At 50.4% G+C, this 71073-nt stretch overlaps 1 protein-coding gene across 1 annotated transcript; it reads left to right on the top strand.

Annotated features, from left to right (window-relative positions):
* Positions 1-6798: 6798 nt before the first annotated feature.
* On the top strand, positions 6799-43001 carry TAFA3 (TAFA chemokine like family member 3). Its single transcript, XM_065403429.1, has 5 exons — positions 6799-6833; positions 7752-7867; positions 34454-34603; positions 38225-38349; positions 42990-43001. Exons 1-5 carry the CDS (start codon positions 6799-6801, stop codon positions 42999-43001), a joined length of 438 nt encoding a protein of 145 aa, XP_065259501.1.
* Positions 43002-71073: the final 28072 nt, after the last annotated feature.

Below are 71073 nucleotides of genomic sequence, written 5' to 3' on the forward strand. Positions count from 1 at the left end.
CTCATTGCTGTCCAGGGAGCGCTGTGGGGATGCGCATCGCGGGATGCATGCTCAACTGCAACACAGCTGTGTCCTGGCTTATGAAAAACCCAGCCAGTGCCAGCCGGCCTGGTGGGACAGGCATGTGGCATCAGAGAACCAGCTGCTGCTAGGAATCGCATCTGCAGCCCGAGCCTGGGGGAATAAAACGGGGTAGAATGGAGCAGCCAGGCCAAGCGCTGAGCTGCCTGAACAAGGACAGCTGCCCACTGCTTGGATCCATCCCTGGCACATTCACCACGTGGCGCTGGAGGGGCCATCTGCCATTCTGTACCCTTCAGTCTGCCCATGGGCACAGTGCACCCTGATGTTTGGACCCTGGGAGCACGGCCCTTGCTTGGCAGTGCCAGTGTGTGACAGCTGTGTGAGCTCCTATGGTGTCAGTGCATGATTTCTGGGCGGAGGGTGGGGAGGGGGACACGTGATGGAGGGGAAGAAATATCCCGGGGAAGAGGGGAGGAAGAAGGGTTACTCTTTAGATCGACTTCCCAAAGCAATGGGGCGATGGCGCCAGGGCAGCACGCTCCCTTCCTGGCACTGCACTCCTGGAGGGGTTAGCATTCACTGGGGCACTGACACTGCCAGGCAGACCCGCCGTGCCGTCCGGGGATGGTGCCACGCTGCTGCATGTTCATGGGACATCACGCCAGCACTTGGTGCTCCAGCAGGGAAAACTCTCTATAGCCACTAACCAGCTGAGCCTCTCAAACCCCCACCTCGTCTTACAGCGGGGGAAACTGAGGCACGGAGTACGTAGGTGACTTGTCCAACTCAGTGGCGGCGCCAGGGATAGTGCCCAGGAATCCTGACTCCTAGCCCCTGCTCCAGTCCCTAGACAGCGCTGCTCCCCTTTGCAGTCACAGAGGTGCAGTGCCAAGGGCCAGTACAGATGTGTGAGGTAATTAAATGGCAGAAAAGAGGCAACACAGGAAGGTGCTTGACAAGGCACTGCCAGGCAGGATTCCACATGGGCAGGCAGCCAGCAGCCCAGAGTACAGTCAGGGGCTGGTCCGCCAAGCATGTCCCGTAAATTCCTTCCTCTCGAGTCTGTGTCATTTCCCTGGGTTCTCAGCAGCCAGGAGCGACAGAGGCAGCAGATTTCCTTGTCTGTCCGCTGGCTCTTCATTGTGATTTGCAGTCCTGCTTCATGCGTCTGTGTGGGATCACAGCCAATTGTGACCATGCGTCTCTGTGAAGTGGGGAAGGAACAGACATTCCTTAGCAACCAATATTAATTTCAAGCTGATTAGGATGGCGTGCCATGGGTCAGTGGCGTTTGCTCCCTTCTTACGGCCTGCAGACAACACTGTTAACGTGAGGAGGTGGATGTCCTTTCCTGGAGAGAGCCTCAGCTCCCCAGCACTCTCCTGCCCCTGGCAGAGGCCAAAGTGCTGTATTTTCAGTGCGGAGTGCAGGGGCTCCACAAGACCTCCCCCTCCCCCCCTTTGGCTGCGATGCCCCCGCGAACCAGGGGCGCACGTGTTTGCAAACAGGAGGGCAGGCGGTGGGGAAATCCCGCCAGCTGGCAACCAAACTTAACGTGCCTCTGCTGGAAATACTGAGACTTTGCTCCTGAAAAATACCTGGATGTGTGAACTGGCCGTGTGTGCAATTTAACATCGGGGCTGGGGAAAAGGGGACCCATCGGTGGATTCCTAGGATGGTCTCTCCCCTCCCCCATCTCCGTGCTCCCCCGCCCTGTACATTTTCTGCAAGTACCTGACACAGGCTGCAATCCAGGCTATTCCGAAGGCCTATGATTTCCCCTTCGGGGGTATTGTACTGGGACACAGGGATTAGCCATCTCTGTCTGCGGTTGATGGAGCGAGAGTGACTCTGTCATAGGCAGGGATGATTCCAGCTTCCCTGCGATGGGGTGGTGGAATTTTAACGAAGCCCCGCTGTCCCGTCACGGGATCCTGCCAGAGCAAACGTGGCTGGAGCACAGGGCAAGCAGCGGAGAGCTGGGTGTAGAAGGGGCTGGGTCCTGTCTGGATAGGGAGAGACTGGGCACAGCTTCGTGATTGTCAATCATAGAAACTAGAGTGGGAAAGGTCTTTTAGGGCCATTTAATTCATCTCCTGGTAAAAGCATGTTCCTTACAGAGTATTGCTGCTTTCCAATGCATTGCTCAGTCTGGCTTTAAAAGCCTCCAGCCTTGTGGCCCTGCATCTGGGTGCTCCTACAGCTGGCCCTGTTCTCCTTATACACTTATACTCCTTATACTCCTTATACTCTCCTTATACTCCTGGCTCCTGCCTAGCTGTCAGGAGAGAGGTAATAGCTGGTTCGCATTTAGGACATGGGACTGGAGCTTAGGAGACCTGAGTTTTTTCTTCCCAGCTCTGCGGATGACTTTGGGCAAGTCTCTTCCCATCTGTGCCTGTCTTGTCTATTTAGATGTAAGATGCTTGGGCCAGGGGCTGCCTCTCCCGCGCGGCGTACAGCTCCCTGCTGGCCCTGGGACACGTCGGCCTGTTCTGACGGGGCCGGTTGCTGCCTGGCCTGGGACACGTCGGCCTGTTCTGACGGGGCCGGTTGCTGCCTGGCCTGGGACACGTCGGCCTGTTCTGACGGGGCCGGTTGCTGCCTGGCCTGGGACACGTCGGCCTGTTCTGACGGGGCCGGTTGCTGCCTGGCTGTGCGTCAGGTCAGCCGGAGCTGCTCATGAGCATCTGCATCAGCACAGATAATATTTACTGACTCCAGCTTGTCTGTAATAAATCCTGGCTTGGCACTGAAGTTTTACAGGGGACGTGGTTATTTACCCTGGACCCTGTCAGGTCCCAGCAGGCAATAAACAGGGCCATGAAGTTGTCATTTTACCTTTCAGATGCAGAATGGGCTTTCCGCTATCGAGGCTGTTACCTTGATTGCTGCTTGCTCCTCGCTCCGGCGCCAGAGTCCCTGAGCCATGCCCACCTCACGGCCATACATGTTAAGAGGGATCTATTTAAAGCTGCAGAAAGTAAAATGTTGATTTATTTTTTTAATTTCACTCAAGGAACGGAGGTGTCATGAATGTTCTGCACCGGCCAGCGCATCCTGCCCTGCTCTGTGGGCACAGCCTGCAGCGTGCTGAAGCTGCACCAGCTCCATGAAGTGGGTGCGTCGATGTTTGCACACCTCCCCTTCATGTGCTGCACATTGGGGTGGGGTTGTAGCACCATTGCTGTGGGGCTGGGGACTGGGAGACAGTGCGGCCCCCGAACTAGGGCCCTTGGCTAGGAGCAGGAGACTCAGGTTCTGGTCCCGTCTGTGTGCGATAGGGTTACCATTCGTCCGGATTCCCCCGGACATGTCCGGCTTTTTGAGCTAAAAATAGCGTCCGGGGGGAATCTGTAAATGTCCGGACTTCCCCCCGCCCCATGCAGAGTGCGCGCAGCTAACAGGGCAGCCGGCCAGATGGTGCCACTTACATGGGGCTCCGACAGCCAGAGAGAGCCCCTCCTCCGCTTCCCCCTCCTCTCCCCTGCAGCAGAGATCACTCCCTCCCTCCCTGCATTCGCAGATCGCCTCCGGCAGTCTGGAGCTCCTCCTCCCCCGCTGCCCAGCCTGCCGGGACGAACGGCTCAGGCCGTTCCTGAGCAAGTTCACAGAGACGTTAGGCGAAGGCCAACAACAAGGGGGCCAGGGGGTCGGAGAAGGGGCAGGGAGGTTTTGGAGGGGGCAGTCAAGAGACGGGGGGGGGGTCGGGAGTTCGGGGGGGAGCTTTCTGGGGGGGTGGATAAGGTTTTGGGCAGTCAGGGTACAGGGAGGGGGTAGGGTCCTGGGGGGCAGTTAGGGTGGGTGGGGTCTTAGGAGGGGGCAGTTAGGGGACAAGGAACAGGGAGGCTTAGATAGGGGGTGGGGTCCTAGGGGGCAGTTAGGAGCAGGGGTCCCAGGAGGGGGCAGTCAGGGGACAAGGAGCGGGGGGGGGGTTGGGAGTTCTGGGGGCGGGGCTGTCAGGGGGCAGGAGTGGGGAGAGGGATTGGAGCAGTCGGGACAGGGAGCAGAGGGGTTTAGATAGGTCGGGAGTTCTGGGGGGGCTGTCAGGGGGTGGGGAGTGGTTGGATGGGGTGTGGGAGTCCCAGGAGTCTGTCTGGGGGTGGGGGTGTGGATAAGGGTTGGGGCAGTCAGGGTACAGATAGGGGTTAGGGTCCTAGGGGGCCAGTTAGGATGGGGGAAGGGTCTCAGGAGGGGGCAGTCAGGGGACAAGAGGCAGGGAGGCTTAGGTAGGGGGTGGAGTCCTGGGGGGCAGTTAGGGGCGGGGGTCCCAGGAGGGGGCAATCAGGGGACAAGGAGCGGGGGGAGGGTTGGGGGTTCTGAGAGGCGGGAAGTAGGAGGGGCAGGGGCGGGGCTAGGGCAGGACGGGGGCGGGGCTAGGACGGGGCTCCTCCCGTCCTCTTTTTTGCTTGCTGAAATATGGTAACCCTAGTGTGCGAGAGCTGCTGTAAGTGAACTGGGGTACGACTTTCAGAAGTGCTCAGCCCAGCGTCTTAGCGGTTGTTATTGCCGGCTCTCAGCTAGTCCCGTGAGGGTGCTCAGGTACCACAGTGCTGAGGGCCGGATCAGTCCCTGGAAGCATGATGTGATTTTTTTTGTTTCCTGCACAAACATTAAAAAGATTCCCCCCCAAATCCAGATTCCACAACCTTGAAATTGTTTTAAAAATCAGCACCAGGTTACATGGGGGGGAGAGGCCCTCTGGAGCAGCACACAGGAGCCGTGCGCTCAGTTCCTGCCGCTCACAGGCTCCACGTGTGACCTTGGGCCAGTCCCTTGACCCCTGTGCTCCTTGTCTGTCTTGTCGACCCGTGGGGCAAGGGCTGCCTCTCCCTAGATTTCTGCACAGAGCCTGGCTCAACCGGGCCCTGACCTCCATTGGCGCGTCTACCATAGTAGAAATGGTTACAGTAGCACCTAGGGACAGGTGTCAGCATCACACAGCCACCCCCTCTCCTCCCCAACAGCGCTAATCACCGCCATTGGAGGCCTCAGCAGAGGTGCCAGGGGCAAGACTGAGCTCCCCTCTTCCCTGTAGAGCTGGTCTCTCCGAGGCAGGGAGCTGGGTGTGCGGATATTATCTGACTTCGGAGTGGAGCAGGTGCTTCGTCCTTTGCCCAGCTCCAGGACTGATTCCTCTCCTCTGCGTGCTAAGTGTATTGTTATGGGCATTGATAGCAGGGGGGTGCTGTGGTTCAGCCCCCGTGCTGGCGTACGCATTCACAGGGCTCTGAATTAGTGCATTATTTTAAATACTCTTTGTTGTGATGATTCACCTCCCAGCAATGGAACTTGACAGCAGTGTGTAAATTCAGGGTTTCGGCTGCTACTTGAGTCTGCCTGGGAGCTGCCAGACAGAACGGGGCAGGTTGTGCATAGATCCGAACAGCAACTTGTGTAGCAATGTCCAGGTGCGGTGTCTGCACTCTGGGGGTGCCTCGTGTTGCCAGGCCACTGCTGAGGTTCCCAGGAGACCTGCCCATAAAAGCTTTGTCTCTGCCAGCACGGTGCGTTTTCCCCGTGTCCCTCGTTTCACTGTGTAATCAGGGCAATAAGCAGGTGGTTAGTAAGGGCAATGCCTTACCATTGGGGGAAACCAGTGTAAGTCTGTCTGTCCGTATCATTTATTATTTGTGGCGGTCTTACAAAGCGAATGCTGCAACTGCTCCTAAGAAAGGTGGGTCCTGTGGCTGAGATGCTGCACTAGGACTCAGCGGGTCTGAGGTCAGTTCCCAGCTTGTCCACACTCTGCTTGGGCAAGTCACGTCCTTGCACTGTGCCTCAGTTTCCCCATCTGTAAAACAGGGAGAATGATGGCTCCTTCTGCAAGCCTTTGTCTCTCTTTTCTACCTAGAATGCAAACTCTTCAAAGCAGCAGCTGTCTACTAATAGGTGTATGTACCGTGCCTCGTGCAGCAGGGCCCTGATCCACAGTGCTACCATAATGATAATATCGGGGTCAGCTCCTGTCTGAAGAAGGCCAATGCTATGAAAATATCACTGTTAGTTTGCTCTCTCGCTTTACTTATACTCGGAATCAGTGTGTCTGCTCTACATGCATAGTGTGGGTGTATATTGGGTCTGGTTCTGATAACACTGACACCAGTGAAATCAAGAATAGCTCCGCTGAAATCAGTGGGGTTTAAAACTGGGACAAATGAGCTCAGAAGTAGGACCACTGGATTATTGAAGGGATTTTTAAGGGTCCCCTTGAATTATTTAAAGGATTGTTTTCTCGATTGGGTGGCTGGTTTGGTCTTTGGCTGAAATTTGTTCAGCGTATTATGTCATGAGTACAGCTGGTCAGGAATTTTTTAATGACACTTTCTTTGTTGGAAAAATGCCAATTTGTTGAGACTTTTTGCATAAACATATCCGCTTCAATGAAACTTTCATCGGGAAAGGTTTCTCAGGTGAAGGGTGGGATTTCTGGTCAGAACCAGAGAGGTGTGGGTGTGAGAGAGGACGCGGGCGTGTGTGGGTGTGAAAGAGGACGCGGGCATGTGTGGGTGTGAAGGTGTGAGAGAGGACGTGGGTGTGCGAGGCCGGGTGTGGGTGTGAATGCTGGGCCCTCCTGGTTGCGATGCCTGGATAATTGCAGCTGTGGGTCATTCCAAGTCAACTTGCTCCCAAGGAGCTGTGATTCTTTCTGATTTGCTCAGGTGGAGCTCTCATAGATGGTATCATTATTCAAGTGGCTGTTTCTCTCTCTGCTTTCAGATGCCCTGATGTTTGCCCTTCTCTGTAAGGAGCAGATCTATCGGAGACTGGTGGATGCACAAGCAGTGGCTGCGAAACCCCAGTAAGAGGTAAATATCTCTGCCAGTGCTACTGTGTAAGTGGCACGACCTCTTCTTGCTTGAACAGACAATATTGCTTTCAGAAATCTGAACAGATCTCTGTGAGAAGGGTGAGTTCTGAACGGCACACGCTGGTGTGTGGGTGGGTGGGCGTGTTCCCTGCGGGGGTGTTCACCTGAAATGACAAGGTGCCTTTTTACCCTCTGTTTTCTAAGCATGAAAATGCATCAGGCCAAACCGTGGTGCCAGTTGCCCTGGTGTAAATCCAGAGTAACTCCATTGGAGTCAGTGGGGGTTAGGCCGGTAGAACGAGAAGCAGAATCTGTCCTCTTAAACACCAGCAAAGAAGGTAGGTTCCCTCTCGCCGCCTCCACACTGCTGCTGTCTTTAAAGAGGGAAGAGAGTCCAAGGTAACGCGGAAGCTGGGAAAGCCAGAGAAGGGGCATCCCCCCTTGAACAGGAGAATGAGCCCCTTGTCTCACTGCGCAGGAGTGAAAAAGAAGCATTTGGTCAGATTCAGGCATCTCTCCCAAGTGAGCAATTCCAGGACTCCCGTCTCTGTCCCTAGCAAGGGCAGCTCCCAGAGTGGAAGTGCAGAGGCTGCGTTGCTGGTGGAAGGCACCCAAGTGGGTGAGAGGGTTTAGTGAAAGGGGAATAATTATACCTTCCAAGCTCTGTGTGCAATTGTGTGTGTGCACCCCGTGAACAAAGCGTGGGCAGGGCTTAGTCTTTTGCAGCAGTTCTAACGTCAATCCTATGTGTCTCCACTGTGTTCTGGGGCACCGAGTGCCACCCCGCAGAGATGTCAGTGTGTCAGCATGCTGCTGCCTCTAACCCGCCTCTCTCCGCAGACCCGTCCCCTGGCCTGCTGCACGTTGCTGGAGTTCTCTCTTTCTGCATCTCTCTCTTTCTGTTTGTTTTCGGTAGAATGAGTGAAAGAGACCTACGAAGTTTGAGCAAATGGGTATTGGTGCTCACTCTCTGCCTTATCACGCTATGGGGAAGATTGACACTGGCCTCATCACATCACAGAAGCCATTCAGGTAGGGCGAGCTGTATATCCTATTTCATTCATCACACCCCTGCATGCTAACACAGGTCCACGGCATCCGAAGTGTCTTGTGTGGATAGTGTTGTGTAGCCTCGGAAAACTTACGGCACTTCGCCTCAGGGAATAGGATGATTTTTCTGAGCAATTTGCCAGTAAATCTGTTAACTGGGCTATGAGTTGTAATTATTTTAAAACGGGCCCTTTCAGAATTATTGTTTGGTGAGTCTAACCATTTTTTTGGCTCGGAATTTTTGGATTTGAAAACTGGTTCACTTCTTGACTATAGCAAAATCTAAGGCATCTATGTTTCCAGTCTATTAATGTGCTAATTTTTGATTGATGAATACTGTTAGTCATAACCATTTCTATCTAGGTCATAGTGGTTGTCACGAAGTACATTTGTCATCAGATAGACACCCTAGACTTTAAGCTTTCATTAAAAAAATAAAATGTTATCCCTCCGGTTGTGAAGGTAATCTTAAAATATGAACGGAACGTGAACTGATGTAGCACCCAAATCACATGGCAGTACACCTAGCTCTGACGTTGTGATTTCCTTGTACAGCATATCCTGAGTATATCTACGAACCATCTGCTATCTGTGAACTTCAATATCATCTCTGTGTGTATCTGAATTTTAAGAGTACGTATTGTGTATAACTGATCAGATTTTTTCAGGGTCTGGGCCAAAGCGACTGCATGGGAGAGTCGGTAAAGTATTGGGGCTCTGTAGCGGGATGGCAAAGGACTAATGCTTGGAGACTGGTACTGGGTTAGGTGCAAATGCTGCCTTCATGGCTTCCTTGCTCTCTAGTGTTTGCGTTGCTGGGCAGAAATACACTGCCGCAGCCAGAAGTTTACGTTCGCACAGATTTTTTGGTGGGTGTGCAGACGTATACGTCTGTATAATTACATATATGCGCACACACATCAGAATCCCGCAGACACAGATGTGTCTCACTTTCTACACCATCTCCGAAGCAAGTGGTTGGGAGCGCTGGGCAGAGGGGACACAGACTGTTACAACTTCACGGGATTCCGGGATGAGTTTGCTTCGTTGGCACGATCCCCGAGTGCCACAGCTAGAGCTGAGTGGCTGCTCACTGCAGATCCACAGCCATGGTGGTGCACAGCCTGGACAGCAGGCTGAAGAGGTGCTACAGGGGCCTGAACCCTGTTGCTTCCTTGCATGGTGTCTCTCTTACAGTGTAGGAATTACAAAGAGAGAGTGGGATCAAGGAAATGAATAAGCAACTGTCTGGGGAGGGAACGCAGGCAGCCACTGCTCCAATCCCAGCTGAGCCTGTCCGGGGAACTTGGAGATGCTGGTCTGTAAATGCAGTTTCTTCATTCTGCCCTGCAGTTTATTTTCCACATCTCCGTTGAAAGCAAGCCCCTGGGGTGGGTTGGATCAACTGGTTTGGCAGGGGGGAAGCCTGACTTGACTCTGAGCAATCAAACGGGTCCTGGAAATTTTAAGATTCAGCGAATGTGTCCCACTTGGTCTCCCTTGTCTTCATGTTTGTTCCCCCTGTTCTTCTCCATTCTGCCATGGATGGCAGGCTTTTTAACTGGCAGCCCATCCGGGTTCCAGAAAACGAGAAGATTCTTTTTCTCCTGCCCATGCTGCTCTGAGCCAGTCAGCCCAGCCTTCCCCTGCCCCTGTCTGTTGGCATAAAACTTTGCACCAGTTTTGAGCTGCATTATATTCCGTGCATATGCACAGCAGCCTCAGTGTGGGCCACGAAAGGAGCGACGGTCACAAACTAAAGAGACCCAGAAGAGGGGCTTATGACTGAAATCCAGACAGAACCATTAACCCTGGCTGGAGATGGTTCTGCCGCTGGAGACCAGACACTGCAATAGGGTCTGTGTTTGGGAGAGACAGTATTTAAGGATTAAACTGAATATGCTCTTGCATGACCCTACACCTAACCCTTTTCCCATTTCTGACATTTTCCCCGACAGTTAAAACCGTTCTAATCCCATAATCCCCATCCTTAAAACCAACACTCCCAATGTGACTCTCAACCAGCGAGTCAGCACTTACCTGCTTTACTCGCTTTGTAACCTGTAACAGGTGCATATGATGATAAACTCCATAATCATCTCTGGAATTATCTTTGGCAAGAGCTCAGGGCTTCCCAGGATATCTGTGGTCTACTTGAGTGATGTCCCAGATGTGATCTTTGATTGCTGGTTGTGAAGTCTGAAACTGAAAATGCAGCCCTGGCTGGGGAAATAGTCCTATCAGACATACTTTGGATGAAGCTTGCTGGACGATAAATGCAGTGTTTGCAGATGTGTTTATTCAATTAGATCAGGGGTGGGAAAAGTTTTTGGCCCGAGGGCCACATCGGGGTTGCGCAACTGTATGGAGGGCCGGGTAGGGAAGGCTATGCCTCCCCAAACAGCCTTCTGTTTTTTGAAACTTTAGGGGTCACATTCTCCAGCTTTTCTCTGCAACCAGGAAGGCTAGAAACTCAGGGTTTTTTTAAATGAAATCTGAGATTCTTGTGTAATAACATGACTCTAGGAGCCAAGGCTTTGAGAAAATTACTGTGAGACTCGCGATAGCTGGCAACACGGTGAGCAAACAGGAAACTCAGCATCTCCTAGAGACTTCAGTCAAGATCAGGGCCTCCTTGTGCTGGGTGTTGTACAGACACAGACTGAGAGACGGTCCTGGGGACACAGAGCTTGCAGGCTAAGTGCCTTGCCCAGGGTGTCGTAGTAGATCAGCGGCAGAGCGTGGAATAGAACTCCTAGGCCCTATTCACTAGGCCACACTACTTCTTAGCAAGGGGAAGACTGGAATAAAACCCCCAGTAATGTACACACACACATTCTCTCTCTCTCTCTCGCTCTCGCTCTCTAAATCATCACTAAATGTAGGATCGTGGATGGATTCCCATGATCTGCTGGGTTGTGGAGGTATCCTGAACCACAGCAGTGGTGGTTTGTGATGTCAAGTTCCCAGGGTTGGAATTAATATAGGATGACCAGACAGCAAATGTGAAAAATCGGGGCGGGGGGGAGGGTAATAGAAACCTATATAAGAAAAAGACCCAAAAATCGGGACTGTCCCTATAAAATCGGGACATCTGGTCACCCTAAATTAATACCATAGTTCTCACTCCAGCCTCTTGGATTTGCAGATTCTCTCTTCCCACCCCCGCTTCAGATTTTCATATTAGCCTGTGCAAATTCAAGAAAACAATGAATTTTAAACGTCTGGCTTTGGAAAGAAGATCTAATCACTAACATCCACCTAGCACACAGAGAATGCTAACACGTCGGGATCTAGCACCGCTTCCTTGATTACGAGGTTGGATTTAAATAGCCACATAAATCAAGTGCTAAGATTAAGACATTTCTAAATGGAATAGGGAAGCACTTTGGTGAAGAATGGCTCACTGGGAAATTAATCCCCTGCACAGGTTGGTGGCCTCTAATTGGCAAGCTGGGTTTGTTGGTCCATATAATGCTCTTAGTAAGACGTTATTATCGGCATTGCCAGATTGAATTTGTTAGCGCTGATCATCAGAGCGCCATCCTCACGTGGATACAAGTCCATTGCCGAATGCCTGTGTGGGCAAATGTGGTTAGTCACCAGAGACCTTTGTGTGTGGGTAGTCCCCAGCTTTGTGGTTAACTTGCTGAAAGAATTACTAGCGGGTGTCTCATCATGTGGACTGACAGCAGCAGCTTGATATTTTCTGTTGTTATGTTGCTGATCCGTTGCCTCTTGCCTAGGGAAATGGTTCGTGCTCCAGCACTTGAACGCTTTAAACCGAGATTGGATGCGTCTCTGAAAGATCTGCGCTCGTTCAGCCAAGTAATAGATGTGATGCAGGAATCACTGGGTGAGGCTCTCTAACCTGTGCTACGCAGGGGATCAGACTAGACAATCGTAATGATCTCGTCTGGCCTTCAGCTCTGACACTCTCTTTATCCTGGTACCCTGGCTTATTACTTATTTAAGAAGCCTGATGTTGGGTAGCTGTTGCTGGATGGAAGTGGTAAGGCATTCGCCTGGATAGGAACACGACTCCAGGCTGCCTATTTCATTAGTTGCGCCATTACACTCCCATTAAACAGCAAACAGCCCCCCATAATTCAGGAGCTTCAGTTTAACAAGAAACATGGCAGTTTTCAGCAGGAAAACTGCTTCAGACAGGACAGAAGCAAAAGGACTGAATGTCATTTGGAAAGGCTGGCATGCAGAGCCCTGCCTGATGATGCTAGTGACCTAGGAGAAGAGGAATAGAAACAATTCTCTTTGCTGATGAAACTTGCGCACCTCTGCCAAGTCCTTCCATGCCAGGCGCTGTTGCAATCCCTGCTGTGTGTGTTTGCACAACTATGTGTGGATGAACTACAAAGCCAGATTCTCCAGTGCCCTGCACCTTGCCCAGTCATTGGCACCAGGTGCACAACAGGTGTGAAGTGCTTCCATTCTGATTTAGTAGCTTTTCACACCCAGTTGCACAGGTGCAAATGACAACCCAAGGGGCAGGACAATGGAGAGTCAGGCCCTGCATACGGCAAAGGGAAGGATCTAGTAGATCATCTTATCCATCTCCCTGCCAGTGCAGGATCATTCCCCACTGGACATTGAAGAGGAAATTTGCAAATCTGTGTATGGGATTTTGATGCCAAATTCCCATTTAAAATGAATGGGAATTGTCTGTCCTAATCATTAACAATAGTAATACTAACACCTAGCCCTTATGTCACAGTTTTCATCAGTGGCTTTCAAAGCGCTTTACAAAGAAAGGTATCACTTTACACATGGGGAAACTGAGGCACTGGGAAGAAAGTGACTTGGCCAAGGTCACCCAGCAGGTTAATGGCAGAGGGAGGGGACTAGAATTCGAGTCTCCTGAACCCCAGTCCAGTGCTTTATCCACTAGGCCACACTGTCTCCCATTTCATGGCTTTGAGACTCTCAGCCTTAATAGCACTATGTGTAGGAGGCACTCAGTATTTCTGGGCAGATTTCTCTCTGTACAAACTCAGACTAATTAATCCTTGCAACACTGCGTGTATGTCCTTGCATTTGTTTTTCTGTGTTGAGAGAGTCTGTATGTGCACATTTTGTGGGTTTGCCTTTGCGTGTGTGACTTTAGCAAAGGAAACACAGTATGCTCTGTTGTCTTGCTATGACAGTGCAGTAAAAAACCCAACAGAGGTGCAGTGATAATGAGCAATAAAAACAGGTCTGGTTCGCTCCAAAACTATTTAATAATGTATGTGTAAAAGGCAGTACTGAGTTTAAAACTTTAATTATTTAGTGAATAGCAGTAGTTGTGGTGTATCGCACAGGGCACAGCATACAGGCTGCTTACATCATTGGTAGCATGGGATGAATGGACCGGTCTTCAAATCTGTGCAAGGCAGAATTTCCTCTCTGGCTTGAGGCTCGCTGGGGCAGATTACAGAACACAGGTGGGTACGCATCCCGCACCAAGCTACTGCTGGTAATACTGAGATCCTTAATGTTACTATCCTTTGCATTGTGGTAACACCTCGAAACACCAACAGAGACCAGCTCCCCAGTGTACAAGTGTTGTAGAAATGCAGATAAAGAGAGAGGAATTTACCATCTCACCGGACAGGCCAGACAAAGGGAGAATGTGGGCACAGAGAAGGGAAGTGACTTGTCCAAGGTCACCCAGCCCCACGCTGGAAACAGGACCCAGGTCTCCTGATGCTTACTCCGCTGCCCTGGCTGTTAGACCACGCTGTCCCCAAAGAAGAGTCTGGGCAATGAAGGGCTTACCTGAGCAGCCTTATGTGGGCTCTGGATTCCTAGTGAGGCCCTCAGTGCAGAGACTGGACCCATGTGCTGTGGGGGGTGGGGTCGTGTGTGCTCCATGGTGGTGCAGAGCAGCTCTTCAGGGCTGGTTGTGGGCAGGCTCAGATGCATTTCAGCCACACGGGAGGAGGGAGCCTGCCCGGGAATAGTCTGGGTTTGCATCGCAGTCATGTTCTCAGCTTCTCTGTCTGCACTTTGTAACACTCCTCACCGTAAACGGAGCGATATGTACATCAAATGAACTGGGAAGAGGCTGCATCTCTCCGGGGCTAGACAGCTTGTGTCGTTTCAGGTGATGCCGTAAAAACCACGTTTGGCTGCTCACTTAAAGGTCAACCAGAATAGGACACCGCTTTTGTTTTATTTTTACATGCAGGATTCAAAAGCCGGGTGCATTTACAATCCTTTATGCTTCTAGGAGATCCATTTTTTTGAAAGGGCTCCAGGGGGCACGTAACAGTTAGGTTGGAACGAAAGGCATGCAAGCAGCCAGGAAATTGTCCTGGGCTCGCTGAGGGTTTCCCACCTTTCAGGGTTAAACACAGGATCTGATTTGCATTTTCAGACAGAACCAATACGAGGTTTCCCACAGCTCAGCAGAAAAAGGAAGCACCTGTAGGCGAGCTCAGAAAAATCCTATGGTTCTGACTGCTCTTGTTCCCCAACTCAGGTCTCTTTCTGCACAGCTGAATGACATCAAAGGGAGACCTAGTGTGGAGCTGAGCAGTGGAGCCCTGTGTAAGCAACTGCTGCCTCCCCCTGGATAACCCGTAACTGGCTTTAATCTCTCCCGAGCTGTCCGTCACAGCCCAGCATCTGCCCTGATGAGCTGCTGTTCATTAAGCTGAAATTCTGGAATGAGGGAACAGCAAAGTCACGTGTTCCAGTCCTGTGAATCAAAGTATTTGATGCCAAATGATTCATTTGCATCGAGTAAAAAACCCCCAAATATCTTCCTAGTCATAGGCTGGGAATTGGCCAATTCAGATCTTTGTCCTCCTACAATACCCAGCCCATGTTGGCCATGGTTAGCATAAGGCAAACCTGGTCCAGATGAAATAAGAACTGCTCCAAATCTCACCCCCCAGCCCCTTGCTGAAAGGGAACTTGAATCACTCACGCTTTTGGAGGTTTGAAAAAGTTGTTACCTGTCCCAGTCCCCCATGTTTTCTGAGCTCTTGTTAGCTCTTATTTTTGCCTGTGCTGGGACGAAGGCAAAGCCTAAGGGGAGGCTGTTTGTTTGTGGTATTTCCAGCCAGGCTGAAGCCGAGCAGGAATGCAAATCTGTCTGAGGGGGCAGAAAGGCAAGGCCCTGCAGATGACGTGCAGTCATTAAAGAGGCCGCGGCACAGTTCACAAGAGCAGAGGCTGATAATTCCCTTCCCCTTCTTATCACAGCAGCTCCCAAAGGCACCAGCTGAGATCCGGGCTCTGCTGTGCTAGGCGCTGTACAAACACATAGTGAGAGACAGACCCTGCCCCTAGCAGCGTGCAATAAACGAAGGCTGGATTAGTATCCTTGTTGTACAGACAGGGAGCTGCAGGACGAAGAGAGTAAGGGCCAGATCCTCAGCTGCGGTAAATCAATGGGACATGGCTGGGGTCGCACAGGGAGTCTGTGGCCATGCCAGAAACTGAACGCAGATGGCCTGAGTGCCCGTCCAGTGCTTTAGCTGCAAGCTCTTCCTTCCCCTCCAACTGAGCTGAGCCCTGCCCCTCCACTCCAGTGGGTATAGGGAAAGCGGGCATTAATGGTGCATGCATTCACCATTGCTTTCCTCCCCCACATCCTGCTTCCAGTGCTGAGAGATTCTCAGCAGGACCCAGATCTGGCCCACAGCTGAACAGAGAGCGGGCAGCAGCTTTCCTGCTCATGCTCTGACAGCAGGTAACATGTGATACAGACAGCACTTGAGCACCAAGTTAGCAGCTGCCTGAAAAATATGGAAGCCAAGTTGAGTCATCTGGGATAATTGGTGGCCCCTAAACAGATTCACAGAAGCGTCTCTGCTGCCCTAGTAAAGCCAGAGCTGGACTTGTGCCCAGAAGGAGGGAGTGCTGGCAGAGGCAGCCTGTTATTTACATCAGATACAAAGGTTTTCTTTCATTTCCACCCAATTCTCTGACACTCCCCACCCATACACACACCCCACCATCACCACTCAGACCCTCCCTTCCCCCAGATGGCAATGGTTCAAACCCTGACCTGCTGACCACGCGGGCAGGTTTGTACACTGCACTGCGGGGTCCAGGCAGGCTGCGTGCGATTTCCCCACGGACAGCAGGGTGGGAGCGGGGCTGCCTGAGTCTGGAGAGGAGCAGTAATGAGCTATTACAAAGGCAGCTAAGCCACAGGGCTGCCTAATGTCTCTAGCAGACTGGGCTGGGTGCAGCTACACCCCCCGGGCTGGTGTTATGAGACTGCAAAGGGAAAGGCTCCCCAGCACTTTCAGCGTAGCCTGCAGCTTTATTGGGAGCAATTACAGCTGGGCAGCTAATGCCGTGTGTCTGCCCCAGGGCCCCGGCTGGAGGTGGATAGCCTCGGCCCAAAGGACCTGATCTACACAGGGCAAATCTCCAACTCAGGACAGGGAAACAGGTGGGGAGAGGCCACACCATCACTGACGGAACAAGAGCCTTTCCCAGCTTGAAGCCAGGAGGCCAAGCCCCAGTGGAAATGCGCGCTGCCATCACTGCTCTCCCGCACGGCGCTTTCAAAGCCAGCCAAGTACAGCCAGCTGGGTTCGGGCCGTGGGGCGTACACACACGGGAGGCAGGAGTGGTGGCTGTGGGCAGAGCCTCCTGGGCTAGCGCCAACAGACCTGTCTCTGGGGATGCCACATTGATTCCCTGGCAACTCCTGCTTTTCTTGTGCAGATGAGCTGTTCGGGGCCTGAATTCTGGAGCGGCACAAAGCCTGCGTCTGACTCGTGGCTCCATGTGGCAGCTGGCAAGGAGCACGGTTACTGTATGCTGGGCAGCGACCCCGTGCCCCGTGTGCTGTGCTGTGTCCTGGTGCACAGACACAGAGCTAGTTGCCTGAGTCCGTTACCATCAGGCGCTTGCCCGCCGACTGGCTCAGAGGGAGAGTTCGTGCCATTCAGATGAAGCACAGGGCTGCTCTGTTGCTCTGCGGAGAATTATGGCTTGAAGGCGCCCGCCTGCTGTCAGAACAGGGGCTGATTTGTTTGAAAAGCAGGTGTTGCCAGTTAGGCCTCAGGCGCCTGCAGAAGAACCTGGCTAAGGGCAGCTGGTAGCACTGTCTGGGAGCGGGGCGGGAGGCACGGGCTCACCAACAACAGCCTCTCTAGGCTGAGCTGGGTTTTACCCTTGCCCCATGGACAGATGCCCATGCACAGTTGCATGCTGACGTCTAGACACTGGCCATAGACAGGTGCTCTAGGAATGACAGTGGAGAAGTTTCTTGGCCTGTGGTCTACAGGGGATCAGATCTCCGGGGTCCCCCCGGCCTTGGAATCTAGGAACGTATGAAAAGCTGCGAGCTGACCAGAGGCTGGATTTTTACCAATCCCCCAAATGAGGCGCTCGTCTCTCGCTTCTGAACACAGACAATGTCTGTGAGGCTTCAGCAGCACATGCACAGACCCCAGTCAGGTGCCTCTGCCATACAACTCATGACCATGGCCCCAAAAGGCCGGCCTCTAATAAAGCTGCTGTAGCTCCCCGTAGGAGTAGGTACAATGGCGCAGTGATAAACACATGGGCATGTCCGATGTCACCCCCCAGCAGAGGGCGGTGGGGCATACACATAAGAGCATGTGTTGAGTGAGGGTTGGGCACTAGAGCAATGGATTAGACAGCCGGATGCCTGGGTTCTGTTCCCAGAGCTGCCCCTGGGCTGGCTTGTGCCTACGTTGAACTCCAGGCGTAGTCCCGCTGAGGTCACGCATCCAGCAGCAGCATTTCTATGTGCTCAGAGCTCGGAGCTGCAGCCCACATGGGATTCATCCCAGAGAGCCTGGGGGGCAGGAGGGGGGGAATGGTGGATTCTGATCAGGCGGCAGAGAGAACTGCACAGGAGGCGTAGCTGAGCTGGTGACTGCTGCAGACAGCAGTGTTCAGAGAGGCGTCAGGGGCCTGCTCTCTCCCAGCCCTTCATGGCTGAGGATGACACTGTTTGCTCGTCTCCTCGCTTAGTCCCTGCATTGCTCCCCCGTGGCTTTAGGCTGCGTCCTCTCCTCTCCTCATTGCTGCTGTATGCTATGGACCTGGGACAGCCCCACGCGGCGGCATGCATCAAGCTGTAGCGTGTCATAGCCGCAGGAGCAGCCCCGTTGGCACCGGGACAGGAATGGATCTGCCTTTTCCCTTGTGCCAACTCTGTGCTGCGAGTTTGGCTGTTGTGAGAGCAGAGGGACAAGGAATTGGAGACGCGAAGCTGCAAAAAATGTCCGTGGGATGAAGAGCAAACGGGAACGAAAACGCGGGGAGATCTCCCGCAGGCTGTGGGGGAAGGAGGGCACGGGAGTGACGGACACATTAGAACGGGAGAGACACTCCCTCCCTCTCCCCGAGGGCCCTGCCCAGCAAGGCACTTCAGCGTGGATTAGCACACACAGAGTCAGTGGGGCAGAGGAGGACCCTGCTGTCTCTCCAAGCACTGCTGTCTAAAGCAATCACCGGCTTGGCTAGGCTCCCTGAACTAAAGTCAGTGGGGACTAATCACTAGCATGCTCTGTAGCCTGGGACTGGTACAGGAGTTAGAAGCACTCCTTTTGAATTTCAGTGAGATTTGGGCACCTAACTCCCTTAAGAGCCTTGGAAAACCCCAGCCCAAGTGCTTTGCAGAGAGGGTCTTAGCTCAGGATCCTATTCCATTCGATTCAGATCTGCTCTGTTCTGTGTAGGTCAGACACGGGAGGTAACTGTCCCGCTCTGCTCGGCACTGGTGGAGCCCTAGCTCGAGTACCATGTCCAGCTCTGGGTGTCATGCTGTAGGAAAGATGGGGACACATTGGAGAGAGTCCAGAGGACAGCAAGGAAAAGATCCAAGGTTTAAGAAACTTGACCTGGAGGAGAGGTTAAAAACCTGGGCCTGTTTAGTCTGGAGTTCCAGTGGGAAATTCTATACAGCATTCAGGGACCTGTGGGAACAAGCCTCCCAGCCCAGGTCAATAGACGGGGGGTAGCGGGGCTCACGCTAGCACTCTAAAAACAGCTGTACAGACAGCACACGGAAGTTGTGGCTCCGGCTGGAGCTCAGGCTCTGAAGCCTGTGGTCAGGATGGGCTTCATAGCGCTGCCTGTACTGCTATTTTCAGAGCATTAGCATGAGCCTTAATAACTCATCTATCGACCCAGGTTGGGAGGCATCCTCTGCTCACTCCAGAATACTGTGTAGATACAACCGGGGGCGGGGGGGGGGAAGAGAACGGGGGGACGGACACCTGAGAACAGTCTTCAGATATGTTAAGGGCTGTTATAAAGAGGATGAAAACTTGTTCTCCATGTCCACTGGAGATAGGGAAAGAAGTAACGGGCTTAATCTGCAGCAAGGGAGATTGGGAAAAACTTCCTAATTATCAGGATAGTTCAGCTCTGGGCCAGGCTTCCAAGGGAGGCTGTAGAATCCCCATCATTGGGAGTGCTTAAGAACAGGTTGGACAAACACCTGTCGGGGCTGGTCTCGGTTCACCTGGTCCTACCTCAGCGCAGGGGGCTGGACTAGCTGACCTCTCGAGGTCCCTCCCAGCCCTGCATTTCTAGGAGTCTGTGATTTCATACTGTACTAGGCAGGTTTGTGTACGCCCTCATGGCCGTAGTCTCTGAGCCGCTCTGACGTAGAAGTGTCACCTGTGGGTCATCCTTCATCCTGCCCCTGTGGGGAGAGCCGTGTGCACAGTGGGGGGTTGGTTTGGTAGGGGCGTTTAACTGTCATTGCTCTGTGTTCCCATTGCTCCATGTTTCTATTCGAGACAGCAAGTCCGAGGCGCACACCTGCCATGCTTACAGCGCCCCGTGGCGCACGGGTGCTGTACCCACCTATGACGGAATAACAGCCAAAGCCTGTGACGGGGCATCCCTGTCAAAATTAATGGGACTGGTTTCGGGCAGTGGGGGAGGGGCGGTCAGGCTCCCTAGAGTCTCTTAGCTCATTTTTGCTGTTGCTGGGATAAGCCAGTGACAGTAACTCCAGGAATCAAGTTTCTCTTTATCTCCCTGCCGCACCTTGGTGAGGAAATTCCAAAGGCTTCGGCGCATGAGTGCGCTTGGCAGAGCCGCTTGCTGAATGGCCCCAAGGAGCCGTTTCCCCCATTCTGTCCCCCTTTGCTCTCTCTGCTGCACCTTCCAACACACTGAAAATGAAAAGACACAGAGCCCTGAAGTCAAAGGGCCTGGAGGGGAGTTTGGGGTCTGTGCCCTTCCACCCCCATGGGGACCCTCACAGGAATACTCTGCTACCGGAGTTTTATATGTCAGCTGTGTAAAAACTTGAAGAAATGCATGCACGTGTGTGAGCTCATGGGAGTGTGTGTGTGTGTGTGCATGGCATGTGAGCATGGGAGCATGCAGATGTGTTACTTAGTGTATGCTTGTGTGTGTGAATGCGGAGGGATAGAGGATATTAAATCTTGGGTGTGACCCACAGTAGGTGCAGAGGGAAAGGGCTGAATAGTGACGTGTCATTGTCCTAGGATCCAGCAGGATGTACTTTTGCTGGGTGGAGTATCACAGAGTTGTGCAGGTGCTGTATGGGGTTTTGGATGTAGAAGGGGGAAGAAAACTTGTGGGTGGGAGTGTTGCCTCATGAGCAGAGAACAGCATTAAGCTGTCAGGACTCCTGGGTTCCTGGCTCTTCCCCCACCACAGGCAAGTCACTTAGGGCAGCATTTTCCAAGTAGGGTGATAAAGCCAAATCCGCAGTGAGGCAGATAAATGTATCACCTGAATTTCAGGCCAGATGAGCACTCACAGCTCTCACTGAAATCCATGGGAGCGGAGGGGGCTCAGCACCTCTGAAAATCAGGTCACTTCTATAGACGTGTCTGTCTGCCCAGCACCCAGATTGATCCATCTTTCCTTTAACCTTTCTGAGCCTCGCTTTGCTCTTCAGCGGGTGGCTGGGCAGCACATGTCCTGAAGGTGGGTAATGGGACCTACGGGAAAGGAGCCCACTGCAGAAGCCCAGAAGACGATTGCGTTGCCTTTCCCGCATGATGAGCCAGCGGACCGAACTAGTGCTGCGAATCCCACCTTCCCTGGTCTCTTTGGGACTACGTCTGCGTGAGGAGCTAAGGGGGGATTCCCAGCGTGTGCAGACAGACTTGCGCCAGCTCTCATGGAGCTAGCATGCTAAAAACAGTGGTGTAGCCATAGCAGTCGCTGTCCGCAGTACAAACCTGCCCAGACACTGCCGCTGTCCGTGGTACTGGCGACACAGCTCTATTCAGTGCACTCGCTCGAGCGGCGCTGGCGTGGGCACATCTGTGCGAGCTGGGATCGCTCCCCTGTTCCAAGTGTAGACAGACTCATAGGCTCAGCTTCTCTGCTTCTAGCTGCACCTAAGCCTCCAGCCTTTCTCTGGGCATACTCAGTCCACTTTGCTAGCTAAACGCTAAGGGCCCGGCTCTGTCCTCAGTCCCTTCTTTCCTGGCTGTCGTCCTGTTATTTTATTGCTGAGCTGCGGCAGGCGTGGCGCTGGGACGGGGAAGCTGCCTACGGTTCGTCAAACACCTAAGTCTCCTCCGAGCTTTGCATGCCTCTGAGCGCTGAGTGTTAGCTTCTGCGCTCTCTTTGCCTGCCTGCTTGCCAAGCCTTCTGAACAAACGGGCTAAGCAAGCCAAAGGCGCCCACTAAGCACTGCAAAGGGTTGGCTGAGTGCAAAAGGAGGAAGCGAAGGAGACGAGCAGCACTTACCAGGCCTGTTTACGAGGTGAGAGGAGAGAGTGAACGTGTTTCAGTGGGTTCGGTGTGATTGCCCTGAACTCTCCCACTTCTGCACATTGTGAACATTCCCAGGGCTGCCTGGCTGGCAGCAGCACAGCACATCTGCGGCGTGGTGGGTCCTGTGCCCCCTTCCCTTCAGCCCCTGCCTTCTCATTTGCATTAAGCTACTTGGCTGTAGAGGCAAGTTTTTGCTCTGCTCTGTGCTGAGTTGTCCAGAAATCTTGCTAATGGCCATCAGACATCCAGCCTGCTCCATAGAGCTCAGATTCAGGGTCACATTAACATGTGCTTAACCTTAAACTTGTGCTTAAATCCCATTGACTTCAACAGGGATGCTTTCCTGAGTCAGGGCCTAGATTAACGTGCTCTCGGGGCCAGTGTGAGGCCATTGGGCTGCAAGCGGGAGTGCTGGTGTTTTGGTTTTGTTTGCCTTTCCTCCTCCTTTTAAAATATTCAGACTAGTGAAATTACTTAGTGATAGACAGGCAAGAACTCCACTCCTAAGCAGTCAGGAACGACACACACCATTTGCGTTCCCCCTAAGCATGTTTGCTTCCTACCCAAAAGGAAGAAGATAGTGGAGACATCTGGGAGCACCCCACTGCATGAACACTGATGCATCTAATATGGGTCTTGCCCTTTCAGTCAGTTCTTGTCTGTTCCATCTGGCTTTGTGTGAGTGGCAGGCAGGCAGCTGGACAGCATGGTGAGTGGACAGATGGACAGGAAGATAAAAAATTCCTGCAGGATTGAAAGTCATTTGAGATCTTCAGCTGGTAGATGTTAGGCAGGTGCCGAGTGCTGTTCTTCTGTTCTTAAGGAAGGGATGGAGCTGTAACAGCCTGTATCCCTGAGACATGCACATAGTGCACTTCATTGTAAAGGAGAGCAAGGATCTAAGTACATTTTCAACAGCTCCCCGTAACCGTATCTTTAATATCCAGAGGCACAACTGCAGGAAGGGCCCGCACAGATCTGCATTTATGTTCACAATAAAGCAAGTCCAAGGATCACTGCTTATTCCTCAGATGATGTAGCCAATCCCATTAACTATTAAAACTGCGGCAGAATACCGACATATCTGTTCCACAACAAGTTACTTTTCTTTTCACTTTCACCAAAGTCTGTCATTTCCACATTCAGAAAAGATTCAAACCTTCATTAAAACTGAATTATGATGGAATTGAAAAGGAAGAATAAAATTTACGGCCGGAGACGTTATTACAAAATACTTCCAGGACAGGTAATTGTGTAATTATTATGGGCAGGAATGGAAGTGATGGTTCATTAGCAGAAAATGACCATGAAATAACAATAAATAAAGCCAAATAGAACTGATGGAAATTGCAAAACCTGTACTGCCTGCAAGCCAGACCATGGGGGGTATACTGGTATATAGATTTTAACCCTGGAATGGCTGGTGACTTGGGTTCAGTCAGTAGGGTATTTTTAAGTCCTAGGCACTATTACCACTTTCAGAGGTTTGCATTATTGTCTCCTGGTTCCTAATATGACACCGAAAGTGGCCTTGCCCATTGTTATTACCACCTCCGCGTGTGGGAGCGTGGCCAGTATTTTCACAGCTGGGCACACCAAGTGAGGCACCTACGTCCATAGCGAGGCATCCCAATAAATGTGACCTGACCTTTCAGAGGTGTCCCCCCACCCCCCAGCTCCTGGTGACTTGAACGGGAGCTGCAGGTGCTTAATGCCTCTGAAAACCAGGCCACTTTCATTGAGATGTGTGATTGTTGATGCTGGTGCTGTAATTTTAGACACCCAGGTGTGAAAATAGTGGACAGCATGTTTCGCATTGAGAAGGGCTGGAGAGCAGGAGGCGAACCGAGCTCCCAACTTCATGACAAGAGGATGTAACCTGATCTTGTGGTTAGAGCAGAGAACTGGCAGTCAGGACTCCTGGGTTCAGTTTCCTGCTCTGCCATGCACTTGATACATGACCGAGAAATCATTAAACCTCCTTCCCAATGTAGAGCCTGAGCTCCTAACACTTACCTCCCTCCCTGCACCCTAGACCACGCTTTTTGCTCCCGGAAGTGGCTGGAGAGTGTAGGTATGGAATCTGGGGCCCCATACATACAGAGCATGGGCTCGCTCGCGACGAGTACATCTACACATAAGCCGCTACAGCGGCTAGCTGCACCTCTTTGGGGCAGACACTACCTACGCCGACAGGAGGGGTACTCCACCTCCCCGAGAGGCAGCAGCAAGGCTGACAGGAGAATTCTCTTGTTGACCTAGCACTGTCTACACCGGGGGTTAGGTTAGTGTCACTGCGTCCCTCTAGGGGGTGGATTTCTCACACCCCTGAGTGACGTAGTTATACCAACCTACTTCTCTAGTGTAGACCAGGCCTAGCAGTGCATAGCCTTTGTATGAGCCCTCTGCACAGGGTGAATGCCACCCTGTGCTCCTGATCCTTATCCCATTGACGTCATTGGCAAGTGGGTGTGGTTCAGCCCCTAGAAGCCTGTTACCTCTTTTTAAATGCTGGGCAGGTGCCCAGATTTGGGGTGGTGGTGGAAGAGGACAAATAGCTCCCTGGTTAGCTAGACTGGCCCCAGAGCCTCTCAGCTCCCTTGCCTCTTGCTGCCAGATAGGTGTTAGCATAAAAGGTGCATCAAATACCAAGCCGCTCTGAGCTTGCAGAGCTTAGGAGTAATTGATTAATAGAGACAGCCGCAACATCTTGTATGGGAAGAAATTACCCAGTGACGTGGCGATGCCTCTGGTGAGGCACCCCGCTCTAATGCGCTGTTTGCTCAGATCAGCGGCAGCTCAGCCCAGACAAATTCCTGGGTTAAGGGGATATAAATATTTGATGCCTTCCTGTCGTGGTAATTATTTGCCAATCTACGAGCTGGGGAAGAAGGAAGAGTGTGGTCTCGGGGCTGGTAAATTGGCTATTAAATGCGGTGGCTGCTCCCTCTGGAGTGGCAGGGACGCTACTTACCAATGCTGTAATAAAACCAGCTCAGAGCGGGCAATAGGAGAGTGTTCGATTAAAGACACAGCTTGCAGGGTCTGCCGGAAATCCCTGTGCAGGGGAGCGACGCAGCCCTGTAGCCAAGGGGGATAAGACTCTGCCCCTAACTCACTTATCGACCCTAATGATATTGCTGCTTTTCTTGCCAGAGGGTGGAGTTCAGCCCTGTGCTGCGCAAGCCCCACATGTCACCGTCACGGATGGCCTCAGGACAGGACTCGGGTGGGACGGCAGTGGTGCACAGGCCGCGTTCTGGCCTGTTGCCCAGGGATGAATTTCACCAGAGCTGGACTCTAACGCAGGACGTGCGTCTCTGGCAGGGTGTGGGAGGGGGCAGCCCAAGTGAGCTCACACTGAGTTGTGTGTGTGCTGCGTGCCCCACAGCAGTGACCTGTATGAATGTCACACCTGGGCACTAGCTGCAGTGTTCTTGCAAGAGGCTGCGGCGCTCGCGCTGTGTTGAGGACGCACTTTGTGGGCCTGTACAGTGTGCACTGAGAATTAATTTACTAGTCCTGCAACAATCCCTGCAGGATTGTGAGAATTAGGGTGCCCGGAAGCAGCTTCTGTCCATGCTGCACTCTTTCCCCAACTGACCGTACAGTTCCCAGAACACAGAGGGCCATGGCACAACAGGGCTCCATGAGACATGGGCCAGGTGAATTGCACAAACCACTAAAGCAGCTGTCCGAACGCAGTGAAAGGCAGCCAGCAGCTGTGACTTCTCTCAGGGGACCATAACAATATGTTCCAGGTACACCAAAATGTTAGAACACAATGCGCTCTACTGCCCGGGGTGCAGTGTTGTGGGGCTAGCCATGCCCAGGTGTTCTGCCTGTCATGCGCCTTTGCATCACATCAGTAGTAAGATTCCATTTCACCCTGCACTGGGGGCCCAGAGTACTTCACCAAAGTGTTGTCTGGTTCGCCCTCTCCTTAGGTCGCTCATGTTGAAGTTCTAGCTGTCTGAACTCTCTGGGCCGGTTCTGCTCGGGGGACTCATTGCCTGACTGTGACGATGGACACCTTTGTGTTGATTTTATGATGGTGTTGGTTTTGAGACAATGCAAATGCAATGAGAACGAACTGTGGCCCCAGTCACTCAACCCTCCCCTCGAGATTGTAATTAACAGGCTTGTAATCCAGGGTGTAAATTAACGATTCAGAACAAGGCCACACTGAGTTTAAAATCAGGGACCCAGATGTAGCAACAGCATAACCAGAGAGGTTTCACTGTTGTAGCCCAGTAGGTTCTGTTTTGTTGTTATTTCCCAGCAGGGAGTTGAAAGCATTGTTGTAAAGCAGAGTAAATTCCCCTTCAGAATCATGGAAATGCCACCCAGGGGAAGGCACCGGGTGTTACTGCTTCTCAGTCAACTTCACTTGAATGTGCTTGAAAAGCCAGAGACATTTCCCAGTGACTCTTCCTGTTTGATAACACAGCTCAGAGGCCTGTGAGGAGCTTTTGCCAGGACAAAAAAATCGCAGTGTGAATGAAGTGGAAAGCCTGGAAATGCTGTGTGAGAAACTTGCATTCAGAGACTTGAACTTGTGCTGAACTTCTACCTTTATCTAACTCCTGTCTGCAGCAAAATTCATGTTGGTAGGAAAGAAGCCAAATTCTTACCCTGGCTGTAAGGTGTGCTGCAAATGCTTAGCCCAGAAACAGCGCAGGATGGTGACTTGGCCCGACCTAATGCTGCACCTAAGGAATGCAAGCTATTGTCACCTCAGGGTGGCTTGAATTTGGGGAGAAACAGAGGTTTATTCTGTCCTCCAGTGAGTGCCCAGTCACTTACCACCTCCCGCCCCCCCAGCACCCATAGGAATGAGACAATGGTAGCACAGGAGTCCGGGCTGAACCAGGGAAAGCTGCACCTTGCTAGTGGGTATTTATCAGCCTGGAAATGGAAGACAGCTAGTTTCTCCTTTCAGCTAGAGTTTGCCACAGCAGCCAGCCTGCTGCCTGTGGCCAGCAGAAATCTCCCTGCGGGGTGTGTGTGTGTGTGTGTGTGAATGATCTGCAAGGGTCTATTAGAAGCAGGAACACCCAGGTATTTCTTTCTTTTTTCCCCCTACTGTTGATAAGAAGTTTTGGTTGTCTGTAACCTTCTAATCCCATTGAATTAGAATTCCCGTCCAGAGGCAGTTTGATAATGACCCTGGGAGGGATCACTCTGCCCACAGCAAAGCTTTACCTGTGCTAAAGGAATTTTGCAAAAGTTTCCCACCATTGGCAGCCCCAGGTCAGCTCCCCCCAGTTTTAGCACCGTTGGGAGCTCTGGCTTAGATGGCCTGCTGGTGCACTGAGCATTGTGTCATCTAACCTTGCTCTAATAGCTCTAACGGAGGTGATGCACAGCAGCAGCCAGTGGGCTCCCAACATTGTTAACAACAGCAGGACAATTTTGCAAACCTCCCCAATGTAGACAAGACTCTGGAGACAATAGGCCAGATGCTGATGTCTTCTCTCACTCTCTGGTCAAACAAAACCTCCACTGAAGCGCTGAGCAAGGCCCAGAGATTGCAGGTGCTGAGCCATTCCCAGCGTTTCTACAATACCAATGACAGTGGTGCTGTTCAGTGTTAGCCGCATTGGGTTGATGGACAAACCCTAAGTCAGAGCACAGGCTGATGGGAGGGTCTGAGGAGCAGCTCTGAAAGAAGGCTTGGGCTAGTAGCAGCGCAAAGAAAAATTGTATCCGAATTTCTTTTTACGGCTTATGAGTTGGGGCCAGGGGTGCTGAGCACTAGAGACCTTTCACAGCCTGGTGTGGGGTAGAGAGCAGGTTGGTGCCCTGCACAATTCTCCAGAGTGTCCAACGGAGGCTTGAGCGCACCGGGAAGCCAGCTCGCTCGTGAATGGAGGAAAATTCAAGCTAATTTAGCTTTGACCCCGATGGGGGCAGAGGCCAGCCACTGTGCTTTGATGTCCGCGTGCTTCTCTGCTGCCTGCCGGGCAGGGGCTGAGGGGAGAGAAGTGCACACAGAGAGTGGCAGGAGAGCAGGGAGGGGCAGAACTGAACAGCCCTTACTAGGGGGGCATGTCCGCCAAAAGAGAGCAGCTGGCAAAGAGAAAGCGATGGGCAGGGAAATTCTAACAGTTGTGGGGGCTGGAAGGCCGGCGTGCTGGAGGAGGTGAATTCTGCCTGGTGCCCTGGGCTTTAAATGTGGCCAGGTTAGAAGAGCTTTGGAACTGCAGGAGACGGCAGCCTCTCTCAGATGGTCTGACTGGACGGGAGGGGCTGCAGTGCTCCTCTGGCGGGGTGTTAGCAGTCTAGCTGGGTGCCTCAGTGCAAGCCAGTGGGAAAGCTGAACCAGTAAGGCCAGGGCACTGCTGCACGTCCAGCTGAGTCAGCTGTGAGCAAAGGCTGGTACAGTGGGATGGCTGGGAATGGGGTTTGCTCTTGGTCCACTTCCTCCTCACCGTGAAATTCTGTCCCCCTTGGCAGAGAGACCCCGGACAGCCTGGGCCCCTACGACTCAGACTAAGCACCCCTCACCCCGCAGAGGGATCCTTCCAGGTTAGGGCTGAGCGAGGGTGGCCAGGGGCTGTGTGTGAGAAACATGAGCCTGTTGGGATGGGTTAGCAAGGCCTTCAGTCTGCAGGGCTCCCGTTGGCACAGCTCAGCGGCGCCAAGGTCCCTGACATGATGTCGATGCAAAGAAGAAAGCTGCACTTCTGTCTTAGTGCTAATGAAACATGGGTCATGCTTCGTATCGAGGTTCCATGTACAGAGAGCTTATAAAGGGCTAACGCATGAGTCAGAGATGTGTTAATCAATAGTGTATCAGTGGTCTAGCGCTTCGTCGCTAGGTCGCTTACAATCATGGCTTATAACCGTCTGTATCTCCTCTATCTGATGTCCTTATTGGCGTGTAGAACACCTGTGCTCATGTCTGTAACGTGCCTATCACTGGTACCAGTCATGTAGAAACCCTTTATAACCCTTCAGTAACAGGGCCGGCTCTAGGTTTTTTGCCGCCCCAAGCAAAAAAAATTTTGGCTGCCCCAACCCCAGCCCTGGGCTCCCCCCCGCACCCCTCTGCTGCCCCAGCCCTGGACTCTCCCCCCCGCCACCTGCACCCCCTGCCGCCCCAGCTCTGGGCCTCCCCCCACCCACACCCCCCTGCCGCCCCAGCCCTGGGCTTCCCCCCCCCCCCCGACCCGCACCCCCCTGCCGTCCCAGCCCTGGGCTCTCACTCCCCACCCGCACCCCCTGCCACCCCAGCTCTGGGCTCCCCCTTCCCCCCCACCAGTGCCCCCCCACCCACACACCCTCTGCTGCCCCAGCCCTGGGCTCTGCCCCCTCCACCCGCACCCCCTGCCGCCCCAGCCCTGGGCTCTCTCCCCCACCCCTGCCTGCACCCTCCTTCCGCCCCAGCCCTGGGTCACTGGTAACTTGCTTCCAGAGCGGGTCATTCAGCAGGAATTTTGGATGTGCACAGAACACAGACAGGATTGGTTCCCATATGGTTACAGAACGGCAGTGAAGTGGAACAGTTTTCGGCTTGTGTGATTGGAGGATATCTGGATGCATATTATAAGACTGTCCTCCATAAATGAGGAAAAGTCGAGGTGCCTTTATTATTCTTTTGTTCCACTCTTTGTTTCTATGAGGAATTTGCCAATGCAATATCACTGTCTTCCTTTTAAACAAATAAAACTAAAAAAAAGGCAATGGCTGTTGAAAATAGCAATTCCAGTCCTAAAAACCACTGGGAAGCATTTCTTGCTCAATTTTATCCGACTTTTTCTACAGCAAGTTACCGTGGATCAGTATATTTGATTTGGGAGAAATGAAATAACAGCTGCCCGAATTGAGCTTGAGCACTCCTGAATTTTGAGGTGTTCAAATCTGGAAGGCAGGTGCTAGATTCCCTTTCTGAATATTAGCTAAATCTGGAAAAGAAAAGTCAATTTCTGCTTCCATGGCTCAGAAGTGGAAATCCTCCTACATGCCTGGTACTGTATCTAAAGCTGCCCAGGTCCAGTAGAGCCTCCTCTCCCTTACTTTTCATTTTAAATTCTAGTGGGATCCACGTACCTCCCTTGCTAGGCTTCAGATAGAGAGGGGCACTGTCCATCTAGTCCACCCAATTCCTTCTTTGGGGGCTGCAAGGTGAGGTCACACCAGGATCCCTAATCCAGTCTGGGGATGTCTTCTGAAGGGGATATCTGGGCCAAAGCCTTCTACCTTGGGCATACTTGTTCCCCATTCACAGTGCCACCCTGCTCTAGCAGTGAGCTCTCCATTCACAGCAAGCTGCAGCATGAGATTTCAGCTACCATACTCCCTCCCCCTCCCTTTCCTGTTGGTAGTGGCCAAGGGAATGCTGGGAAATGTAGTTCTTTCCCTGCTCCAGGGCTGGCTCTATAGACAGGGAGCTAACCAAGGAACTACAGCTCCCAGGGCCCCCCTGTTGGTTCTCAGCTCCCAGGCTGGATCCCTGCCGGCTGCCGCCCCTGCAAATGGGCTGCCCCAAGCACCTGCTTGCTTTGCTGGTGCCTAGAGCCCCCCCGATCAGTAAAGGGAACTTCAACATAGAGAGTGACAAAATCTGTGTTAACAAGAGAAACGCAAAGGCCACCCACAGAGCAGCGTGGGCCTGACCCCTGGCCTCCTCTGGCACCAAATCCTTCAGCGAGGGATTGGAACCAGGGATTTCACGGTAACCTCCCACCCACCAAGCCACAGTGTGTTCAGTATGAACTCAGTTCCATCTTCCTGCTGTTGCTATGATGGACCGGCCACTAAAGAGGGTTCCCTTTAGATGTGACCCTCCAGTTTCTGTGCTTATCTGATCTTAGCCCAACCCCCAGTGAGACTGTGCTTGCTTGGGGTCTCTCGAGACTTCCTGGAAATGGATGTTCCATATAAAAATACCATCTTTTTAGACCCTAAAAAGAATTCTGACTTGGATTCAAATTGGAGCAAAGTTTCAGACCAATTTCTCAACCTCTGTGTCCATCTTTAGGGAGAACTCTTATGGAATCGAAGAGAAATAAAAGCAATAGAATTCCTCAGAACTTACTCACCCAGTCTGTGGGGGTTAACAGTGAGTGGGAGCCATGTTATGAGTGTCTACAGATTGATTACCTTCAGCAAGGTTGGTATTCTCTATTAAATGCTGTAGGACTTCTCCATAATGCCCCACTCCGTAATGAATGTCCTGTAAGAGCTAGGAAGGGAGGTGGAGCTGAGTATCTTTGTCAGCTATTGCAGTGTGCAGAGCACTGGACAGCCCATAGATCGTGGCTTGGGAAACCCAGAGTATTTTTGCACTTAACTTGCCATTACTGTGTTTACAGGCTTCATACAGCAATACTTTTGGGGGCTGTAAATTACCACTCTATACATCCTAGATCAGTTTTGAAGCTTGAGATCTTGCAGGTGATTTAGTGGTGAGCACAGGGGTCAGTATTCACAGTCCTCTCAGTTTCTGTGTCTCCTTTGAAATCAAATGGCTCTCACTCATATATCTTCCTGATGAACTCTCAAGTGAAAGCATTGCCTGGCGGGCACAGTGCTGAGCCGGGAGTGTTGTGATTGCTAAGACACATGCTTCGGTCTTTGGGCGCGTTGGTTTATTTCTTTACACCGGTGTTCATCAGCTTTTAGCACCAGGAGATAAAACAAGTGCACAGGCCGATCAGTAGATGTAAGAGATTCATTTATGACCAGCAGCCAGTCTTAGACTTGCCCCAATTCACTGGGGGCACAACATAGAAGAGGGTGAAGGGACAGTGTCCGAATGTGGGCGCTGAACTGCAAAGAGGACCAAGCCAGGGGCCTCTGGGACAAAGCCCAGTACTGACAGGAGCAGGCTCCCATGACGTTTAGTGCCTGGCCACTCACTAGAAAGGATCCAGCTAACGTGGATTTCCCACATTGTGCAGTTTACCTTGCACTCTGTTTGCAATTGGTGTGGCGGCAGCGGCCCCGGGGCTGCCGCAGGGTTTTGAGGGCAGCTCGTTGGCTGAGATGTGTGTTGATGACTTGCTTGCAGTGTCACAACGGAAGGGTTTCAGCACCTCCGCGAAGGTGGTTGCTGCTGTAGAGAGAGCAGAGTGAGCAGGGTGTGCCCTCAGTAGAGGTGACAGAGCCCCTGCATCAGAGATCTGGCTGGCTGGCTGCTCAGCCATGGGAGTCTGGACATTTGCAAGGTGAAAATCCAGGTAAACTTAAATGGGCTTTTATCTGTTTTTTATTATTAATGGCAGCAAAAAAAAGAGACTCTAGGTAAAAGGTTGAAAAGCACCTTAGTGATTTGGGAGCCCGAGTCTTGTTTTCTGAAATGTCTGAGGCACTTATGAGTCCACATGTCATTGAAAGGCTGTGGAGTGCAGGCTCCTAAGGATACGTCTATACTACCCGCCGGATTGTCGGGTAGTGTTCTATGTATCGGGGATCGATTTATCGCGTCTCATCTAGACGCGATAAATCGATCCCCGAATCGACGCCTGTACTCCACCTCGGCAGGAGGAGTAAGCAAAGTCGACGGGGGAGCCGCGGCAGTCGACTCGCTGCCATGAGGACGGCCAGGTAAGTCGAACTAAGATACTTCAACTTCAGCTACGCGAGTAGCGTAGCTGAAGTTGCGTATCTTAGTTTGAACCTCCCTCCCCCCTCCCCCCCCGCTAGTGTAGCCCATGCCTAAGTGTTAAAAATTCCTTCTGAAAGTGGGGCTTAGGCTCCTAAATCCCATAGCTGCTTTTGAAGATGTTGCAGCGTAGGGGGCCCTGTGGCAGAGACAGCAGAAGATGTTTCATCCATTAAATGTCTTTCATGTTTCAAAATGAATAATTTGCCTTAAAAACAAGTCTGTTTTTTTCACCCAGTTACTAAATCAGTATTAAATCAGCCGGGTACAGAAGACAGTGCAGAGCAGACCGGCTTTCCTCTCGGGATTGCTGGGCTGTCATTAGAAAGAGCCCTGGTTCGAAAGGTGCTTGGTCTCCCCCAGAATTTAGAGCCCATCAGTTTAAGATTTTCTCCTTTACTGTGTCTGTTTGCCCCTTGCAGGGTCAAGCAGTCTTTGTTCATTTGGAACAGGAACAGGAACTACATTGTGTGAGCAAGGTTTGGGGGTCCAGCTAGGCAGCAGGGTTTGAAAATGTGCCGTATACATCTCTGCATAATGGTGCTGATGCATAGGAAAAGCATAACAGCCTTAACCCCATCACAGCCTGACTCCTGATCACTGCATCGATCAAAGACAGTGTATTCCTGGTAACACATTGGGATGTTGTCATCGTGTGTGGCGCTGCAGTCACTTCTTTCAGTACTCATTAAACAAGACCTTCAAGGATCACTCACTCTCAGGTCATGGGATCAAAGTCTATCCAGACCTGTTTGGCTAATTTGTATGGTGGCTGTGTGAGCCATTACCCAGTGAAATGCATTGATTTGTGATGCTAACTAGATTCTAAGCTGGGATCCCAGAGGTGATAAGCCAGTGCATTCGTTTTCCTTCTTCCTTAAAATTTTAATGGGGGGCAAAGAGCAGCAGAACAACAGTCTCCCTTTCTGCTGAACAGGAAGAAATTGCAGCGTTGCTGTGAAGTTAAGACACACCCGTGGCTGGAACTCATGTCAGATTGCACACTGATACGGTGCCAGAAATGAACATCCCTTTGGTTGTAACATTCGGGGCTGGAGCTGATGGTGTTTTGACTGAAGCCACAGGCACTGTGAGGCATCGTCCTCTCTCTCTGTGGGCTCGTATCAAGTTTGCATCTCATTTTCAGTTCCAATTAACTAACCAACTAGCTGATTTCAGTAAAGCCCTTCCCTCAGCTATGGGGAGAGGCTATTAATTCTGCTCAGCAGGGCGGGTGATTAGGAGTAAATAGAACTCAAGCAGTATGATGAGACTAAGCCAGGGTCAGCGCTCTTCCTACTTTGAGATGGGCTGGGGAGCCATTGGACACAGCCACCCGGGTGTGCTTAGCAGCCTTGAGGCCTGGTTTAGACTCCTTCAGCAGCAGCACCTGGCTAGATGTCCAATCTTCCAGCAGGCACCCTGGCTTGGAAACATTGCGTTAATCACTTGTAGCCATGGAGTGGTGCTCTCCTGCTGGGGAGATGGTGAAACTCCCATTGGCCTGTGTGCCGCTGGCTCTTACTGAACAGCCGCTGGAGTGGGCTAGCTAGCGACGGCAGGCTACCCTACGTTCTGTCTTTCCCTGAGCTTCCCACTGCACCTGCTCACTGCTGTTGGGACAATGTTGTGGACTTAATGCCCTGGTGCAGTCTGAGAGCCAGCGGCTGGATTGGCTCTGTGTGCACCAGTGTCCCCAGCATCTTACTGGAGCCAGAGCGCAAACCCTGGTGAGGGAGAGAACATGATGGCGGAACATCTGGGGTCCTGCAGTTCTAGCTGACCATCCCAAGCCGTCAGCACTCAGTCACCACCCTGATGGACGGGGTGTAAGAACCTGACTTACAGAGTGCCAGGCTGCCCCGCTGAGCTAACGGGGTCCCCTCCTCTGGCTGAGACATCTGGAGCTCATGCCAGCTCCTTGCACGTCTCCACCCATGCGCTCTGCGATGAGGAGGAACGTTGCCCTGTTACGCAGTGGACTGAGGGCAAGATGGCGGAGGGTCTGTGACGATGCCCGTTAGGAAGGATCCCCCAAGCCTGTCTCCTGCATGGTCTGTCTGGTGTTGGTGCAGCTCATGGGGCTTCTCAGTCTATTTCTAGCGGAGAGGCCTTTCTCATTGCTCCGCTGGTGTAAGGAGTTCACTGGAGCCTGCTCGGGGTAACTGCTGAGCTAGAGTCTGGGACTGGGCTCCGGCCACGCAGCTCCGGGTCAGGTGCGGTTGTTTGCTTCCCCACAGTGCACATAGAGCCTGGCACATGCGAAGTCATCGCCGCCCACAGATGCTGCAATAAGAACAAGATTGAAGAGCGCTCCCAGACGGTGAAATGCTCCTGCTTCCCGGGGCAGGTGGCGGGGACGACTCGCGCAGCTCCCTCCTGCGTGGATGGTGAGTACACGGCGCCTTTCACAGATGAGTAATCGCTTTCTGGTTTTGCTGGGAAAGACGAGGAGGAAACGTCCCCTCCAGCCTCTGAGGATGGGGTTATTGTCCCCCGTTTTGCCAGCAGTGGGGATTTTTTCATACATCCGTAACACTGAATGTTTTAAAAAAAAAATTCCCAATCCAAACGTGCTGAACTGGCGAGTTCTCCCACCGCAATCAGTCTCTGCCAAGTGCCTGATAAGCAGAAGTGTCAGAGACGGCTTTCGTGCCCCTGGGTATGCCAGTCTCTTGCCACATGAGCAGGAAAATGTAGTTATCCCTGAGTTATTTCATTAGAACGTCTACAAACACTGAGCAGGGCACCCCTCCGTACATACACTCTAGGTACTCCTGAGATTGCCTAAAAATACAATTAAAATAACCCCGAACGTCCCCAAAGTGCAGCAGTCTAGACAGAACTAGTTGGCACTGGTCTAGTGCCATCTGTCCCAGGCGCTCTCGCTTTCATTCATGATGCCTCCAGCTGGGAGGAGGTGAGTGTCATTATCTCCCTCTATTAGAATGGGGAGCTGAGGGGCAGAGGAATTCTTTGCCCGAGGTCTCAGTGGTAGGGCCGGAAATAGAACCTAGCCCTGCCTCCCTAGCCCTGGTTTGGAGCTGTTTCATGTTTGCCCAGCCTGATGAGAGCACCAAGGACTTGTCCGTGCCTGTGTCACACTGACTGTGATGGCCCTGCCCACATGACAGGGATGGACGTGTTTGAAAGCGGTTTCCAGATACTGTTCCGTGTTCATGACTGTTTTTAAAGCCATGCACCAGGCTGGATGCTCACGAGGGGGCCTGCTGGCACTGTGCCTGGCAGCAGTTTTCAGCCAGACAGGGCCAATTAGGAACAGCCCCTGTATTGAGACACTGGGCAAAGCAGAGCTCTGAGTGAAGCCATTTCAGAACTAGCCTAGGGAAGTGGGACCAAATTCTCTAAAGTGACAAGTGATTTAGGAGCCCATTTTGGGAGCCCAAACTGAGACTCCATAAAGGGGCCTGATTTCACGGGTCAGGCACTCTAGACACCCGACACCACTAACCACCATGGATAATCTTGGCCAGGGCTCTGGCTCTGTTTGCTCTCACGTCATTGAGATGGACACCAATCCCCACTCGGCTCACCTGCAAGATGGTCTCAGGTGCCTAAACTCTCACAGCCTTCTGAGTGTTACTCATCCAATCCACTGCCAGCCCCTCCCATCCCACTCTGCTGCCAGCAGCTGACATCACAGCAGACAATGCAACTTTGCGCAGTTCCCCGGGGCCTGCCTCTAGGCCTCCCAAGTGCTTTTCTCTCCCAGCTCTCTCTTTGGCATAGCTTCCCCAGGGGCAAGAATAGAAGGACAGAATGTGAGGGATCCCCCCACATACACACACCTGGTGCTGGGAACCCCGCACAGCACCAGAAGAAAGACAAGCAGATTAAAAAGGAAGCGAGTCATCTTCTGCTCGGCATTAAAATGTGGCCCAGGTGCAGTGGGCAGTGACCAGGAACAGCCAGGCGGCTGGGGACAGAATGCACATAAAAGGGGTCTGCTGTGGGGATGAAAGACGCTGAGGGGTCTTGGTGGAAGAGCAGCGAGGCAGGACTCCATTAGATTTGCAAGGAGGGCTAAGATTGCTCTTTGTTTGCCACCGTTAACAAGCCTTTCATCTTCAGAAGCAAACTGGAAAAGACCTAGCAGTGGCTCAGCACAGTTAAACACCTCTCCGTATGCCTCGCTCCAGCCCGGTGTTTCCTGTCAAATCCCTGATTCCTAATGACCTCCCTGTTAATGCGATTCTGGCACCGTTTCATTGGACGCCTCCTCTCTGGCCTCTGTCAATTTAGACCACACTGTTGCTGAACTTTAGGTTACTATGGTGATGGGCTTTTGCATGCCTTCTGTCCTTGGGTGATGCCGGCTTGCTGTGGGCTGGGACAGTTGATGATGGCTGCTCTGTGCCTAATGATTCCTGGGTGAGTCAAATGCACCTGGGGGCCCTGTCTTTGTTCAGTTGCTTGTCCCTGCTTTCATGGTGGCCTCGGGACGGGCTCTGTGGCACAGCCCTGGACTGCCACCTCAGGAGAGAAACGGCCACACGACGCTGACCCAGCTGTGCTTGCGGCTGCCAGGGCACCCCAGCACACGGCGATAACGGAGTCTCATGCCCTGGCACTTTAACTGGGAGCATGTGGGACTAGAGCTGTGCACAGGGGGAACGTGCCATTTTGGGAAACATTTCAAGATTCCAAAATCAGGCTTCGTTCTGATGGGAGTGAAAACCCCCAAGTTCCCCACAAGGGTAAATTCCAAACTTTGTGTCCATTTCGCTTCGTTCTAAATGTTTCATCTCAATTTAGACTCTCAAAATGTTTTGCATTGCATTATAATATATTTGTCACAGGGTGACTAGCCTCTGTAAGGCAAGATGGGGCCAGCCACAGCTGTGCCATCATTAATTTGCTGTGTCCCAGCTGAGGGCGTGAGCCTAGCTTAATGGACAGGTAGGCCTTGAAAAAGGACTGAGAGAGATCAGTCTGACGTGGAACCATAAGGAGAACCAGCCTGGGGGTGAGTGCTCCATCCCAGATCCAGAAAGGAGCTGGGAACAGGGCCCAGAGGGAAGGTTGAAGGGCAGAAGAATCTTTTTGTTTGTTGGGACTTTATAGTTTGGACATTTGCTGCCCTAGAAGGGGTTACATTTGTTTGTGACTTGGCAGGGGATTAAGCCACATCTCCAGCACAGACCAGTGTGTGGAGAGCCAAAGAGACCCACCTCGGGGAAGGAAATTGAGGCAGAAAGCGCTGGCAATGCCACGTTTGGCCAGTAGGGTGTGCTATGGGGCAGCCATGCCCCATGATAGTATTTTATATTTATATACATAGTGGTTGTATAATTATATATTATATCATACAGTGTAATATATAATTATGCAAACATTATACTATATAATACAACATTTAAAAAATTCAAAACAAAAAGTCATTTCAAAATAAAAAGTGGAAATGTTTTGTTCAGAAAATGTCGAAACGGGACATTCCAACATTGTTGGAACTTTTTTCCATTTCTAAACAAAAGTCTGGTGAAATCGACCCAATTTCACAAAGTGGTTTGATTTAGATGGAATATAAATAAACAGGGATTCCAGAAAATGGTGCAAAAATTATCAAAAATGTTTTTTTTTTTAATTTTCACAGAATTTTTTGATTTTTCATCAAAGCAAAATGAAAAAATGTGTTTCAGTTGGACTTGAATTGAAAGAAGTAGTATCAGCTTTCCTTTTTGGGTTTGATTTTTCTCCCTTCTCTCCCTTTTTTTTACCACTGGAGAAGGTGGGGACAGGGAGTGGGAGGAGGAAATAAAACAAATACCCAAATTTTTGATTCAGTGTTGACGAACAATTTGAAAACTTTCCATCATGTGCAAAAAGCCATTATCTGCTCCATAAACTAGCTTCTTGCTGATGAAATGCCGGCCGTCTCTAATAGTAAATACTAACTCCCCACCCTGTCTCCATCTCTCCCCTCATCCAGCCCAACTGTAGGCACACTGCCCGTATCTGCTCTGTTCCTCACTGGCCCTCTCTCCTTTCAGCCTCCATAGTCCTCCAGAAGTGGTGGTGTCAGATGGAGCCATGTCTAGAAGGGGAGGAGTGTAAGGTGCTGCCAGACTTGTCGGGATGGAGCTGCAGTACTGGCAACAAAGTCAAGACGACCAAGGTATGTGTGCGGTGCTGTTTGGAGCCAGACGTTTGCCATAGAAAATGGAGTGAGCCACCCGGAGCACGGGGCATTGGCAGAGCTGGGCAGGGCAGAACCGAAGTGCTTTGGCCGCGTTGGTGTGAGGAGCTTCCACCCTTCCCTCACATCAGTGCGCTTAGTTCCTTCTTTTCACAGCCCATGAATGTCCCTCCACAGCTCTCAGGTGCAGGAAGAGAAGCAAGGCGCCTTGCCCAGAGTTTTTACATCTCTCTGTCTTTCATGCTGATTATGGTAATGCCCGAGCACCAACCAAGAATGGGGCCCTGTGCCACACGCCAACCCAGCGTAGCAGACAGTGCCGGGCGTGGAGAGCTTACCATCTAAATAGACCCGCCGGACACAGGGTGGGGCCAGGGCTGTGACACACAAGCAGAGTGAACAACGTGACAGTGGCGAACGTCATGTTAGTGCCCTGGGTTTTGTTCTGAGTTTAACTCCTTTGGTGGGTTCTGTTAGGTGGTTACCTGATGCCACCAGGTAGAAGCTGTGGAGGGATTTTCCTGGGGAAGATATCAGAGCAGCTCCCAGGCTAGTCCTTGGCTAACAAAGGACTGGTTTGCAGTCTGTCCTGGCATTGCAGTGAGGTGCTAGATTCCCCAAGCAGCAGATTCCTCATCGCCTGCCTTCTGCCATAGCAGTGTGATTCAGTCAAGGGCTTTCTTGGATTCAGTGCTCCCCCGGCTGGAGCAATCATCTGTGACAGAGAGCGACATGATTATTATTTTCATGGCTTGCTGAATGCCCCGGAGAACAAGGTATAATTAAAATTTTATCAAACTCATTAGTAATTACATGTATGTCATGGTTAATCAGTTGCATAATTTTGTAATCATTGTTCATACAGTTGAGTATAATTATTCTTTATGCTTTAGCTTTGCTCACCCTGCACCCCCTGCTGTAAAATTATCCTTCAAAAAAAGTGAGGCAGGGATTTATTTAGTATTATTATTATTTTCCTCCACAAATTGCACGTTCCTGCTAAACTGTTTTTATGAATGTCAGAGCTGCCTCCCCTGGCACAGGCATCAAATACTGATGAGCAATTGCAGCTGTATTTCCAGACCATTCTCATTTCCCCCGTTTATATTGCTTATTTAATCCCCCACCCCGCATCGCTGTCTTAATTTGATGTCAGCATGATGGCTCCAAGTTCTTGTAAGGGACAGTTCAGTTATGAAGGGTGCTGGAGCTGCTGCAGTTCAGGTGTCTCTCCCTGCTCCGCCAGGGGACAAAGCTGTTTATGGTACTCCTCCGAACATGCACTTTGGTTTCTTCTGCCCTTTGCTCTGGACTAGCTGCAAGCTGGAGATGGAGTCCGGCATTTTCCAAAGCACCCAGTGTTTTTTGGTGCTCATCTTGAGACCGCTTAAAGAGGCCTGGTTTTCAGAAAGTTCTGGGCACACTCCCGCCACTCTACATGAATAGCAAATTACAACGCGTCAAGACTGGAAGCAACAGCCAAAGCAGAGTGTGCATAAACAATCCGCAGGGGGAAATCTGCATCAAACATCCTGTTAAATAATTGCAACTATTGAATACGTTTGCATCTATTCAAGTCTGTTCAGTCACCGTTCACGAGCAGGAAAATCAGCTGGATGTGTTGGATTGCTTGCTCACGGCAGTTTGACCGTTTCCATTAGCAAACAATCTCCAGAACAAGTATTCTTCAGGGAACTCATTTGGTAAATAATTTCAAACTACAGATAAATGAGAGGAGAGTGTGATGTTGTCACAGTTCATCCCCGAGTGCGAAGAGGGAGAGCTCATTCCTCTGGCGAACTTTGTCACAAACTATTTTTCAGCAGGGAGGGGATTTGCCTGTTAAAACTCTATAATTGACCCCCACAAAATACAATATCATTAACACTGAGTGGTCAGAACTCATGAGACAGACTCCCAAAAATCATGGCATTGATTTAAAAATCATAAGAATGAAAAAATAATAAATGTTGGGTTATTTTTATTTGCCATCTGGTTTCTGAATATTTAAAGGGACACGTTTTCAAGCTTTTCTCTGCAACCAGGAAAGCTAGAAACTTATTTTTCTTTTTTAAATAAATGAAAGCTAAGATTTTCTCATAATCACATGACTCCAGGACCTGGGGCATTAAGGAAAACATTAAATATCAGCAGACTCATGAAAAAAATTGCTGGAGTTGGCAGCACTTGTAATGGGGTACCCACGCTGCTCCCCTCCGAAGCCCCTCTCCTCTGTGAATCAGGGACACTTCAGTCTGGTGCAACACCCGTGTTCTTTATTCATGATCAGTTTCCCACCACAAGTTTTCAACTATAAACAGGCTTTACAACTGCTTGGCCTACCACAAGCTAGGAGACTCCTACTCCCACTGAGCCTGACCTCCAGTTCTTAGTCTCCACCTTTCCTTTCCTTTCCTTTTCCTCCTCCTCCTAAACACATATTTAGAAACGTTTTGATTAAGGGCAGTTTTAATCAAAAATTGTTTTGATGAAAAATGTCTGAACAGTTCTACTGGAAAAATCACTCACTCTTCCTTCCTCTCTCTGCATCATTTAAACCAGCTCCCCTGCTCCTTTCTCTTCTCTCCAGTCCTCTTTGAATGTTTGGGTTTAACTGGTGCTGTATTAGCAGCTGGCTAGTTGAGTAATAAGCACATTTCGTCCCTGTAACTGTGGGTCTGTGCTGTGCACAAATTATCCTGTTTTGTTTGGGTTTTTTTTAATGCTTCCAGTTTGATCTTCCTGCCATTTCGCAATGGATTTGCTGAATTGTTCCTGCTGAACGTGCCTGGTACTTGGCATGCACAAGTGGCCAGGAATGGAATTTAAATTGCAATATTTCAAATGCATCTACACCTCTGATGGGTGCCTGGAGAGAAATCTCTAGACCCGCTATGAAATCAGTAAGAAAGGACATTGTTATGGTAAATAGGATATGAACATCTGAAGGCTGTAAAACTATCCACGGTCACTAGTATAACCCAATGTTTAAAAGGCTGGGAGACAATTTTTAAATAATTTTTTTCTCTCTGAAATATACATACATGTGACACACACTTACGCACACCCACGTCCCTACAGCCTGTCTAAGGGGCTTGTGCAGGCTGCATCTTCTTTTCCAGATTGCATGGTGCAAAAGTTGCATTTAGATTGTTATTCCGGTGCCACCAACAGGAACTGAATAGGCCTCAGGCCGTTCCTGTGCAGTGGGGTTGTTACCCCTTGGTTACAGTTGGGGAACTGAGGCATGCAGAGGGGAAGTGACTCATCCGAGACCATGCAACGAGTTAGAGCAAGAAATAGAGCTCAGGATTCTTGAGCCCCAGTCTCTGCTATGACCACTAGACAGCACTCCCGCTACAGAGCAACCTTTCAGATCTGCCATTTCAGTACAGTGCAGTGGGCCTGATTCTGCTCTTAAACTGCCTTTACACCAGTGTAAGTGTCATCTTTAGTGGAGGTACCCCCAATGCACACCAATGTAAATCAGGAGTGACCCATTCCCCATTTCCCTGCACCTTGTGTTGTCAATGAAATCTTTGCAAAGTGAGTGCAGAGGGGGACTGAAACCCTGCTAGTGTGAACTCGGGGAGATTCAGATACGACAACTGGGGTCTAATGGTTCCATGAGTTACACCCACATGGTCCTACCAGCTCCAGCAGGGCTACAGGGGTGAGGGCAGGAGCCCCTCACACCTCCCACTGTGATCACACCCTGCACCCTGCGCGTGAAAACAGCCTGGGCCTGGCCCAACACTGTGTAGTCACTGGCAGCAGTGTGTGGTGCTTCCAAATCAGAATGATGGTGTTTGACACCCTTCTGCCCTGGGGTCACTGGCTACACTAGACAATGCAGAATCAGGTCCTGAGGGAAATATGGGGGAAACCACCCTTGGAAAATCCCCTGCTGCTGTTTTTACCACAGGCAATGACCCCAGCCCTTCGCAGTTTAGGTTTTAAGTTTTGCCTCCTTCTCCCAACACCATGGCCCTGAAGACTTTATTGTTATGTAGTGCAGTGGTCTCCAAAGTGGGGTGCGCGCACCCCCGGGGGTGCTCAAGAGTATCCTTGGGGGTGCGCGGCAGGAGGAGCAGTTTTTGTGGGGTTTTTTTGCTTCGTCAGGCGGGAGTCCGAGTGGCTTTTTTTTTTTTTTTTTTTTGCTTTGGAAGTTCGGGCGGGAGTCCGAGTGGCTTTTTTTATTTTATTTTTTTTGCTGCGGCAGGGGGTGCGTGCGCAAAATTTTTTTACTGATACGGGTGCGCAATCAAAAAAGTTTGGAGACCACTGATCTAGTGCAGTAGAATCAAGGACCGGGCCCATCTTATGCTAGATGCCGTACAAATCCAGAACAATAAGTGGCAAAGAGCTTACATCTACGTATCAGAGCCCTCAGGCGGATACAGACCGGCAGGGGAACACAAGGCAACAAAATCTTGCCTTCTTCCAAATCCCTTCTCAGTGTTCTACATTAGGGAATGCAGGAAGCAATTAAAAGTTAGTAGGTCTGGAAAACAATACGAGTTCGCTTCAGTTTAGGAGAAAGCCCAAATCTAGCCCTGCCTTGCCAGTCAATAGGCTGCCAGGCTCTGGTGTGACGTGCTCTTCTCCTTTGTTCACAGGTCACCCGGTAGTTGCTGTGGAACTCTTTCCTGACGGTTTCTCTGACAGGCGTCTGCGTTGCGACGGCCACCATTGCAAAATGGCACAATATCATGTTCATTCAGTTGCGGGAAGTTCCTGTCGCGTTCTGCAGAGCCATGAACAGGACTTTCCGGTGGCGGCAGGAACGCAGCAGTGTTGGGACAGGATGGCTGTCCCTCTGAGCACTTTATGGTTCTGACTACAGTGCATCTGACAGCGGACTCGTGCGTACTCCTTGGAGCAGCACTGAGGATTACAGAGAAGGGGACGGATGCACTCCTCCGGCCTGGAATACTGGGAAACCTCCCTTCTGGAAGTGAAAAACCGTACCAGCTACTGGTTAATGCCATCTCTGAGGTATTGAAGCAGCGATTGCTATTGAGGCAATGGTAATGGGTTCTGAATGCAGTTGCAAGACTCCGGTTCACTCCATGTTTTCCCTCTGCATCAGGGATGCACATGCCAAGAAATTCTTGAGTCACATAGAATCTGTTGACAATTACAAAGAGAAAAAAATGGCTTCCTTTGTTTCCTGCCACATATTCAGATAGGATAAAATAATTGCCAGGAGAACCATATTTTCCGCCAAGGTCTTGAATAGGTGTCGTTGTCAGGGTTTTAGAAATCAATGTCTAAATCTTCCCCATCTTTGTTTCATTGTTTTTTAATGAAGACCCGTTTCCAGGAAGAGTTCCTGCAGACAGGGGCCAGATTCCAATCTATCTTCCATTGGCATAAAACTGGAGTAACTCCACTGAAGTCAATGGGGAGATGCTCTGTCTTTGTCTCAGGGTGACCAAGATCAGAATCTGGCCTCCTGTATAGCAGAAATGACAGTGCAGACTGAAACATCTGATGCTTTGCTGAATACACCTGACGTGAGACAATAGACTCGCTGAGCAAAGCGAGGCTGGTTTTTCCTTGCTCATTAATTGCACTGATCAGGCTGTTAGTTCCAAATCTGAGCTCTGTGATCCAAGTCATAGGAGCCAAATTACTGCTCATGTTTGCAATAGCATTTCAGAGTAATGCGGGGGGGGGCAAATTTCTCTCTGTTTGGTCTGTTGTGCCTGGTGCAGTTTACTTTGTTATCCAGAGAAAGATTGAAATGGCTTAGCTCCATTAATTCAAAAGAGAGAAAAACCTACCAGGCTCCTGAAATGAGCTCAAATCCCTTCCCAGGGCAAACTATTTTTCCAAATTTGCTACAATATATGCAGGGGGAGCCCCATCTAACCCCTTTCTCCCAGCTGCAAACATCACAAGGAAAAACTCTTTGGTCTGGGGGACTAATCTCCCGCCCCACCCCAGAAGTCAGTGGAGAAATTGCCATTGAAGTCAGTGGAGTAGGACTGGGCTTTGGGCTCCCAAAGGAGAATTGCAGTGGTACTTAAACCCCCCTTTTGCTCCTTTGGGAGTCCCAGCTCCGACAGTCACAGAAGCCTGTTGTACACGCTGGTTTGCTGGGGAAGTTAGAACCTACTTAATCCGACAGTAGTAGTGAAAGTAACAGATGCCTCCTCAGTGGAAACCTTGTTACTCTTCCCTAAAAAGTCTTTCAGATCCAACCCTCGCTGTGTTACACCCCTAGATATTGGTACCATTATGGTTCTCTTGACTCAAGAAGGCCCATTGATTTAAGCCTCGGAAGTGAAAATACCTGTATGATCATTGGTTGCCTACAATGCAAAGTGTAATCCAAAGGGGACATATGACTGACGCGAAAACCTGGTGCGGAGATGACATGGATTCCAGGAATACCAGGAGGGAGTGGTGTGGGAAGTTCTAGGCAAGGAGCAAACAGCAGCACATTTCAAACGCAGCCTGGCTCTGTTCTGTTTTGCAGCAGCCTGGTGTCTATGCTACAACTGTACAACCTGCTGGAGTTGTTACTGGGACGTTTTTGTAGCGGGGTATGTAATCCCTGCGTCAGATGCGATGTAAATACCAGACTGTGAAATATTAAATTCATTTTAATCTCTGCAAAGGATCTTTTCATTTTTGAAAAGAAAGGGTGTGGGCTGAAGAGTATTTTTCAAATCAATCCACTCAAGGGCAGAAGGTTTGTGAGGCCTTTATTCTGGGGCAGATCCTACTGCTGTTGAAGTGTGTGGGTGAAGGACCGGGCCATTTGTAATGGATGTGGCTTTCTGTCATTAGGTTAATAAGCGGATAAGTCACTGAAGCTTGCCCAGGGCTAGTTCAAAACTCTTTCTTCATGGAGCAGGTGGTGCAGCTCACAGGAATTTTCATTGCTGGTATATTCAAATGACAGACAGCAGTTTCCCCTGAAAAATCAATCAGTAAATGCCATAGGAACTTGGTAAAGTATACAGAGAGGAAAAGTGCCTGCTCCCCGCTGTGAGTGAAACGCAGGACCAGGGAGTGTCAAGAGACTAGGGGCGGCGCCAGGCAGCAGCGCACCAAGCGCGTGCCTGGGGCGGCAAGCGGGGGGGCGGCCTGCCGGTTGCTGTGGGGGCGGCAGTCAGGGAGCCTTTGGCAGCATGCCTGCGGGAGGTCCGCCGGTCCCGCGGCTTTGGCGTACCCGCCACCGAATTGCCGCCGAATCCGCGTTACCAGCGGACCTCCCGCAGGCGCGCTGCCGAAAGCCGCCTGACTGCCGTGCTTGGGGCGGCAAAATACATAGAGCCGCCCCTGCACGAGACACACTGAACTCTCTCTCTGGTCCTATCTGCTTTAGATACTTGCACCTAACTCCTGCTCTCAGGAATGGGTGTTGCACCAGGACTGGATGCCAGAACAGACCTTTCTATGACCAGGGAAAACTGTCTGTTTGCTAAGGGAAGGACTGGCTGGATGCTTCCTACCTAGATAATACTTTTGCGGTAGAATTTGTTCCAAGCAGCAGCAGCAGCAGCAAGGGAGAAGGGAACTGTCACAGAAAGAAGGTTTAGCTGCAGAGACATTGGGATCTTTACGCCTCCCTGGGAGCATGAAAAGTTTTGTTCGTCAGACTTAGAATAGATAGCTATACAAATGGGAAGCTGAGAGGCAAAAGCATTCAGTGTGGATTTAAACATTATGATATTAAAGCATCAAAAGTGCTTGATTGCATCTGCAATGGGTAAAGATACATGTGGCACATTCAGGAAGGGGTTATGTGCCAAGGCTGAGGATGCTCTGGGGAACAGAAATATGTGATATGGCAGCAGCAATTATATCAATAGTAAACAATGGTGCAGAATGAAAATGAGTAGCTAGCCAGAATGGAAACAGCACCTAACGTGCAGTAACTCTCCGCAGTCTTTTTACACAGTTACAAGTGTTTTCATGAACACACATATTTTGCATGAGATGCTGATGATCCTTCTGTCCAGCTGGTTAATGACTTCTTCTGGGCGGTTTTGGAAGGTGCCATCTGCTTCTGCATACAAGAAAGTGATTGCTGAATGATCTCCGAAAAGCCCCAAGAAACCAGGGTTTGCACGTGATTATCTTCTGCACTTTCATTAGGCACAGTGCTGGCCATTGACAAGTCAGTGTCCTCCAAGAGTCACACTTCTGAGACACTAGAGGATAATAATAGGAAATAACTGTGAGAAGGACGATGGTTCCAGTGGGACAAATCCTACCTTCGCCTGCTTACCCCATTGCACTTATTTTGACTTTGTCCTAGGATTGCACAGTGTAAGTGAGGGAAGGAATTGGCCTGCATTCAGAATGCTGGAAAATTGGGACCACTTACAAGAATGAGCTTCCAGTGTCTTGCTGAAACATTTTGCAAATACTTTATTGCCTGAGGGAGATGCCATGAAAAAGTTGGGCTTGTATTAATTTCATTAATATTTAAGGATGCTTCTTAAGTAAGTTAATGGCCCATTGAACAGTATGAGGCTGGTATGTGAAGATCCACATAGAGGGTTGTGTTGGTCTGATTTCTAGGCATAGGCGTGCATATGTTTTGCATAGGTCTGCTATGTGAATGGAGGCAGTGAATTAGTCACAAGACTGCAAACAGAGAGTCCTCGCTTACGTTCCCAGCTCTACCGCCGACTTACTGGGTGATCTTGGCTAAGGCCCTTCATCTTCATATGCCTCAGTTTCCAATCTGTAAATAATGGGGCTGATTCTCATTTACACCGAAGTCCCTCTGCTAGGGTGAAAGGACCTTGAAGTAGATGTAAGCTACAGCTACACTCATGTGAAGGCCCCTTAACACTGCCAGAGTGGTGCAAAGGGGTCATATCCTCAATGAGAATTGGGTCTCTCAATATGTAACCACTTTGGTAAAGCTCCTACGGATGTCAAGCACCATATAAATGCTACATATCATTGTTCCCTAGGTGGGGTTTGGCCATGAAGTGTTTGGTGGGTGAATGGGGGGTAGTCTGGTTGGTTTGCTCTGGAGAGGGGCATGTGAGGGATATAAAATGGAAGGTGATTTGCCTTTTTCACTGGACGATGCCTGATCTTTTTGATATTTCTTGTCAGTTAGTCAGCAGTCATTTTACCTGTGTAATTCCATTCTGTTCGCGGGTCTCTGGTGCCTTTGTTCATCTCCATTCAGGGTTTGGAGCTGACCTTCTCATGTAGGTGATTCATTGTCATCAGATTGGGACATTGCCTCTCCCTTCTTTAGGGCTGAAAATAATGATGGCACTACATGGCTGTGGTTCTATAGGCGTTAGATTGTGCTGCTTTCCGTATTGTCTAATTATGTATTGTGGATGTGGAGAGATGGGTGGTGAGTGACAGCCTTGGACATTTAGCCTAAGTGTTGAGCTGAGGTCTAAGCATTTCCCTCCAGCCCTGACCTCTGTTGTGTTCTGAAAGAATATCACGAAATTAATGCAAACAGCACATCCCAGCCCTGCTAACTGAGAGCTATAAATAGGGAGGAAAAAGGAGGACACATTTCTAAGCTCCGTTGGACCAGGAAAGAATGTTGGAAAAAGCGAGTGGTAAAAACAATAGATACTTGGTTCAAAATAAAAAAAATATTGCCCTCCTAAATAGGGGCCCATTTGGAATGAATGGGACCTGCTGTCACACAACCTCTGAGAGAGAAAGCAGCCGGGGCTGAGGGAGATGCCCCGCTGTCACTGGTATACCACTCCGGTCAGGTGATTAATGCAATCGCTGTGGTCACATGCCCGGTAACGCTTCCTGCCTGTAAGGCAGAGGTCAAGATTGTTCAGTTACATTGATCCAAAACTAACAGCACCTGACAGGTTTGATGCCTGAGCTGGAAACCTATCAAGAGGAGATTTCTGCCAAGCCTCACTAACATTTTGGAGTGAAGTATGCAGAAACTCTGGCGCATACCTAGGGGCCTGTGGCTATTATCAGTTGCACCAGCCAAAGGGAAGCGTTAAACGCTTCCTAGTAGCTGACATCGAGCTATGAGGCTGACAGTGAAATCACAAGCTATTGGTCAGATTTGTATTTCTTGCTGAATAGGAAAAGCAAGGAAGCACTGAATGTGCTTCATCACTTTCAAGCAGAAGTGGATTGTGACCTCCCTGGGCACCTATCACGTCCAGATGCGTCCATGACCAACTAGCCCCCTCTTTCCCACTGGCTGCTGCTAACTCAATTCTGCATCCTTCTTAGTTATTCGTTCTGCTCTTGGATGACGTGTCCCCATTCTGCTGGGTCATGGGAGGGACTCAACCACTGTGATAACGAGGGACGCATAAGTACCTGGCTGGACAGACGGACGGATACCATGCAATAGCTCCTCTGTTATTTGTACCTTCTCTGTCTGGCCAAAGCCTGAAGTTTCATCTTTCATGAGTAGCCCCTAGATACTACTGAGATGATAGACAAATAGATAGGCAGACAGCTAATGATACCATCCCTCAGCTCTCCACAGTGCTGTGTAGTTTACTATAAGTGCCTCTTTGAGATGGGACTTCGAAACCTGTCTGTGCTCAATGGACACCAAATGCTTTTTGTAGGCTTTGCCTCAGTGTCTTTGATCCAATTTCCCCTCCCATCCCCCCGTCGTGGCCCTCCCTCCTTCCTAGAGGTGGCTGCATTTCTGTGCCATGCTCTGCATGCAGTTCGGGGTCCTTTGGGGGTGAACGCTAAGACAGAATGATCATCTGTTTTGGTAGAGCTTCCCTTTAACAGCAGGAATTGTTTACAATGTTCATTTAAAAAAAAAGATAATTTACCCCTTTCTATCATTCTGTAACCAGATTATTAATTCTATGACAGGTTACGAGATACATTTAACACGAAAGCTGCTCCATAAAATAGAGCTGTTTATTGTCATGCTGATAAGCTTTCTGCCATTTATTTGCCTAAGACGCCTCTGATGTATTCGCGTTTCACTCTGATGAATGCAGTCAGAAGAGCTGTTGCTAATTCTCTAGCTCCACACGTCCTCTCTCTCTCTCTCTGGCATCCCTGAGTTATGCTTGCACTGGCCATGGATGGCAGTAACTTTTTTGTGTACAGAGACGTTGCTGTTTGGAGAAAGAGAAACCCTTAAGCCATTATTAGTGGTTGTAATGCATAAAAATGAATTGTAGTGTTATCAGAGAAGGAGGATTTATAACTATTTTCCCATGGTATTCAAATATGTGGCTGGCTTTTTAGTCCTCTGAGCTTCTACACCACATGGGACTTAGGGTTTCTTTTAATTCTTTTAGTGAGTGGTTGAGAGGGAACAATACGTTGTGACTGAACCTAGAGATGTGATTTCTGTGAATCGGATTTAGGAGCTGCAGAGGATGGCAGGAATTCTACAATTCCATTGTTTGTGTTTAATACACATATTCAGCAGACGCTTCTGTCCATCCTGCACTAAACTCTCCTCCAGTGGCACTGCACTTGCAAACAGGGACAGGCTGAACATCAGGGGAAACTCCCCAACAATGAGCTCCATTAGCCTTTGAAATAGTCTCTCAAGGGAAGTGGTGGGAGACCCATTGCCTGAGGCATTTTAAATTAGACTGGACAAAGCCCTGGAGAATATAAATATATGGCACAATTCTGCCTTGTCATCAGGGGTTCTACAAGATGGGACTGTAAAAATGGCACAGTGGGGGCCTCGTTTATTGTCTATAGGGTGACCAGATGTCCCGATTTTGTAGGGACAGTCCCGATTTTTGGGTCTTTTTCTTATAGAGGCTCCTATTACCCCCACCCCCGTCCTGATTTTTCACATTTGCTGTCTGGTCACCCTAATTGTCTATGATTCCAAATGATCAAATGCAGTCAGTGTAACAAGTAAAAAGATATTTTTCTTTAGCTGCCAGCCCTGCAAATGGAAAATGAAGCTGGATTCTTGCCTTCTCATGCATTATGACTAGTAATAAAGGCTGTGCAACCAATTGTCTTCAGTGGGCGGGTCATGGACTTGAATTGAGTCTGCAGTTCTGTTGATGCACAAGCAGGAACAGACTCCAGTCTCCTGTAGCTGTATTGGCTCTGCAGGGCTAGCAGAAGTAAGTAGCAATAAATTTTTTTAGCAGACTCCAAACCTACACCGGGAGCAGATGTCGTGAGAAAGTGCCAGTTTTGCTTAGTAGAACCTCACTGTAATAGGTCTAGCATTTGTGATTCAGCAGCCCCCAAACACAAACAAAACTCCAGTCAGAATTGCTTATAGAGCCATTTACAGCTGAGGGAGTTTCCCCTCTGGAGCACCGAGACTCACGCCAGCCTCAGCGTATGGCACAAACTCACCATCAGGCCATAAGTAAAAACAGCCTTGGCCCTTAAGACAGCTGAGGTCACATGTAGGGACACGGAACTTGAGAGGAGACTAATAAAGGTCCCCATTAATCTTCCTGTGGTGAAACCAGACAACGGAGCGGCACAGCCCATGGCCAATGAAAACGTCCTGCTACTATGCCATAACTAAAATCAAACAGTCCCGGGCCAGTTCCAAACAAAGCTAATGCCCCTAGTTGTACATGTGGGGTAAGCAGTAACTATCTTGCCGCTGTCTCTGCATTATGCTGTATGCACAAGGACAAGGAGTTCTTACACCAGTGTACTTGCAGTCATTAGGCAGAAACTACTGTAGTTGGCGCTTTTCCTTCTGCTTCTCAAGTGGTCTTCACTTTGCACCCCACGTCACCAATCCCCCTTCCCTACTCCCTCCCCCGCCTCGCCCGACAAGGACAAAGCGAGCAGGGTCTTTGTGAATCTCTGATGGAAGCAAACGAGGGTGGCTGGCAGATGAGCTCCAAGCACAGAACGTGGGGCTGACTGAATCGGGAGAGTTGGCGCGGGGGAGAGCAGGGAGTAATCACTGCAATACCCAGGATATAGGGCCTGGGCCGAAGCACGCTGAAGTCAGCAGACAGACTCCTCTTGACCTAAATGGGCTGTGGATCAGCCCTTCCTTTCATGTCTCTAATGGAGCCAGGATCTCACAGCAAGCCAGTCGGTGTGCTGACATCAGCGTGAACACAGCCTTCAACAGGAGTTCACTATCCCACATTACCAGGTGACAGATCCCAAAGGCTTTGGATCTGCCCAGGTTTCCCCTTCTAAAAGAAATGTTCGCTCTCCCTGCCACACGCACCTCTCCACGGCCCTGGCTCTCCCAGTCCAGCTGCACCTCTCACGCATTCCTATCTTGTCAATGACAAAATGCCCCTGGGTTCAGAGGGAGCCCTGTTAAGCCCCATGTGGGTATCGGGTTGTTCCCTTCTATGAGGAGCCCCTTGCGGAGTAGGGTTTTCCCTGACTCACTTGTGACACTGAATAATTTAGACCCCACAAAGAGTGTTTGTGCTCTGAACCAGAAGCAGAATATGGGAATTCACACACCAAAGCCTGTTTTGTGATATTTCTAACCCAGTTCTGCAGATGGCAGAGGTTTTGATAGCTCAGATAGACTTTAGATGAAAACAATGCTTAGGAACATAGGGAAATGGGAGTTACCCTTCCATGTCAAATCACCGTCCCACCTGCTCCAGAATCCCCTCTCTGGAGCAGCCAGTCCTAGATGTCTCAAAGGAAAGTGTAAAACTCCCAAGTGGACAATTAGGTAAGAACATAGCGATGGAGAAGTTGCTTCCTGACCCCCAGCAGTTAGTGATTTGTGTGCATCCTGAAGCATGAGAATGTTCATCCATGATACATTCTAGATTAGCTAATGCAACTGCAGATGCTGTCTTTATTCATAGAAATCTCTCATTCTTTCGCTCAATAAAATCTTGTGGCTGTCAGTACCACAGGCTAATGTTGGATTAAAAAGGCATATTCTTTCATGTAAGCAAACCAGAACTGAACAGTGTTGGATTCACCCAATGTTACACACAGCAGGCTGAACTTAATCTTGATTTCACTGAAGTAACACCAAGGATGAATTTGTCCCAGTCTCTCTATTTTCCAGCTTTGGAATGTTAAGACTTGACAGAGACAATGTCCTATTCCGGTTTGGTTGATAGGTCGCTGCATATTAGGGGCTCTCTATAATGCTTTTTTAGGTGATTTTCAAGACCCGCCCACTGCTTTTAACACTTTGTAATACTGAAACAAACCCACAAAATTAAGGACCCCTGCCACGCTGTATAATTTATGGACAGACAGCCCCTTAATGTCATAGGCTGCTAACATGGTAACAGTATTTGTTCTACTTAAAGGTCCTTCTTCCAAGCTCATCACTGTAGTAGCCAACAGTATTGTCTTGCCTTTGGTCAGCCTTGCCATGCTGGGACCCCTTGTTATGAATCAGGTTTATTACATCAGTGCCTCGGGCCATCCAAGAATGGGGCCCCACTGTGCTAGGGGCTGCATGAACTCAGAATTGTAGATGGTCTGTTCCCCAAAGAGTTTTACAGGCCAGACAGCCACAGGGTGGAGGAAAGCGTGAGTGAGGTGATACCTTTATTGGACCAACTTGGCTTGGCAATTAGGTTGCAAAGGAAGGGCAGCAGCGTGCTATGTTCTGGCAGGAGCATTGTAGAACAGCACATTGAGGCAGGAGCCTCCCCGGTAAACGTGACACATTCACAGACGCTGAGCACAGCAGGAGCTGCTGATTTTGGGTGCCCACCGTGAGACGCCTTGCTGAGCACGCCTGCCTCTAGCTGAGGTCAATGGGCACAGCGGGTGCATAGCACCTCTGGAAAATCAAAGCCAAGGAGTCTCAGACAGGACACGCCTGAACAGAGGCACCCGAGCCCATTAGCCACTTCTCTCATTTCTGGCCTTAGTATGCGGAGAGGGGGAAAGGGGGGCAGGGCTTCTACTGCCACTGTGCCAATAAAAACATTAATGAACAGTGATAATCCCTAGCTCTCATCTAGCGCTTTTCATGAGTTGACTTAAAAGTACATTACGAAGGAGGTCAGTATCTTTATCCCCATTTGAGAAATAAGGAAACTGAGGCACGGGGAAGTGAAGTGACTTACCCAAGGTCAGCCAGCAGGTCAGTGGCAGAGCCAGGAATAGAACCCAGGTCTCCTGAGTCCCAGACCAGTGCACTATCACTAGGCCTCACGGCTGAAATCAAAATGTGCCTGTTCCAACCCCAATGCTGCAGCCATAACTCCTGCATAGCTGAGCAGCCCATTGGTTTCCTTAGGGTGACTCACTGTTAGTGCAAAGCCCATGTTGGCAGGGTAGAGCCTATTCCTGGAACCACGGGGACCTGAGTCTGGAGTTGGCCATTTGGATGGCGTGTGCAGTTGAAGTGGGACAGCTGTTACAAGGCTCAGGATAACAGTTCCTTTTACTCCTTGTTCCACCTACCGGTGCCTAACTCGTTGGATGTGTCAGAACGACCCAGATGCCCCCCTGCCCCAGAGGAAGGGCCCGAGGATGGTGGGATTTACGTAGAAGAGCTTACCAGGATTTAATGTTTAAATAAATCCCCCTTTAATCTTGTCTGAGGAAGCAGGGGCCATCTCTTTACTCCAGTCCCCTGGGTATTTTACTGTTTGAAGTCCCAGGTGTTGCTGGGTCCCTGATTCATTCCGGCATGGAAAGGCCAAGAGCTCCATGGCTCCTGGATGGCACTGCTGCTGGCGGGGCTGAATGCTGGCGTCTCTCCTTTGTTGGGAGGAAGACGTGTTTTACCACCCTGCAAATGTATCCCAAAGCTGGGCTGCCTCCCCTCTTAAAGTCAGGCCTCAACAGAACCACTCTGTGCAACCTGGGACCAGGACTGCGGTGGGGGAGCAGCGGAGACGGGATGCAAGCCCCTCCGTCGTGCACCCAGACAAGGAAATGAGGAGGCGCCGGGGACTGGCCGTCTGAAACAAACGGCTGTGGGAGCAATCCAGTCTGGCTTGCCTATTGATAGCTTGTTTACAAATATAAATAATTTATCTGGATGCTTTTCAGACAGACGTTAATGGGGGAAGAGAGCGGTGCTGGATGAGGAGGGCAGGCAGGGAGTGGAGTGAACATAGAAACGCTTCCTGCGGGCCTCCCAGCTCACCGCAGCTGAAACAAACAGGGTGAAATCCTGGCCTCCCTGAAGTCAGTGGCAACATTTCTCACAGAACCAGAATGGCACCCGCTCTGTGTGTGAGGTGAAAAGCTTCAAGATTCAGCTCACCCCAAGAACAGTGAAAGAGGGGGCCCAGGGAAGTTCCCAGATCTGAACAATCACAGCCCCAATTCTGGGGAGTTTGTGGCATCTTAGATCAGGGAGGCATCAGGATCAGCCTCTCTCCCTGCGCGCAGCCACCGCGGGACTGGGAACTAGCCCAGCAGGCACAGACCAGGCCCTGCACTATCTGTACGATGAGCAGCAGGGGCCGGGAAGCAGCTGTGATGGGCTGTGATCTCCATGGGCACAGCATCAGGCAGGAAAGGGTTAAAGGGCGGGGCACACACACAGCTGGTCCCGAGAGCCTGTCTGGGCCCTGTATAACAGGAGGAGGATGACTGGGCTGTCTCACTACAGTGTGGGAGGGGAGAGATCAGGCTGGAGGGGAGGATGTCCTGATTCCCCTTTGAAAGGGCTTGGGGTGTTTCTCTGGGCTGTTATTGTGCTGGGGAAGAGAAGGGGGGTTTTGGTGGCTGGGCTGTTGATTGTCGCACTCAAGAGGAGGCTCAGAGTGGGTTTGCTTTGCTGGGGGTTTGCTCACCGCTCTGGGGAAGGAGGGTTATGTGGGGGCTGTTTGATGGGCTGGGCACAAATGCAACAGGAGGGGGAGATGCATTTGCCCTTCCCTGGCCCTCAATCTTCTCTGTGAAGGTGCTTTCCCTTTTCTCTGCTGTGTGAGTGGTTCCAGGGTAGAGCATTTCCACAGTCCCTCTGTTCCCCTGGGGATCCTGGGAATCTAAGGTGCTATTTTTGCCCTGCACTCCTTACACCTCTTCCTGTCCTCATTCTGCTGCCTGTTCATACACACGGCTGCCTGCTGTAGGACTCCGGAGGAGCCTTAGGTTTAGGCCAAGTATGAGCTCCAACCCAAATGTCAGTTTAGTTCTTCCAGGCTGGCAGGGAAGCAGGGGGGCATGTTTGGGGGAGGTCCAGGGTTCTGAAGGACTTGGCTCCTGGTTAGGCACAGAGCTGATGTGGCCAGACATTCAAAAGAGCTCAGCAGCTCCCCTGAGATCACCGGGAGTGCCAGCTGCGTAGTGGGTGCCTGATGGGCGCAGCTGTGGGCTGTTCTCTAGGGATGTTCTCTTGTGCCCCTGGTCACACCAATTAAGGCAGCTGGGTGCAGCCTTCTGAACTTTGACTCCATGTTTTGTCAAATTCAATTTTTGATGGATCCCTCCCCCCGCCCCCCGAATTTTTAATAACACATGATTTTCCAAAGGGGGAACAGAATTTTCAAAACATTGAGAGTTTTGGGGGGAGTTGCCTGTATCCTTTTGGGGTGACACACACAGCTGTGTTTAGTGGGAGTTACAGCTCTCTGCTGTCCTGTCAGGAAGCTGGGGCTCTTTCCCCACGCACAGGATGGGATCAGCCCAATAATGCAGTACACAGTACATTTCTAACTCCGTCAGCTGTGTAGTTGGGGGCAATTATAAAAGGACACACACGCCGAAGAGTGTTAGTTCAGCTTTTTGCTTCAGAGCTTGGGTAGGAAAGCAGGCTGGGACAAGGAGGGGAGTAACTGTAGTATGTATGAATGGGGCGCAGGCCTCGCTGTGTGTGTTCATTAGGGGTTACCTGCTATGGAGTTAGATTGACAGGGAGTGTTTGAGGAACCAAGCAGGAAAGAGAAAACAAGGGCCTAGATAAGGAGCATCCCAACGAACAGCCTGCAGCCAGATTTATAGCGGTGAAGAGGTGATTCTTTGGCCCTAATCTTGCTGCTGTAGTTATTTTGCCAAGGCCAAGAAGAGAGAGATGCAAGGGAACACTAAACCATTCGAGAACTCCCAGGCCTAGCCAAGCCTAGAGCTCGAGTGAGTGGCCAGCGGCTGTCTAGGATCGCCAGTGAAAGCCAATAGGCTGGCCAGGGGCCAAGCAGGCTGGGAGCAGGACAATCTGCCACGCCCAGCCCAAGATGGGGGTTAGCTGGGCTGAGGGGAACTGACAAGCCAGCAAGGAAGAAGGTGTAAGACAGACTAAAGCATAGAGGCCGGTGCCTGATTTTACCCTTTGCTCTCTGCAATTTGTACCTTTTGGGGAATGAATAAATAAAGCTTTATTTGGAAGACACCGTTTTTGAGTCATTTTAATCAGCTAGCTCGGCATACTTCCCAGGAGTGAAAGAGCTGACAGGTGCCAAATACGATTGTACAAAATCCATCGGGGCGGCCCTGGGGACCAGTCCGACGTGTCTGAGGGAGATAATTGCATGCTCTGTAACAGCCAAGCTGTGGAGCAGGGAGCTGTCTCTGCTGCTCTGAAGGCATTGTCTGTGCTGCCACCACCCTTAGCACCACATTCTGTCTGAGAGACGTGGCTGTCACCTCTGTTTCCGTGTGTCAGGCACTAGGCTCCTGCTTTGGAAACTTGCCAAAGCCACAGTCTGAGCACTGTGATAGTGACTGGTCTGACCGCATCCTCCTGCAGAGGTCCTGCTAAATCCTCTGAGCTAAATCCTGCTGATCTCCTGAGAGGACCGCAAACCACTTCCCTGGAAACCAGGGAATAAACACAACCAGTTGGTGCCTGGTGGAAATTCCCACCATGGGGGTGAGGGAGGGAATAATGGCAGGCACAATTGCTTATCTCAGAACTCCAACTTCAGGCCCCAATCCTGTGATATTGAGCCTCTGCTGTAAATAACAGGAAATGTGTGTTAACTATGTTGCTAAACAATCTGCTCGATCTTGCATTTAGCTGTGCCGCTGGCAGTACTTTTTCCAGACCGGAAGAAGAGCTCAGTGTGGCTTGAAAGCTTGTGTCTCTCACCAACAGAAGTTGGTCCAATAAAAACTTACTACCTAGCTCATCTATAATATCTATTCCTTACACAGTGCTTTTCAGCTGTAGATCTTGAACAAGTTTATAAACTGGTCAGGATCATCACCCCCATTTTACAGATGGGAAAACTGAGGCCCAGAGCGGGGAAGTGACTTGCCCAAGGTCACCCAGCAGGCCAGTGGCAGAGCTAAGTATAGTTTCCAGGTCTCTGGAGTGTGGTGCTCTATCCATTAGGCAATGGTGCCACTGCTCTCTAGAAGGGTGTTTGCTTCCATAGGAGAGGAGGGAGCCCTGGATGGAACTGGGTGCTCTATCAAACACAATTAACTGCTCTTCCAATTCTTAGTTACCCTCCTCCCCTCTCCCCCCCTCCAAAAAAGACTCTTAACAAACACTGGATTCTGTCAAGACTGGGCTGCCCATGCAGCTGCTTCCAGCTTGGCTGTTTCATCTCGGGAACCCGGTGAGAGTGTGCAGGTCTCCTGCAGCGAGTGGGTTGAGACGATCCAGGAGGTTTTTTGTTTAATGAATTTTTAATACACTAAAACGTAGCGTTGTTTGCAGATTAGGCACCGAGCAAGCTCGGAGAGTCTTTTCGGGAATCAAAGGTTCCCGCTGCATGGGGCCGTCTGCCCCGTGCTCACTGAGCTGCTGTCTGTCGCTATTTCTGCTTTTGTTCAGTTATCTCCAAAGGCAAGCAAGCAGCTTTTTTCATGTGGGGAAGGATTGATTATTCGTTGCTATAATTGTTCAAATGTCTTCAGCTTCTCTGATGTGCCAGAAGCTCTGCCTCTGATTTCAGCAGCTTTGCCAGAGGCCTTGGCTGTTGACGTGTATGGGGATTCTAGGACTCCAGATCAAATGCGTGTCCCCCTGCCTGGGCCCTTACCCTCAATGGGAGTATGCACAAGAACACAACCCGTGCCCTGATACCTTCTCCCTTGCTCCTGGAGCCCTTTAAGCACTCCTGATCCGCTCGGGGGCATGCCTGGCAGCGTCATTGGCACCCAGGTGGATGAGCAGTGTGGGAGTAGCGATCAGAGGGACAGAGGAGCCTCGGCAACCTTTCTGTGATGTTTCAGATGTTGGTCCGGGCAGGCAGCACGCCACCCAGCACATCAGGCCAGGTCAGCTGGTGGATGTGTCCATCCCGCTCAGAAGGAAATCCCCAACCACTGGCACCCTATGCTGCATCCTGCTGGGTGCGGTGCTTGCTTTCAGGGGGAAGGGCAAACACAGCACACCCCTAGAATACCGTGGTTCTTCTGCTCTGGAGAGGACAGACAGGGGAAGTGGCTCATTGCGTCCTGCATTGATTGGTGCTTCGTCTGTTTCAGTGCTCGCTGCTTTCGCACTGGATACATAGGCTTAAAAAATGAAACTCTGCAGCCCTTCATAAGCTGTCCTTGACGGCTGCTTGGGGGTGAAAGAAAAACCCTTTTCCATTTGCTGCCTACTCTGCCCTTTGACACTGCTAATGGAGTTGGGAGCTTTAATTGATTCTCCTCATTGGGCCAGGCACGGACGTTCTCATCTGCACAAGCATGGATAGTGCCCTCAGATCTGCTCCCACCGCTTCCCTGGCATTATTATTCTTAGCTGCAGCTACCAATGTCAAGGCAGTCTGTGTGCCGCTGAGCTCTGCACAAAGCAGTTTAGCTAGAGAAGTGCTAGAAATGGCTGGAGCTGGGAAAATGGGGAATGCAGCAGTGGGAAGTGGCATGGCAAAGACCAGGGCCGTAGCAACAAAGAACGGTGGCCCACTCCGAACATATGTCCGGGCGGGGCCCCTTACAATGCAGAAACTGAATGCGGTATTTATTTTGCCACTTTTAGGGGCCCCCTTCCTTGCGGGGCCCCCTCCGGTCGGAGGGTACGGAGGGCGCTCGCTACGCCTCTGGCAAAGACTTGTCAAGGCTGCCTTGCCCCCAGTCATATCCTATGCTAAACCCAGACACTGCTCTGCGCTGAGGTCCTAGGTGGTCCTTTTCCCTTGAGCCCTACCCCCTGTGGCCAGTAGATCACACACACAGGTGTATGTACACTTGTGCATGCTCGCGGAAAATAGCTGTGTGTGTTGTAAGCTGCAAAAGGCTTTAGTCTTTCCTCGACATAGGGAGTGGCCTTTGCAACTCATTCCTTCCATTTTCTGTTTGTCAGAACTCTCCCCAGAATGAACCTGTAGTTCAACCAGTGTACGAAGCATGTGCCCCTCCAGCCAGGATTGCTTGCAACCACTTTGCTGTACCATTACAATGATCAACTAGTTAACAGTCTGTTTCTTAATCATGATTTCCCTCACTATTAAAACAAGAATTGAAATAAATGTGGGGGTTACTTTAAAAAAATCCCTCTTTATGCAGCAAGGAAAGAGTCCTACCTGCATGGTGATGCTTTTCTTTGGGCTTTGTTCAGGACAGCAAAGGCTAATTCGATTTGGTATTTCCAGAACACTGAGCTGTTGCTTTTTCTGTATTACTGTCTCCAGGATACATTTTCCTGCAAGACGATCATTTCACATCCCTGTTGACTTGTTTTTGGTGATTATAGATAAAATATCTGTGCTAGGCACAAGCTGTATAGATTTGATTGCATGCATCTCCTTTGTACAATACCTGTCAGTTTAGATTGTGAACTATTCGGGGCAGTGACTATGTGCTTCTGCAGCTCCTAGCACGGTGGGGCTCTGCTCCTGAATATGGCTTCTGGGTGCTACTCCAGTATAAGTTTATTAATTACGATTAGTAATAAACAACACAGACAATCTTATCCTTCTCTGGCTGCAAGTATCCCAGCTTGGCTAAACTCATAATTCCAGTGAGCCACTCTACAGCAGCGTTGAGCCCAACATGCACAATGATATGAAAACATTGTGTTGTCTACAGAATAGCCGCCCTTAATGCTTATTTTTCACTTACTGCAATCTGGTGTTTAGTAAAGAAATGGCCCCTTGGTGTCTCTGCTGAGCGCTGACCTTGCCGGGTCTCTAATCTGTACACCCATCAAAGTAATACATATAAATATAGAAAATCACTGACTCTTCTCTTGGAGTGTAACCGATTTCAAAGGAAACAGCTCCAATAGCTGCTTCTCTCTTACAAGTGGAACCCACCAGGGCTTCGTGCCCCCTCTCCTCTCCAGTCTTTTCAGTGTTTTCAGGAGGGACACATTAAAATCTCAGCTCTTTTCCTTTGGCAAAACACAGAGAATAGATTTATTTTTAACAGCAAAATTAAATAGAAAGAGAAGAGAAGCGTGAATTCTGCACTGGTCAGTGTCCAATTCTCTAACAGCAAGGAATTAGCCTGCATGTCCTGTGGGAACCAATCTTTTCCCTCTCTGATTCCTGTGCTTGACTCTGTGATTTTTCACCACTTCCTAGGAAACTTTTGACGCCATTCCTGGAAGGATTTTCCCCTTGAGTTCGGCATCATCCCATCCAATCTGTAATCGACTGCCAGCATACCTACTGCATTCTCCTATCAAAGCCAAGCGTGCCCCAATGCTGCAAGCATCACAGCTGATCTTGCAGGGAACAATCAGGTGATAACGTGTTAATATAAGAACTTCAGGGTGGCATCCAATTCAGCAAAGCCGCACACCGTGTCTGCCTCATCAGTCACCTTTATGGCTCATCTACTGAACAGACTTGCTACAGAGCAGTGATGGTCCTGGCATGTTTCAAAGTGCACACAAGTCCAGTCCCCAGGTGGGCAGAATGCACTAGTAGGACGGAGGTTACCCCAGTGTCTGCCCAACACGTAGGGTGACCAGACAGCAAATGTGAAAAATCAGGACTGGGGGTGGGGGGTAATAGGAGCCTATATAAGAAAAAGACCCAAAAATCGGAACTGTCCCTATAAAATCGGGACATCTGGTCACCCTACCAACACATGTAGTTTGCTCCTTGACCCTTGGCCAAACTACTGCAGCAATAATAAAAATGTTTTTTTTCTCTTCCCCTTTCCTGTAAGCCACACAGAGAAGCCCATTCCCCAGGCTCTCCTGATGGGCAAAACTTCCCCTCTCACTGACGGTTACAGCAGCATTTTAAAGACTTGAGCTCACAGCCGCTAAGTTACAATGTGACCAAAGCACTGCTAAGCCTTGGTCTTAACACATTTGTGCGTTAACTGATGTGGGAACTTGCACAGCCAAGATTTATGTGTCACTGGAGGAGCTTTTAGTCACAGGAAACTGTCACAGTTAAGGTACTTTCAATATCATCTTCTGGGGTGTTATAATTATACCCCATTCAATTAGCCCTTGGAAAAAGCCTTTTGTATTGAGGGTTATTAGCGAATGAATTAAAAGACAAGGATTCCATTTGACTTCACAACAATACAGGCATAATGTATAAAATATCCAAAAATTACAAGCTGACTAAATTTAGAGCTCTGCTAGGAGGTGAAATGAAAGGTAAAATGAAAACTCTTTGAGCAGACGCGACACCCAGAACAAGAGGGGTATTATCCAAGAAATAAGATGGAAACATAATTAACCATCCAGCATTATGCTGAAAGATGTAAAATTTGAAATGGGAGACAAAATTAGGTGAAATTGTTCAGCCGGCTTCAGTTTATTTCTGCTTTATAAATCACTGCTACCTGTCAGGAATAATAGAGAGCCCTTCCGAGACTGGGAGCGCACCTCGCGAGGCTGCTGCCACTGCCATTCAGAGCAGACATGGGGAGACTGGTGCAAAATTCACCCTTTCTCCCGGGGATGATCTTAAAGTTGTTGTTCAAAGCCCCCAAACTGCTTTGCACTTGCCCATAACGTGAACTGTGCATCCGAGTGAGGGCAAGCTTTGGGAGGGCAGCAGATGGTGAACGCACAGGGGTGAATCAGGGCTGGGGTTAAGGTTTGCCTCTTTCAGTGGGGCTGAGATCATGTTACACGAGCTGTTTCTTGTGAGCCTTCCACCATCTTGGCTCTGAGCTGGACCCAGAGACAAGGGCCCCAAGCTGCAGGGGCAGAATCCGATCCAAGGATTGGACAGTGACCCCAGTGGAATTCACACTCTGTTCTGGGCCCCTCAAGAGACTGGCTCCCCTACTGCTGTGCTGTCTTTGTGCTCCTCCTGCCGCTCTCCTTTCCATCCCATGAGGCCTCTAGTGTCCTCCCGCTCCACCACCTTCCACTAAGCCCATTTGGTGACCTCAGCTCTTGTGAGGGAGCCTCTGACTGGCTCTTCCTGGCACTGGGGGCCAGCCCTGGACGGGTCCGTGTTTTCCAGATGCTTTTTCTGGGCATTGCACAGGCTACATCCCCGGAGGTGTAGACAATACGCATAGCTGCTGGCATTTAAGCTTCCTGTTTAAGACACAGGAGCTAGGACTCCTGGGTTCTATTCGTAGCTCTTGTCATTGACTGAGAAAAGCTGCTCCTGCCCTCCCCCCATGCCTCCATTCCCCTCTCTGACATGGAGACAGTCCTGGCTCCCCGAGGACGGGGGTTAATTCATTAGTGTGTGCAGTGTGCTTTGAGATCCTTGGGTGGAAGGCGCCGGGGGAGGATGAATAACGAGATCTGTATCTTCAGCACCGAGCGAGGTGGATGAAAATAACGTATGTGGTTTTGTGCTGGACGCGATCCATTTGGCTCCCCACAATTGCTGGCCTTTTTTTGGCGTTTGGTCTCATGTTCAATGAAGGGTTCCAGTGGACAGTGCTCGTTAGGTTGTCAGTCAACGAAATCCAAATGGGCTCAGATGATTGCAGCACCCTGTGAAATACCCACATTGAAAACAGGGCACCGGGGGTATGGCTACTGGGCTGTGTGTAAAACGCTCCAACGTGGGGACACTAAGTAACCTCGGCTGCTAGGGAACGCTGACAATAGTTTGTATTACATATTGCCTTCCCTCCCCACTCCTCCCTCCATCTCCCTCAGGTGCTTCAGCACTTCCTGCATCCCTCCTGACAGCCGGGAGGAGAACATAAATGCGAAGCTGTCCCTGGCCATGCGGATCAATACCTAGCTAAGTGGTGCGAGAGGGCTCAGCGACAGAAGATTACTGCTGGCCCAGTGCCTTCTGCTGTGTTGCGCAGGCACCTAGGGGTGGGCAAGGACTGTGCAGCAGGTGCTGGCTGGCAGATTCAATTAGCTGGTTATGTCTATAAAGGAAACAAAATCAGAGATAAACTAGACCAGCTCTTTGTTAAACATAATGGCTCACAGGGCGAGCTGAGCCGAGTAACAGCAAATGTACACGGCATAGTGCAAAGGAAATTGTATTCTTCTTCTTTCCATTACAGTAGCACCTAACAACGATCAGGGCCCCATTGTGTTAGGCACTATCCGTACACTTTGCAAGAGACAGCTCCTGCCCTGAGGACCTGACAGTCTACGGGGATAGGACAGACAAAGGGTGAGGGGGCAGCAGAGAAGTCACTCATCAGGTCCGTGGTAGAGGCAGGAATAGAAGCCAGGTCCCCCGAGGCCCAGCTCAGCTCCCTGCAGGGGACTGGAACCATTTTTATAGTGGGGGTGCTGATGATGGAAACCATGTATTTCAGTTGCTATTACTATTTCAAGCACCCCTAGTTCCAGAACCATTGGTTCCCTGTGGATCATGCTGCCTCTCCTAGCTGGAGTGCTATTTGCTCAAGGACAATTTTATTTTTCTGGTTAGTTTTTTCTTTGTCTGGAAACCTCCCCTTTTCCTCCTCCCCCCAGTCCCCAGAAATTAGAATCCATCACCCGGAAAGCCACTCTGTTGCCTTGCCAGTGGGCTGGAGAAAGGAAATGGTTCCGTTCATTATCACATTGACGATTGCAGTGCCACAGAAAAACGGGCCGAGTCCCAGGGAAGTGGCAGCATCTCCACTTCTCTCCCTCCAGGAATAGAGGCAATTCAGGGCACGGTGCTCCGTCCAGGAAAGTGAAATCAAGTGTGACCATGTGCAACAAGCTGCAGGTGCTGAAAGAGGCTGCAGGACTCGTCCTGATAGTTGGGCTCTGTCTACACGACGCAGCTATTAGTGACACGGCTGTGCCGCTACAGCCATGCCGCTAAAAGCCGCTCAGTGTAGCCGCTGTTAAACTTCCACCCCAACGAGCGGCGTTCGCGTTGTCAGCAGGGGAGCGCTCCTGCTGACAATGTCCTGGTCACACCAGTGCTTGTCGTCGACAAAACTTTTGTCTTTCTGGGGGGGGGGGTGTTTAACACCTCTGAACAACAAAAGTTTTGTCTTTCACTTGCCAGTGTAGACAAAGCCTCAGGCCTGGAAGACACCAAATTAATGCTTCACCAGCAGGGTGCAAACATTAGTTAATGGAGCCTCCCATCACCCCTGAGACTTAGGTACTGGGGCGTAGGCGCCATGCTGATGTGTGTGCTCAGAAAAGTATATGATTATTTGTACTACAGAAGTGCGTAGAGGTCAGGGTGCCATTATGCAAGGCGCTGTTCAAACATGAGCCTGCAGCTCTGGAAGGAAGAGCGCTCTGCTCTCAGGCAGAATGGAGCTGTCCAGCCCAAGGATAATGCTTATCTGGGCAGGGGACAGAGCTGCCTTGGGGGCCAGTCCAATACTGGAATAAATGCCCTCAGGCTCTAAGGCCCATCCTTCCCCAACCTCCCCACCTTCTACTCCAAGTGCGCCTCTGATAGCAACCCAGAGCACCATCGACATAAAACAGGCTTTTTAAAAATCCCAAACAAATACTAGGCAGCACACAAAATTCTCCCCGCGGGGAGAGGATGAGAGAAAATGAACCACGTGTAATACACCAGTCATGTCACTTAGTGCACGACCGGAAGGCACTACAATACTGCGGTGTGGAAGGCGAGAGATGGCTTTGCATGGAACAGAAGTTTGTATTAACCCCCGTTTCCAGATAGAGAAGCTAAGGCCCAGGGAGGTGAGAACAGCAATTTCCAAACTCAGAAAAGTGGGGCACCGAAATCCGTGTTTAGGGATGGAAAGAAACTTGCCCTCTTTTCCAGCGCTCACAACTCCCTCTGAAGCCAGTGGGGATTTCAACTGCCTTTGTGTCTGAGTAACCAGACTCCATACTTCTGCCTCTGAAGGCAGTGGCAACTGAGGGTGCCCAGCACCTCGGAAAAATCAAGCCAGTTTTATTAGTGCTCAAAGGTGGGTTTGGCTGCCTAACCAGTTACCCAAGTTTTAGCCTAAATGACTTGCCCATCGTCCCACAGTAGTAGAAGTGGAATAGCGCTCCAGAGCTGTAATCCACTAGACCACACATCACGCCCAGAGCTGGGAATGGAGCCCAGGAGCTCTCACTCCCAGCTCCTGCTCCAAACCGCTACACCCCACACCCTGCCCAGATCTGGAACAGACCCTAGGAATAGCCTCTCCCTCCCCCCGCCCCCCAGGCTTCTGCTCTAAAACTCAAAACTCATTAATTTTCTAGAAGGAATAGGGAAACTATTACATTAGTCTGCTATGGTTCATACATAGAACATCAGCCTATTTGCTCAGGGGCTTATATTGTTTATTTAGGTTTTCTTTTATTTCTCCCCTACATCTGGATGTATTTTCTCCCTACACCCACAAACTAAAATTCACGTCATTTTTCAAAAGGACTCTGAATCCTGTCATAGCCTTATGCCGCTGGGGACTAATATTTCTCTGTCAGCACTGAGCTGGCTATACAAACAGAATTGGCTTTATCAGCAGCCAGTCCCCGAATGTCAGCGGCACAGAGCCTTCTCAAATTCACTCATTGCAAGAGGTCTAGGAGAGCTTCCACCTCCATCACTCCCTAAAGTCACAGAAAAATGGAAATGCCTTTTCCGAGGTGCTGCATGCGTCCATCTCCTGAAAGACAGATCCCAATTCTGAGGTGAACAAGGGCTTGGTCTCTCTTGTCATGGGCACTTCAGGCCAAAAGGGCCCCGCAAGTTAGGGAGGGGAGAATATTAAGTGTTTGGAACTGTGGTTTGGAATAGCAGCCACCATATGGTCTGAACCTTGGGAGTCTCGTGGCAAAAATGGAATAAGAGCAGAGTTTTCCCACTGGACCAGAAACTGGAAGTGCTATTGTAACACACTGGTAAAGCACATGTTGCAGACTCAAATGATGGCAATTTCACAAAGGGTTAACAGACTACTACTGCTGCCAGCTAATGGAGTTACTTTGTTAGCTGAAGTAGTAGCACTCTGTATTATAGCTTGGAAGCTCTCAAATTTAACTCCTCGTGGGGTGGGGAGTGTTAAACCATAAGTACACTGAAATCCAGTCATTATTTCAGGAACTAAAATATGCCTTTGTTTCAGCTTGGCTCTAAGGATTGGTGAAGCTTTAGGGCCTGGAACCTTCTTTCTCATACCTGCTTTAGCCAGCTCTTGTCTCCACCAGCCTTTGTTCTATAAGGGGTGCATCCCATCTACTCGCCAATGAAAGGGTTTATTTCTGGCCCCTGTCCGTAGCTCCAGCCGCAGAGCCCTCATCCCCCGCCACTTCCCTTCTTCACTGGGCTGTTTGGATTCCAATGCACTGGATTCTCAACTGGAGAGAAGGGCCCTTTTCTGGGCTAATTTCAGTGACTAAACACAACTGGGGAAGGCAGCACACCATTAGTTATGTTCTGGGCAGGTTCTATTTACTGATTGGATCAAGGATTAAAAATAGATTTTCATTTTTATAAAGTGATTTCTAACCTTGTTTTCCTGCCCAGAAAGCCTGCTTTGGATGGAGCTAGGAACGATGCCATTGGCTTGTGCAATGCAACAAGAGAAACTACAATTTAATTTGTACATTTCCCAGCGTGTTGTTAATCTCCTGACTTATTGTGGGCATTTGATTTCTGCAGCTTTACTTTGTAATAAGGGGATTAGCCAGAGCCATAGGTCTCTTGTCCGACTCTCATCTGCTGGGGATTACACCTACATTTTGTGGTTAATTAATGGGTCAGAGAGGTAAAAATGAAAATCTGAGTAGCACTGTGCCCCACGTCTGGGAAAATACACGTCTTTGAAGTCCGGGAATACTTGCTCATATACCTGGTCAGCGAAATGCCTATCTGAGTCCTTTAGCCTTCAGTTTGCTCAGGGCCCTTTGAATCACCAGAGGTCAAAGGCACAGGGACCATATAAGGTATGTCTACACAGTGACTGGGGCTCATGCTAGCCTTCTAAAAACAGCTGTATCAGCAGTGCTGGGAATTGTGACGGGGCTGGAGCTTTTGCTCTGAACTCTAGGGAGGGGGCTGAGTTACAGAGCCTGAGTTCCAGCCCAAGCCACAACTTCCCAGCGCTGCCTAGGCTGAGAGGTTCAGTCCAAAACCACCGTGTAGACATACCCAGCAAAGCCGTTGTATTGGCGAGAGGTAGCCGGGCCAAGAGGAGTGGGCTTTGGCTTGCAATCGCCTAAACTGAATTTGACTCCTGCTAGGATAGCCCGTCTCGATGTGTGGGCCCAAACTTGTTGAAAGATGCTCTTGAAAATGAAATTGGAGCAGAGCAGGACGGGTGTCAGCTCGAAGGCCTGTGGGTCAGGTTCTGACCATTTATACTGATATACAGCCAGGGTCACTCTGCAGACTTCGGTGGCATGACTCTGGAGTAACACTAGTGGGACTGAGCCCAGAATCTGGTTCTCTTTTGGGTAGCCCTGACACTGTGGCACACTATGCTCAGGAGAACAGAGCATGCCCTGCAGTCAGCAAAAGCAGCTCCTAGTGAAGTCAATGGGAATCATAGAATATCAGAGTTAGAAGGGACCTTAGGAGGTCATCTAGTCCAACCCCCTGCGCAAAGCAGGACCAATCAGACAGATTTTTACCCCAATTCCCTAAATGGTCCCCTCAAGGATTGAGCTCACAACGCTGGGTTTAGCAGACTAATGCTCAAACCACTGAGCTATCCCTACCTCCCCCCAATAATGCCTGCTGATGCCAACATTGAATTTGGGCCTGTGTTCAGTGGCTCCCCATAGAGCAGCCAGTGCCAAACGATATCCAGAGCAGGAAGGGCATCCTCTGCTACGCCACTCCTCATGCGGAGGGGGTCTCTATTGTCAATATGGACCGTAAGCTTGACTCTGCTGCTCATCCAGCCTGGGCTCTGCTGTCGCTCTGGGTAGCTCTCCCAGCCCATAGAGAGGCTTGTGCTCTCAGGCAGAAAGTGATTTTTTCCCATGTAATCCAGGTCAATGACAAAACTCCTGTTTCTCCTTCATTTCCCTTCCTCTCAGCAGCACGCTGGGAAGGCCTGGCTGGCAGTTTTGCTAACGGGTGCCCTCCGGGCAGTAGCCACTCAGTCATAATATCTCTTTGCCTAGGTGATTTCTCTCTCATCATCTTCCCCCAGGGGATAAAGAATAGCTCTGTCTGCCCTCCATTCTCTTGCCCATGTATTGCGGCTGCTCTAGCGCAGGGGTTGGAGTTCTGCAGGAGGTGCAGGGCAGGGGAGGGAGGAGAACTGGCTACCAGTCACTTAGCTTCTCTGTGCCCCTGCTCCCTGCCTGCACAATGGGGCAGCTAGTGCTGTCCTGCCTGCCAGGGGTATGTGAGGATGAATACATTAATGCTGAGGGGGGCCAGAGACGGACCCAAGGGAGCACAGCACCACTAGCTTTCGAAAGGGGCTAAGCAGGAGACATTGCTTTCTATCACCATGGAGCCAGGGTGCAGGTTAAGCTCTACCAAAACTTTATAAATAGCTGAAAGCTGTTTAAAAGGAGGCAGCAAACTTTGGCTCCCGAATTACAACCTGTCTGGCTAACGCTCAGTTTTCTCCAAGAAACCAAGATCTGCTATTGACCGTCTTCCCATAAATATCGTTTTCCTTCCGTGCGCCTCATTTCCTTCGTCTGTCTAGCTGTGGTAATAAAGGGGCTGGAGCTATCAGGCTCTGGGGGCACTGAGCAGCAGCACCTTGCATGCTAACGGAAGTGGCTGCATTGTTTAAGCCCTGAAGTGGGGGCTTGGCACAGGTGGGTGGGTGCAGGCTCCGTGTGGAGAGTGTGTCGGCAGATACAATCTTCTCCTGGAAAACCCCAGTACCAATGGCTAGACTTGGATTGTTCACATCAATATAATATTATTAGGTTTGCCCTGCATATGAATGAAGTCAGATATCTTTATAAACGCCTGCTAACTGGGAACACAGACAAATTAGCACATGCTCCATTGCCTTTCAATACCGTCCTGCCTTCCTGTCTCAGCGTCTGCATCTGGGGAAAAGCTCGTCCTCTCCAGGGCAGGCTGAGGTTTTAACCCTTCTTTGGTGGGACTAGGTTCTTCCTCTTCCCCCCCACCTTCATGTGTGCCCAGTGGGGTTAGAAGTAGGGGTGCTGCTTGAAGTAGTAATAACAGACCCCAAATACATGGTTTCCATCATCACCTTAAAAATGGTTCCAGCATCCCGGAGTGTGCATGGCCTGGAAATGTTCCGATGCTTCACTCCACACAGTGCCCCAGACCTTATCCCCTCAGTGCCACCATGTCACTGCGCTCCTCTGTCCCTTCCAGGCCTCCCCATGGCAGAGTTGGTATCCCTGGGGTCTGCTCCCCTGACCAGTTCTCACACTTCTAGGGGTAACTGCCCCCTTCGTGGCTCCCTCCCAGGTATTCCCTTAGGTCTCAAGCCTCCAGACAGCTCGGTACTCGGTGGGACCCAGGTTCCTCACTCTCCAGAGCAGAGTATTTAGGGCTCCAGGGCTCCCCTGGCAATTCACTATGCTAATCCCAGCAGGTCTGACTTTAGTTCAGCACCTGCAGTTCTACTTTCTCCCAGGGCCAATGACAGAGTTAACCAGTGACCGGCCAACTTCACAAAGCATGGGACGTTTATTGAGGACAAAGCCACTGCAGAGAAAACAATAGACAATCTGCACACGTGCTCAGCTTATCAGGGGTCACTCATCATCTGCACAGGGGCTCCTGGGAGCTTGAGACACAAGTTTATCAGTTCTCTGTTCCAGAATGAGTCTCTCCTATGTCAGATCAGGGTGGCTCTTTTTATGCCCTGGGGGTTTTTTGTCTTCCAGGTCTCCTGAACCAGTTCATCCTAATTCCCCCACAGGAGCAAAGCTTCAAAGGACGGAGTATCTGCATAACCAGCATTGGGCATTTGCATTCATTACTCCTCTCCTGCGATTCCAGATTCCACAGGAAACACACACACACACACACCGCGTGAGCCAGGAACACACACTACTTACACTGCTCATTGATACAATGGTCTGTGAACATCCCATGTGCCTACAGCCTCTGGCATGTCTCAGTATAATACCCTGTGAAGTGTCCATGCTTCTGAAGTCTCACGTCTGTCACACCAATGCCTCCAACACCTTTGTTTCCTAGGGGATACATTTCTGGTACTTGTAGGTTACTGCTATGGCAATGTATGGTGACCCCTGTGTGTCAGTCCAGCTGGCCGCCTACTGCCAAGGAATAGGGAGGAAGCAGGGTGGGTATGTTTCGAAAGCCTTTTACCTCTAGCACATCAGTGCAAATCCAGCCCAGTGTGGTAGTGACTTAGGGGTCACCCTTTGAGGGCTCTTTAGTAGCGTAGGAGAAATGAGCCTAGCAGCTCGCCACTCGCATTCCCAGCGGACAGGTATCCACACTGCAGCATCACCACGCCCAGCGCTAGTTTGTCTGTGCTGGCCTGTTTGCTGGGAGCACCAAGGAATGACCAGGCCAGGGACTGCACTCCTTGAGCCCTCACCATCTGTGGAGCAAGGGGGAAACAGATGCAAGGCGGGAGGAAGCTTGCATGGCTTCTTTCTGTGTGTGCATGGCGGATTTCAGTCCCCCATGCTGCCACCTTTGCTCTGCTAATACAGTGAGGAGGTTTGTTCCTTCG

The sequence above is a fragment of the Emys orbicularis genome, chromosome 4, assembly GCF_028017835.1.
Source record: "Emys orbicularis isolate rEmyOrb1 chromosome 4, rEmyOrb1.hap1, whole genome shotgun sequence".
In the NCBI taxonomy this organism is placed as follows: domain Eukaryota; kingdom Metazoa; phylum Chordata; order Testudines; family Emydidae; genus Emys; species Emys orbicularis.

Excerpts from the sequence above, each read along its gene's own strand:
- TAFA3 (XM_065403429.1), top strand. The coding sequence starts at position 6,799 with ATGCACAAGCAGTGGCTGCGAAACCCCAGTAAGAG. Across the intron at positions 6,834-7,751 it reads CTGCGAAACCCCAGTAAGAG|AATGAGTGAAAGAGACCTAC; the intron begins GTAAATATCTCT and ends TGTTTTCGGTAG. Across the intron at positions 34,604-38,224 it reads AGCTCCCTCCTGCGTGGATG|CCTCCATAGTCCTCCAGAAG; the intron begins GTGAGTACACGG and ends CTCTCCTTTCAG.